This window comes from Lutjanus erythropterus, chromosome 24, assembly GCF_056507025.1.
Source record: "Lutjanus erythropterus isolate fLutEry1 chromosome 24, fLutEry1.hap2, whole genome shotgun sequence".
Classification (NCBI taxonomy): domain Eukaryota; kingdom Metazoa; phylum Chordata; class Actinopteri; order Lutjaniformes; family Lutjanidae; genus Lutjanus; species Lutjanus erythropterus.
This window is the reverse complement of record NC_139340.1, coordinates 2788840-2849787: the sequence shown is the minus strand read 5'-3', so window position 1 is coordinate 2849787 and position 60948 is coordinate 2788840. Positions and strand designations below refer to the sequence as shown.

At 39.1% G+C, this 60948-nt stretch overlaps 2 protein-coding genes across 3 annotated transcripts in view; both read left to right on the top strand.

The window, feature by feature from the left end:
• The first annotated feature begins 347 nt into the window (after positions 1 to 347).
• On the top strand, positions 348 to 41398 carry ahr1b (aryl hydrocarbon receptor 1b). 2 transcript variants are annotated; one of them, XM_084713339.1, is made up of 13 exons: positions 348 to 634; positions 2062 to 2249; positions 11103 to 11218; positions 15489 to 15578; positions 18442 to 18568; positions 20332 to 20468; positions 23577 to 23782; positions 23872 to 23981; positions 26773 to 26914; positions 28148 to 28929; positions 29785 to 30401; positions 36706 to 36897; positions 41253 to 41398. In XM_084713339.1, exons 1-12 carry the CDS (start codon positions 594 to 596, stop codon positions 36862 to 36864), a joined length of 2715 nt encoding a protein of 904 aa, XP_084569465.1. In that variant the 5' UTR covers positions 348 to 593; the 3' UTR covers positions 36865 to 36897; positions 41253 to 41398. The 2 variants fall into 2 exon arrangements, with proteins under 2 accessions (XP_084569465.1, XP_084569464.1); XM_084713338.1 differs by lacking the exon at positions 41253 to 41398 and having other exon boundaries at positions 36706 to 37091.
• Positions 41399 to 59111: 17713 nt separating this feature from the next.
• LOC146304513 (uncharacterized) overlaps positions 59112 to 60948 on the top strand; it is a 2961-nt gene continuing 1124 nt past the window's right edge. The window contains exons 1-2 of the mRNA XM_084713714.1: positions 59112 to 59127; positions 60494 to 60948. The exon at positions 60494 to 60948 is cut by the window's right edge and continues 54 nt beyond it. Coding sequence (XP_084569840.1) covers positions 60508 to 60948 — 441 coding nt within the window. The 5' untranslated portion in view covers positions 59112 to 59127; positions 60494 to 60507. The remainder of the gene's footprint in view (positions 59128 to 60493) is intronic.

The following is a 60948-nucleotide window of genomic DNA, read 5'->3' as shown; positions in this document are numbered from 1 at the left end:
AATCAGTGCCCTGGAAGCGCGCGCTGGTCAGAGAAGTAGGGACGGAGGAGAGAGAGCAGCAGCAGGGAGGACCGGACCATCCGGGAGGAGGAGAGGACGGGAGGACGGATAATTAAACTTTATAACGGTTTAATTTGAACGTTTTTGGTGTGAACTTGTTCCCCAGGATGTGAAGCCTAAACGGAGTGTTTTTTTTAATATTTGACGGAACAGCGGAGCGGAGCGTCATGGACGAAATAAACTGACACAGTCCTCCTGTGATATTCCGGTAATACTTCATCAGACAGGGAGCTAATAGTGAGTTTAAACTGACATTATCTATCTTTAGCAATGGCGTCTACTTTTATCTAATTTAATATCCACACAGCTTTGAATTATTGTTGGAACAACCAGCAGACGTTACTTAACGGCAGAGTAACGTCTGGTAACGTTGCTGTCTGTGTGTCAGTTAATGAGAGCAGATGAGTCACGTGCCTCTGATTACTGCTGGGAGAGCTGCTGGTTTCTATTGGACAGATTCTACTGGATTCTACTGTGTGGAGTTAATGGATGTCCTCCAGCTTCACTGTGAATAAATCAATAAAAACAACAACATGTATGCTGGACGAAAGAGAAGAAAACCGGCACAGAAGGGGTAAGTTATGTCATGGAAGACTGAGGTTTATTATTTAAAGAGCAATAAAGTGTTTTTTATCAAACACTGACACTGATTCAAACATATTTTACTGTGTGTATCACTTCATACAGAGTTATTAAAAAAAAAAAAAAATCAGTTAGTAATCATCCCAACATTCATATGTAAGTCTATATTTTTAGATTTTGGACCCCAAACCTGCATTTAAAAAGAAAATGGTTCATGGATTCTTGAGAATAATAATATAAATTGATAGTAGATGGTCACGGCACATTTTAAAAAAAAAGCAAACATACAGGCACACTGTATATGTATAGGGTGCCTGTATGTTTGCTATATTATGAAATAAACCCCAACAGGGTGTTGCAGGACCCCAATGCAAAGAGGAGGGGTCTTGAATCATCTTGAAAGGATTTATTGCACAATAATGACCTGCTCACTGTACACTATCCCGCTTATTACATGGTTACTTACCAAAAAAACATATGGCACACATTTATGTGCCGAAAAATATTCATTTAAAAATTATTTTCTGTCTTTATTTCACAAACGTGACCTGGCCACTGTACATTATCCTGCTTGTCATATTGTTATGTAAAATATCAATAATTTGACATACAATATGAATTTATAAATGATTTTAGTGATTTAACAATGATTTCAGAGTCTATGATCAGAACTGTGTCCATGGGAATGGTCTGTTCTTAATAACAATAGTTTGTTATACAGAAATAACAGACCTTAAAACGCTGTACAAAGCCATGTAAAAACGTCCATAATCACATGTTTATATTACATGATGCTGATGCTCTTTTTTTAATCAACCTGATCACAGTGCTGGCAGAGAAACTGAACACTAAATAAAGACTAAACTGAGGTCTAAAATGATCACTTAGATCTCTCTAATAGTTAAATGATAATGTGCTGCTTTTCTCTGCTTCATATCATTGTAAACAGCATATTTTTGGGTTTGGTTGCTGCTGGTCAGACAAAACAAACAATTTTAAACACCAATTGTCACCTTGAACTCCAGGCAAGTTTTATGTTCATTTTTGTTCATTTTTACAATTTCATAAACAAATTGTTTATCATTTATTTGAAAAAATATTAACCTGAATGGTTAAATTGGCTTGGCTGATATATTGACTAATAACAATGTATCAAAGATCTGTTGATATTGATATATATGCCAGCTGATATAATAGTTAATATCTCAGTTTTTATTGTGTAAAATTCCTGTTTCAGTACATGTTTTGATCACAATTCTTTAATAATCAAATTTAAGGGAACTTCAATAAAAAATGTTTTTGTGTGTTTGTTTATCAGCGTCAAAGATCCAGTACTGGTCAGGTTATACGCAGAGAAAATAAAATTTGGTCAGTCTAACCCAAGAGTCTTATATATCACAATACTTCCTTATCATCCAGAGTCAAACCGACCCCAGTTGAAGGTGCCAAGTCCAACCCATCCAAACGCCATCGTGACCGTCTGAACTCAGAGCTGGACCGGCTTGCCAGCCTGCTGCCCTTCCCTGAGGATGTCATCTCCAGCCTGGACAAACTGTCCATCCTGAGACTCAGCGTCAGCTTCCTCCGAACCAAGAGCTTCTTCTCTGGTAAGAAAACACATGATCACAGTGAAACATCCCACTGTGCACAGCTTGAAGCAGTAGGTAGAAATACTCTGATTGGTTAAACTGTCTTTGGCAGCATCAGCAGTGATTTAAAAGAGTTGATAATGATGAATCTTGAAATTGAGACAGATAGAGACTGAATGTGAATCTGGTAAATGTCAGTCTGCAGCCTGGAAACAGCTGCTCGCCCTTTTCCTTGCCTGCCTCCCGAAATACTGAAATAGCTTTTCACACCTCACACAGGACCTGCGGACACAGAGGCAGAAACACACAGACCGACAGAAACAGACAGGGGAAAGAAAGGTTTCAGCTAAAAAGACAGAAGGTCAGAAAGAGTTTCTGGAGCACTAATAGTTGTGTCAGTGTCTCCCTTCCAGAAACATGTACATCTTTGTTTGTGTCTCTAAACACAACCTTTCTCACCACTGAAGCAAAACAACTGAAGCACTCAGTGATATATGTTTCCTTATTGTTGTAAACCTGGTGCCAAAATGGTACTGGTTCTTATAGACCCATCTTGACTGATGTGATTACATCACAATCTTAGCTGGAGGCGAAACGAAGGAAAAACTGTGGGCAAACACAGAGTAGTTGGCTATACAATCAAACTTACCTTGCTGTGTTACTGGTGCCAGAATTGAATTAATAATGGCTCAAAATTTTATCTCGAAAGCTTGGAGATGTGTGGAGCCATGACAAAATAAACAAAATGAACTCATAAAATTTCAAGAAAATTAAAATTTCAAATGTGAATATTTTCTGTTTTATTTGGTCTCTATGACAGTAAACTGAATATCTTTGCAGTGTAGACAAAACAAGACATTTGAGGACGTTATCTTGGGCTTTGGAAAACAATGATCACCGTTTTTCTGACATTTTATTGACCAAACAACTAATCGATTCTGAAATGATTGATAATGAAAATAATTGTTAGTTGCAGCCTTACTCACACGTTTTCTTATTAAACTGAACTAGAACTATGGTCCGTCCATTGATTGGGCATGTACTAGTCGACTGTTCTGCTCCCATTGGTTAATATGAACTTTTTCAAGTAATGCTGGTGGTCATAGAGAATTACTGACCATACATAGTCAGAAGAGGTTGTATTTTCTTCAGCTATTGTTAAGAATCAAGTACTGGTGACAACAATTAATCGATGATCGAATAACCAGTCATTAAGAATTTGATCTATCAAGTAATCAGTCTACTATCAGTTATTACTATCAAATAAAGATCTGACATATAACAGATTTTTTTTTATTAGCACACTCTATATGTTATCTGATATATCTAGCTTTAATATGTAGGCCATCACATCTTTATGTTTCATTCATAGACTATGGAATACTGTCAGAGAATATACAATATGTTAAAGCTTTCATATAGGGAAAAAAATAATAAGTATACACAATATTTTGGCATCATCTGGCAACACACAGGGATACATGTACAAAAAACCCTCAAATATGAACTGTTTGGGTAAAGGTACCATTTTAAAAGAATCATTTTAGTACCAGTATCAGACGAAACCCAAATGACACCCAACCTTACATGTTGATCTTGTACATGGACATGCTGTGAAGTTCAGTTTGTGCTGCTCTGAATAATTCAGCCAACAGGAGCCTGAAGGATTTATACAATGTAGGGAAGCCAGATATGTGTTTTTGGATGGATGAGAATTTTTAGTAATGGGTGCAACATGATGGTGGTGGGTGGTGGTTTTGGGTGAGGTGTGGGCGGTTTTGAGGTCACGACCTTTTGCGTCTGGGCTTTCTGTGATTCAGGCTCTGAGGCTCTGTTAAGAAGCAGTAAAGTGCAGAGGATTGGCTTTGTCGAGGAGTTAGCAGGCTTACAGGCATAGCAGATGGATTTTGGGATGTAGGGGTGTGTGTGTGTGTGTCTGTGTCTGTGTGTGTGTGTTTGGCAGACTTGAACGTGTTCACAGATTTGCTGTTTAAGGGCAGATTGGAAATCTGTCCAAAAACAACAACCAGCCTTCAGAAATCTTCTCAGCCTGAAAAGTCCTTAAAGCTCACAGAAAGACATGTTGAATATCTGAATCCAGTGTTTCACGGTTTGATCTGTTGCAGGAGGTTCGAGTCAGCTTTTTAAAGCATCGACTAACACTACAAACTGCTTCTTCGACACAATTCAGCTCCAGTTGTAGTTTAACTCAGATTTGACTTGATGTTTGAGTAGTTTTCTTGAACCAGACTCACAGTGCTCACAATTGGGATTGTTATAAAATATTGTGCTGTAGTATTTAGCAATACAAAAATATGCCTCAAGTTACAAACTGAAATAGAAAAGAGGACACTGCAGCTGTAACATTGCTGTCAGAGAAGAGAGAATTTCAGCTTCCTTAATCTCTGATGGCATATGGTCATTTTATGATTTATTACAGTAAATATATTACAGATGTCTTCTTTAAACACCATGACAGTATGGAAGTGCGCATGTGACATATTGTAATGCATGTGTCAGTGCCAATTTAATGACAATGTAATGATATTCCATGATGCATAAACATAATAATTTGATTTGTAATCACAAGTTTCTGTCTTAGAATTGTCCCAGTCATCATATTTTTGTGTCCCAGGTGCGATTTTTTTGTCCCTGGGACAACAGGATATTCTCAATTTTGAGTGCTGGCTGCAGCACAATAAACATCCTCTAAACGTCTCTGCAAATGTCACTTGGGTCCAGTCACATTCAGGCTACAGCACAAGTTTGTTTACTTTGTCTCTCATTCTGGCAGCAGTTTTTTGCTTTTAGTAATAATAAAAAGATATTAACAATACAATTAAAAACTGATTTTTTTGTGATTACAAAAATGTGTGATTTGATGTGATTTCGAATTTAAAACATTTTTGTAAATTCTTCTGAAGATGTTAAAATTTGGTTTTGTTGCCAACTTAGGTGTTTAGAGGATGTCTGTCCAACCCAGGTCAGACGTTTCTCTTTCAGTTAATGAAAAGTGTTAGGATTTTTATTCTTTGTTTTATATTTTAATAGGATCTGCTGGTCCTCTGATATCCTTCTCTGTAGAATTTTCCACAGTGTTTGTGATGTTTTGTATTCACAAAGCTGTCTTGATGTATTCAGCCCCTGGTAACTACAAGTGCTGACTGCATTTCCCATGTGTGCTTGCATGAAAAAGCATGTGTGGTCTGTTATATTAAGCTGTGAGATTCCCCTTTGAATGTATAGTGAGAGAAACATTGGCTTTATTATTAAATACTATAAGCTTTGGCTGAATTCACATTTTTGAAACACTTAAGCTTTAGCTCAGCTTGATCTCAATGTTATTTTTTTTTAAAAACAAATATCTTGGCATGCAACTGTTCAATAGATGTCAAACCTCTGTCCTCCTTCAAACAGATGAACAGACATCTATCAGACACTAAAACTGTCCATCACAGGCTTGAACCTCTGATAAAAACACACCAGACCTCTGAGTGACCCTGCAAAAACAGGTCAGCAGACCCCCTCCTCTATCAAACTGCTTGAACCGTGGACGACCCCCTCTCACCGTAATGTCTTAATACAACCTCGATGTATTGTAGGTCAGCTCCTTTTGCCCGTGGCCATGAGACGACCCTTGTCCCAAAGTCTCAGCCACGCTGTAATGTAGGTCTGAAGAGACTGCTGCTGCTTCACAGCGAGCACAGAGGAGGTGGGAGGAGGAGATGAAAGCCTTGAAGAATAAAAACACGGCAGGATAATCCACTCACGGCCGCTTTACAGACCTTTTGAAGAAGGAAGGGGGGAGATGGGCGCCCACTGTTCAACTTTTGACTCCGGCAACCTCTGAGAAACCCTGTTTTTATGTGTATTTAACCTGGGTCTGGTCTTTTCAGGCAGCCCAGTTTGACATAATTTCAGTCACATGTTGATCTCACTCTCTGTAAACATATAGAAGAATTAGGTTAGGTTTAGGTGAGATTACACACCTAAAGAGACCTCTGCTGATACTCAGTCTGATATATTCAGACTACTAGCTAACAAGCATTAGCTACCCAGCTACATGGCAAAGAAAAAACACTGTCTTTATGTCAGATAACCAGAGGTGATACCTTAACATAAGCAGAGATACAAATTGGATATATCGGCCAGCCCTGGGATTTGTGTAGGATTATGTTGTGATAACCGGTTCCATTTTGGATTTAGTTCCAAGTTGGTAAAATACCTTGTTAAGAACTTCTTAAGCTTCTAAATAGCTGCTAGCTAACTAGAAGGTAACTATAGATCTCCCTTATTATCTCAAAAACATTTTCAAGGTTGTATTTTATGTATTCAGAGCAAATTGCAGCTAGAAAACAAGGAAGTGGTGGCAAGTTTTACATTTAAATCTCAAATTTGTTATCATTTATATACAGCCAGGGTTTCCACAAACCTGGAAAATAGCTGACTAATTTTTCAGTCATAGACAACACATGGAAAATGAGCGAAAATATCCTGGAAAATTAGTGTTTTTGGGGAAAATTATTTCAAAAGTAGTTTTTTTTACTTTGCTGGTATTTTCGCTTTAAACATTGTAAAAGTAAGATGATTAGACAGAGACTGAGCCAGCAAACAAAAAATCCTGAAAATAGTTTAGCTAAAACTAGCTATCGACTGAGCTCTCAGGACTGATCTGGATTCCACAAAAATCCCTCCAGTGTTATTCAGTCTAGACACATCAGTTATAATCCATTATCTCTGAAAAAATGTCAAATTCTGCCAAATACTACAGTCTGGTATTGATTATACATAAAAACCATCACATGAATCATTAAAAAAGAAGCTTTTAGTCAGTGGTGTTTTTAACAAATCCTTGCTCCATATGTTTTCTTATCTTTACATGTAGTCAAGTCAGAATGTTGTTATGTATCAGTTTGTTTGTTTATTTCTGTATCAGACTTTTTCTACCTCATCAAGTATCAAATGCAGGAGAAGAAAATGCCAAACTTATTTTTGGTCAAAACTGATGAACTCTATGGTTCAACTCTTATCACATTTACTCAGAGGAAACAACAATCAGTTCTCCTCTGCTGCACCACACAAACTTCCTTTTGTTTTAAGCAGTATTTTGCCTTTTAAAGTGATCTCTGAGGATCCAGTTAGTGGTCAAGCTGGTGTCATTCCTGTGTGTGTGTGTGTGTGTGTGTGTGTGTGTGTGTGTGTGTGTGTGTGTGTGTGTGTGTGTGTGTGTGTGTGTGTGTGTGTGTGTGTGCGTGTGTCTGTGTGTGTTAGTCCACATCTGTCTCCATGTGAAGCCATCTGCGAAGTGCTCAGAGCAGATTAGTGGTTACTTATGTAATACAGTAGCATTGTGTTTCTATTATTCTCTACCTCTGTCTTCCTCGCTGTTTATATCCATGCAGACAATCAGTGTGTGTCTTTGTGTGTATATGATGATTGTAATTGACTGCAATCTAAAGCTGTAAAGGAGACATTTGATCAGTCTGTTTCTTTACCTCAAAATAGTCAGAAATTCAGGTATTAAAAGGACAGTTCACCCCAAAATCAAAAACACATATTTTCATAGTACTTACCGGTAGTAAACTGCATAGTATATCAATATTTTGGCATTTTTTCAATTCTGTTTAATTAAAGTTCACCCCAAAATCAAAAATGCATATTTTTCCTCTGTCTTGTAGCACTATTTATCCATCTATACTGTTTTGATGTGAGTTGCCTAATTTTGGAGATATCGGCCATAGAGATGTCTGTCTTCTCTCAAATATAATGGAACTAAATGGAACAGCTCTAATGTGGTTCAGCTCTGTTCTGATAGAAAGAAAGTAGTTCCTACATGAAACTGCTCACAACAAGGTCTGGGGTTTATTTTCAATAACTGGGTCATAATTTCTGGAAAGAGACGTTACTGTTGAGTTTTTCAGATGTATTTTCTTTTTGTGCTATGAAAAATATTTTTTATTAATATTTTTGACTTTGCGTTGAAATTCCCCATGTAAAGAATATGTTAGACTTCCTAGACAGAGAGATATTTTGTCTGAGCATAATTGAAACAGTCAAAGAAAGTGTTCCAGGTTCTTCATGAATATTTAATTCAGACCTCTTTAAGTCCAACACCCACAAACACATTGTAGTTTGCAGATCGTCCTCTCTCTTGTTGATGTTGTCATTTGGGAGATACTCTTCCCTCGTCGACCTGCTGCTGCACTCGGCTGAAGCTCTATTTATAATTTATTTCGGTCATGGGGATGAGATGCCGGATTAGCCGGGTCATTGTTTATGTCATCGTCCTTCCAGACCGACTACGTGGTGCAGAGGAGACTTTAATCTGTGGCTGCAGTGAGGTGGCTTGCTGGTTTTTGTGTTTGGTTGATAAGTGTTTTGCTTCTGCTTCCAAACCCATTCCAATGAAGCGTTACTATGAACACATTTATGGTGCGTGACAATTTAAGGCTTGGTCCTGAATGTTCATCACTTTTATCTGCAGCATATTTTGTCCTAAAGCAATTTGTTGATTGACGGTAAATTAATCTTCATCTATCAAATAAACATTTGCTGTTTTGAGCATCTTAAAGAGAATATTTCTCAGTGGTGATACCCTCCAAATACTTGTCTTGCAGTTGTTTTTTTCATTCATCACTCCCCCCACTGCCTATGGACTCATCAGGATGTATAGAGCTTCCTTTATGTTTTCTATCCGAGTCAGAGGACTGAAGAGCATCTGTTGTGATGTTTTTATTGTCTGTTGGTGTCCTCGTCGCCCTCAGTTGTGCCAACAGATGTCTCCTCCCCTCCTCCTCTTCCTCCTCCTGGACGCCTCAGGGTGTTTTTTCTTGCCGCTGGCTTCCGTTCATGACGTCAGGGCACAAAACACCCTGTCCACCACCATCACCACCCCTTCTAGCTCTTAATTATTGATAGTCAACATGCTTTCTCTGCTCTCTCCCTTGGTCTTGGGAGCTTCCACTACACTGAGCTGTGTCACCAACAGACTCAGACAAAGGTTTGGGTGCAGCTTAGTGACGATTCATTTATATATGAGGAGTCTTTTTTAGTTTTTTTTTTAGTTAAAGTCACAAACTACAACACATTTATATTACAGGCCTTAAACAGAAAGAACTGTGAAGAACCATACTGGTGATTTTGTTTCTCTCAGGCAGCCATGAGTTGCCAAACTTCCCAATCATCAGTGAAAAAGTCAGCAGTCTGTTTCCAAACCACAAATGTATTTAATGTATTTAAATGTCTATCCTAATGTGCCTGTCAAGTCAAAATATTTTAAAAATGAACTTCAATCCCCAGGTTTGTTTGTGGCCAAATGGCTAGTTCAAATTTACCAGCCACTCATTTTTTTTGGTTGGTGACTGATGCAAATCTTCCAGCCACTTTCATATTTTACTACCATTTTGGCAGGTGACTGCTGTAAATTTTGAACCCTGACTGTACCCATATTTATTGACAGGCTGTAAGGTAGCATGTGGACATGTGGTACCAGTAATGGTTAAAGCTCAGTGGTAAGTTCAGAGGTGTGGACTCAAGTCACATGACTCATGACTACCAAAAACTACAGAATTGTTCTGTGCAAAACGTGCAGGTCAAAAATTACAGAGACACAACTTCCAACTTGGTTCGAAATTTAAAGTTGCACAAAGAAGAGTAAGTCAAAGCTCTGTTGTTAAAATGGAGTTATATTTGGTGAAAAGTGCATTAACACTTATTTATGACTCATAACTCAAAATGAAGGACTTGGAACTTTACTCAGGACTCGCCTGTCTTGACTTGGAACTTGAGTACAAAGACTTGATACTTAATGCATGAAGTATACAGTTGCATGTAACATATATGCTACAAAATAGCCAAAAGTTTTAAGGTTTTGGCTGTTTGTCAGGATTTTGTGTTTGGTTTCTGTCCCATCTAATTACCTCTGAGGCTGATGGACGCAAAGACTCCATCAGTGATGATAAAGAGACACGATGGACCTTTATTGATCGCTGTGGGAGATTTGGGTCACAATCAGCAGAAGCAGTTTAAGTGGTCGAACCTTCGGCCTCTGTATTGTCTGCGGCGCTTAGAGACTTCTTCTTACATTAACATCTCCACTGCTGCCTTTGCTCTTTGTTTTCTTCAGATTCGACCCACTCAAGCAGACTCTATCCTCAGGGGTCAACTGGCCTCCATGTTTTTGTCATAGGGGTCAGAGGTCACACAGAAATGTCACAATAACTGTTAATACACTTTGAACACATTGTAACGTCAGTGTTTTATCTTTGTATTTGCAAGTGAAACATCTTTCTCTTTCCTTCTCTGTACCATTGTTGCGTCAGTTGTCCTGATTTGATCTTTTGTTTTTCTACCCATCTTTGCCTTTCCTACAGGCATTACTCTCTCTCTCTCTTCTCTTGCCTTCTTTTTAGGTGTTACTCCCTCCATCTTGTTGCCTGAATTCCCCTCTCTGTCTCTTTCTCTGAAGGTGTTACTCCCTCAGGTTTTCTTCTTGTAATTCTGTGAATCACCCCTCTTCACATCAGCTTCTTTAGCTGCCAAAGGATACAACTGCAAAGGATAAAGTAAAATAGTATTATAAATTACTTCCAAATCCAAGTGATATCTAATGAACAGTTTCATTGCATTTTGTTACCGGGATATTAGGGTCATCATATCACAAAAAAATCTTGATCATTCAGACTTCAATCAGAAATATGCCTCCTCCTCCAGAACCTAAGCACAGATACAGCCCAACAAATCCCCTGATGTTCAGGAGCAGTAAGATCTCTAATTGTTTGGTATTGGAAGACAGCTGCTGATCTTTGGAAACAGAGGTATTTCTAATTCACAGATGATTCACAGGACTTTCTGTTTCCTCTTTTTCTGCAGTGGCTTTGAAGAAGCAGCTGTCCAATGGCGTGAACAAGAGCAGCGACCACATTGATGAGAGCAAAACATCAAGATCTGTAGATGGATGCATACCTGAGGGGGAACTGCTGCTGCAGGTGGGTTAGCAACAGGCTGCTGTGATGCTGTTTAAGTCTGTTTAGTTCTTTTGTATGTGTGTTTTAATCATGACTGGTGCTGTCAAAATATATTTTTATTTTCTTTTTGCAAACATGTGACGGATGTAGGAAGAGTTTAGAGTTAATTAATTTGGCTGAGCTAAACAGATCTATCTACACCATAAACATAAACATCTGGATACAGTTTATTCTGAGTAGTTTGAGGTCTGTCCTTGGACGTGTTTGCATCTGCATTTATATGTGATGAAGGCACAGTCCAGTAGCTATCATCTAACCACTGACAACCCCCCGCAGCTCTGAAGCTCTGAGTTAGTTTGTGTCTTTTTTCCATGGATCACGCAGAGAGTCTGCACACAACAACAACAACAGCTGGCTGTTTTAGGTCAGTTGAAACCCTATGATGGAGGAGAGGCCGCTCTGCACAGCAGGACAGGAGGACAAATGGCTTGTTTTCTTGGACTTACAGCAGAGACATTTCTGCTTTTAAGAAAGAGAGCAACGAGTTTGAGTTGAACACAGTGGTCAGTTGTTTTTCACTGGAACTCAAGTTCCATCTCACATCATTATTATTTTCAGAGGTCAAAATAATGACAAGGATTGAATATATGTGTGTTTATTCTCTTCAAGAGCTTCCTTGAAGAGCTGAGCCTTTTCCTCCAAATAAAAGCAAAGAACCAATCACTACAGAACTGGAGAAGAATGGGGTGGAGGAGGGTTGTTATGATTTCGGTGGTGAACTGACAGCTGAAAAAGTCAGAGAGGAGAACAGATTTATAGTTTTTACACAATGACATGATTGGCTGATGGAGATTGTGGCTAAATATGGTGGTTAACCTAAAGCATGAATAAAGTGTAAAGTGTGATAGCTGATTGAGAATAGGTGGGTAAAGAGAGAGGGGGAGAGAGAGACAGTTGTGGATGATTGAGACATAAAGATCATCTTCCTGATTGAATTTGAATGCCGCGGGTGGAGACCATCAGTTCTTAACCACAGAGACACAGACAGAAGTAAACACTGGTTTCTCTGCCCTGAATCAACGTATTGATGAATGTATTGATCCCAGAGGAATAAGTGGGTCACTGCAGCGGTGAAGAATCAAGGATGTGTCTGTGTGGAGGGCAGCAGCTTCCTGCCTTCAGCTGCTCTGTTCCATTACAGACAGTGGCCCATGAATTATACAGAGCCGGTGAACACATCTATTATTGAAGGGAGGGGGGTTTGGATGAAGGGTGTGTGTATGTGTGTGTCTTGGAAATCAACTAAAAGTATATCACCAAATCATACACACAATGACCTTCATATCATCCACTTACAGAATAAAACGGTGGATTTTTTTCTTTGTCTGTGAGTGTAGGAGCTCAGAAAAAGGGAAGAGTCAAAATAAATTTATTTTTAAGCCTTTGATTACCACATCTGCTGCGTCAAACTGTGACAAAATGACCTTTGCTGCTCTAAAAAAGGAAACAAGAGCAGCTGATTTGAGTCAAAATATTTTGAGGAAATGTTTCTTCTGTGGTAAATACTGAGACGGAAACAGAGAGAGTTTTCCTGTGTTTCCTGTGTGTGTTTGCTGTCATTGTGTTGTCATTTGACAGAGACAACAAACATACTGCTCTCTCTCATGCATGCACACACACACACTCCCTGTGTGTGTCTCTGGAGAGTGAGAGGTTGAACAAACATGAGAGCGAGAGAGGGAGATGTGTTTTCTGCAGACAGATGAAGCTACAGTAAATATTTATACACAGTGCATGTATGCCACTCTGCGTACTGTATGTATGTTCATGTGTGTGCAGAGTGCCATTGTGTGTGTTGCAAAGTGCTGGGTGTGGTCACACACTGTAAGCTGCAGCTTTTTGTCAGTGTTTAAAGGTTCAAAGTCCAAGATTTATTGAGGTTTATGGTCAGAATATGACAGAAATAGAATATAATATTCATGAGTATGATTTCATTAATCTATATAACTGCCTGAAAATATGAATTATTGTGTTTCATAACCATAGCATAAGAATATTACATCTACAGACAGAGCAGGTGCTCTTCAGTGCTAACCAGCTGTTTCAGGCCTGTTAAGGTAATTTGGGATTTACGGAGAGTTACTGCCATTTTCTTTTTGTAAATATACCCATAAATACATCAGATACTTAAAGAAAAATCCTTAAAATGAATTCTGCTATTGACAAGTAATTGCTAACATGGAAGGTGATATCCTGTTGTATTATTACCAGTTGATGATTAAGGTGTTTTTCATTCATATTTTTGGACAGCACATCCTTTAAATACAAATAGAAACTTTGTGTTGGCTGAATCTCAACTAAACAAACAGGAGAAATCACATCTTAGTGCAGCATAAGCCAAGATGTGTATGTTTATTTAGCACACTGTACTGTACGTCAGAGTCATGCAGTGTGGCATCAATCAGTCATAGTAAAAGTGTTAATTGCACACCAGAGAACACCAGAGAAATTAAGATTTTATTAAAAGAAATTAGTGTTTTGCCTCTTTCTAATCCCTCGTTGCTGCTATCAGGAAAGACCTTCCTACCTCCAAGAGCTCAATTATTCAGCAGCAAAGAGAAGCTGTCTTGTTTTAAGCCTGATGATGATGAATTTTGACATCATGTAATGGATTTTGAAGGAGGTTTCAAAAAGAAAATGTTAAGTTTTGACCAACAGCAGTGATATGAATCTCAGTAAAAACCACCCAAATGTGAAAATGAGGAGTGCATTAGCACACGTGTCTGTTCAGATAAAGACTGCGTTCCTACGGAGGTCATCATCATCATCATCCTGATCAGTGAGGTGTAGGCGGATGCTGGCAGGATGCCGTTGTGACTCTTTGCAGTGTCGGGACACAGTGTCATCACCTCCTCACTGAGCCCCGAGGCTCGAGGAAGACGAGGAGGGAGAGGAGGAGCAATGATGGAGGTGTTAGTCATCCAGTAGTGACCTCCTTCTCCTCCACTCCATGACTTCACTTTGAGTCCACTCGGCTCTAGCCTTGCCTACTTGTCTTCCTCTCGTTCTGCCTGGGGGAGAAGTCTCATCCCTGTTTTTTAGTTTCTTTCTTTTATCCTCTCTCATCCTCCATATCTTAAGAAATTTTTTGCAAGCTGATTTCATGCTGAGATTATTAAATGTAATGATGTAACAGTGTGGTGTTTTCACATTACTCTGTGAAATGTATTGTTGTTTGCTGACGTTTGTGTTTTAACCTAAAAGTACCTTCAGTGCCTCTGTGGGGAAAAATGTTGATATCTTAATTTTGCTAACATGCTAACACTTTAGCATTGAGTATCCTCATCATCGGCCTGGTTGTTTGCTCTTTTTTGTTTTTAGCTCTGCCATCAGATTAAACCCCTCAATTATAGCAAATAGAAACTTAAAGAGTAACATTGCTATTTTTCAGCCTTGACTCTATTTTCTCATGTTTTTGTGTCTAAGTGACTAATAGGGGCAACAATTTCTGAAACCGGTTCAGTATCAAGCGAGACTGCTGCAGCTGTCAGCCACTAAACAGCGTCAATGTAATTCTTCAGTACAATTGTGCATCATCAAAATATGTCCACTACAAGTGCTATTTTGCCACTGACAGACTAAGATTGTTTCTTTACATGTCCAACAACATTATGGAAGGGTTCCCTACAAAGATAGAGCTTTTTATTAGAGTAAGATTCTTTTGTTTAACTAGAAAGACTTCATTCAGACTCAACAGAAACTCACCAAAACCATCTTGGTTCATCTTTCCACTAATCCAACCATCAAAAAATCTGGGTTGGTCAAAACAAACCCTTAATTTACCAGGTTAGATTTGAAAATATCAGGAGAGGAGTGTGAGAGAGGTCGGTCATGAGAGAGGCTTCAAGGTGAAACAGTGTGTGGAGTTGGAATATTCTCACATCTAAAGGGTTATTTAAACCAAACCAGAGTCGATGACACAAACACAAACACAAAAACATTGGAAAATAGAGTTGAGTAGCTTGAAAAATGTCAAAGTTACCCCTGACTGCTGTGAACTTTACTGGGCACTGAGGATGAACCACTTAAGACTCTCCATTAGCATTTTCCAAAAAGTTTCACCCTCTATTTCAGCTGTTACAGTCACTGGTTTGACTCAAAGAATATGAAAAACTTTTGTCAAAAATTGGTGCCATCTGGAGTATGAGGTTGTCTTTGACAAAAGTGTTAATTTAGTGACAGGATTATAATTATTATAAACATTAAATAAATGAACATTTTCTCTCTGCAGGCCCTCAATGGTTTCGTCCTGGTGGTGACAGCTGAGGGAATCATCTTCTTCTGCTCTCACACCATCCAGGATTACCTCGGCTTCCATCAGGTAAAACCTCCTGTAAATTTCAAGAACAGTTTTTAAATCAGTAACCTGTCATGTCAGCCCACAGGCCTGTTCTTATTCTTGTTGTTTCTCTAAATCATGCATTTAGTTTGGCTTGTTTCATCCAGTTGAGAATGATAACACTTACCCAAAATGGCACTGCAAATCTCAAAAAGGTTTCTGTTGGTCCAGCAGAGAACAAGTGTCCATATATGTTTGAACCACAGGATATTACTCCAAAACACAAGGAATTATGGGTAGAGGGAGATTAAAATAATTCCTACTCCTTGTTAAGATGAGCTAAACCATAAATAAAGTCTTGTATCATGCTCATATTCAGATATTTCTTCATGCATTTTCAATCAAAACACATCTGAAAATTCCAAAAATACTTCCCTATGAAATGGTAGCTTCTGGGTCACATCACTTTTATTTATGGTTCTTATTTATCCTATTTGTTAGTATTTGTATCTTTGTTTGCAATGATGATATCTATTATCAGCATTGCATTATAATGTGGTGTATACTATAATCTCATCACCAAATTAGTGAGGTTGAATAAGTTATAAATGCATAGAGGGGACTACTGAGAGATAGAGAGGCGGAGCAAATGAGCACAGTGAGGTTCATTGCAATCGGACCCAGAGAGCAGCAAGTGAACACATCATCCTGAGTGCCCTGGGGATTGAAACAAACGCACATATGGGGCGAGAGCTTTAATCCAATTGGTTTCACAACAAAGCGCCGCTGCCTCCAGTCTAATCTCATTCTGGAGAATGTGATTATCAAATTATCCAAGGTCTGTCTGTCTGTCTGTCTGACACACACTTACATACACACAGACACACTATAAACACACACACTTTAACACAAGTGCGCAAACACACACTTTCCTCGCCTGGTCAGGGTGTAAACACCACCTCTCACCCCTCATTTCCCCGTCCACCTGAGGCATGTCACCATTCATTTACCAAACAAACCCAAATCCGTGTTGAAGCGTCTGACTCTGCTCGCGTAGAGTGTTTGGAAACAATACCACGCAGAGTGACACCCAAACATAGGGTGTCAACAGCTGTCCCTAACACCCTCAAAATAAGACACAACTGTGGGACTAGTAGGGACAGAAAACCCAGCTAAACAGAGGAGTGAAAAAAGGAAAATTTGTGGAGACACAGATGATGTTTTTATAGTTTTTCTCCATCAATGAGAGTTAGAACTATTCATTGTCAGACAAAATCACAACCAGAATATAATATATAATATAGTAATTAATTTTTCCTACAGCAGCCATTTTGACATGAAATAGTAGAGTAAATACAGCTGTTACAAATGATACTAATTAAGGTCCCATTCCATTCCAGTCAAACAGTCAGGGAGATGCTATTGTGCATGTTGGCTCACTGAAAAGGCTCTGCTACACTAAATAGAGTGGGACCTTAATTTTCATTGTTAAAACCTGTGTTTACCAGTACTTCATGTCAATGTGGCTTCTGTAAAAACAGTCTATCAAGTAAAAAATTAATAAGAGTCTTTAAAAACATTAGATAGTAACGTTTTTAAAGGGTTAGATTGGATTATTCGAAAAGTGTGGTTGTATGTGGTATTCATTCAACAGTCAGTGTAACTACAGTAGATGAAGGTCAGTAGGGCAATATATTGATATTATATTGATAACGTTAGATGAGACTAGATTTCGTCCTAGATTTTGGATATGGTTATATTTTATATGGTAAATGTGTTTTCTCTTCTAGGTTTTAAAGGGAGCGTTACAGTGAGAACTGGAAGCAAACATCAGATTGTTTTAGTTTTTTATAATTAGGATGTCCTAACCTGCTCCTTTTACTCTAGTGAAGTTTCATGCCCTTGCTTCACCTCCAACCTGTTTTATCTGGTGAAAATCACAGTTGACATTCTTGGCATTTCGGTTTCCCCTCATCAAAGCAGTCAACAGGGACGAGCGATTAATTAAAGAGGTTGAGAAGTTGTGCATCCACAGCAGCCTTTTTGTTGAAATATTCTCAAGTTTTGCAAGGAAAATGGGGAGGTTTTGGGAGTTATAACTGAGTGAACTGTCCCCCAGTTATATAGAAACAAGGCTGACTTTAGGAAATTATGTTACTTTTGAATACATAGACACTTAATCATCTGCAGAGGGAGAAATCTACAAGGACCTTGTATCTGGCTTAATGATCCACTGTTAATTAAGACAGATATCCTTCTGTCTACACCAACCAGACTCCATTGGTGAAACAATATTTTTTTCAAGAATGGGAGAGTTATTAGTAATCAATCAATCAATAAGTCAGTGTGTTAAACAATAACTGAAATAATGTAATAATATAATTTGCTAAAGTAAAGTTAATTACACTGCTTTCTCTACTGAGGCACAAACATTACTTCAACAGTTAACAGCCGAGCTCATGTAGCTGTTTGAAAAGTATTTCACGAAACACTTCTGCTTGTCAGAATTCCTTGTTGGTGACCTGAGTTTGACCCCGCCCACACTGCAAGGATGGTTCCCCTCTGGTCCTCGGCCAGGTCCCGCTGGGTCTGGACAACAGATATTGGGGTCACAGCAGGTCTTTGGCTTCGTTTCAGCTATTTAAATTAAATGTTGAGCGACACTTGATTTCTTTTGGCCCGACTTCAAGGCAAACGGAATCAAACGCACCCTCTGAGGGTACCTGCTGACAGAAAGTATTTCAGTTTCAGTGCTTCATATGCAAGCTTAAATTAATTTATTGCATTTTTTCTAAAACCGATCCAATGATTGTTGTTCATTTTCTGTCTAACATCACTCAGAAATCTTGTTTCACCATACTGTAAATTCATGAAGACTGATTCAGACTGTGTGTTTTCCTGTCAGACTGATGTAATGCACCAGAGTGTGTTTGAGCTCATCCACACTGAAGACCAGCAGGAGTTCAAAAGAAACCTACACTGGGCCCTCAACCCCCCTGCTGGCCTCGGACCACCCACGGATCCCTCAACAGGTCTGTCAAATGAAGACACACCCAGTTCAGTTCAGCAGGACATCCACTCTGTGTGTGTGTGATGCTCTGCTGCAAGAGAAACAGGACTCTCATTAGATGCTAGACTAGGAGGCTCCTTTATTACCATGCTAAATTATAAGATAGTTTGCTAACTTGCTGGTACTCAACCACCTGTCCTTCTAAACGAAAACATCACCAGGGACCAGAAGATTGAGCAGAAGCAGCGGTAGACAGCCAATAGTAGACCTCTTTTGTCTTGAGTAACCAGGTCATGATTTTTGGGAAGAGACATTGCTGTTGAGTTTTTCAAATGTATTTTTGGTACTTTGTGCACCACAAGCCGAGTGTCATCTAGTCCATTATACTTGGGAAAAAGCCAGACATTTCAACGGCTTATATCTCCAAAACTCTGCAACTCACCCCAAAACTATCTAGATGGATAAACAGCACTAGAAATAGTAAACCACACCAAGGAGGACAGCTTAGAGTAACCTGTTTTTAGCCATTGATTTAATCCAAGAATGTTTCTCATCAGAGTTTAGCAGAACCTGTTTTAAAATGAGTAATTCCAGATTTTAAATTAAGCAGTGCTCTGTTGCACAATTAAAAAGTAAACTCAGTTTAGTAAAGCCAAGTTTACGAGAATAGAGGTTTTTTTAAATATGGAGTTGGTAGCTTACCCACCAAAAATATTAAGATAAATAAATAAATAAATAAATAAATAAAACAAAGTGAAGTTGAGTGCTGTCTGGAACCAGTAAATATAAAAGATGTTAACTTTCGGCTGCTCTGTATTGCTTAAACAAACATTACATTGTTTGCTAGCCAGGTAAAAACTAAATAGAGTTTTGCATTTTTTGCTAGCTACCTAAAAGGTTAACAAAATGTTATATTGTTTTCATAGCCGATATTTCCAAAACATGACAGCTCACATCAGAACAATCCAGATATATAAAGAGTAGTACAAAGAGCAGATCACACCAAAATTGGCACACAACCACGCAGCCTCAGGCTTCACTTTGCTGAACACAGTAACTTATAGGTGTAGGATTTAGTGGCATCTAGCGGTGAGCTTGTATATTGTAAAAACCTCAGGACAGTGTCCACCAAACTCATGTTTGGTTTGTCCTCTCTGGGTTACTGTTGAAACATGGCGGTGCAAATGGCGGAGGACCCGCCCCTCCTCCATATAAATTGCTCATTCTAAGATAACAAAAACACAATTAATGATAACAAGTGTACCAATTCAACAGATAGAAAGATACTGTACTGATAAATGTTTCAGATTAAAAGCCTTGTGCACAGTTTCTTTTTGCCCTTCTGAAGCTGAAGGTCAGACAAGAGGCGAGAAGAGGTGACCTTTAACTGAAGCCTCCTGAGAGGTGGTCTAAATGTTACAGCACACACACACACACACATGCACATGCACACACCAGCACAGTGTACACACATACACACAACACATCAGCAACTAAAACAAGCTCACACAGTTGCTTTCACCTTTGCGCGCGCACACACACACACACACACACACACACACACACACACACAAACACACACACTCCTACTGTACATACAAACACACTCTTGTCATTTTGCATTAGGTTAGGGTCATCAGTTAACAAGACACACTCAACCTGTACAAACACACACACAAACACATCAAGGTCAAGCTGTCATCTGATGTTTAATTTGCTTTATGCACACTTTGATCCCATCAATTTCATACCAACCATAATAATATATGAATTTAATTTCCTCAGATGGAGAGTTGGTGTCAACTTCGTCCTGCCCGGTGAGCTACAAACCTGACCAGCTCCCACCTGAAAACTCCTCCTTCCTAGAGAGAGGCTTTGTCTGCCGCTTCCGCTGTTTGTTGGACAACTCCTCCGGCTTCCTGGTAAGACAGACATTTCAGTTTTAAGCAGCGGCTTGCCACCTCAACCGGCAGATACACACACAATAGATAAGAAGAAAGAAAAATACTGATAAAATTTGCTCCGTAAATAATGTTTGTTTGTTTGCTGGCTAAAAAGCTTATGCAATGTTGCTTTGTTTGCTAGCTAGCCAAAAAGCTAACAAAATATTATGTAAGTTGCTACCTGGCTAAAAAGTAAGCAGATTGTTTCCGAGTTAAGTCTGTTTTCTCCCTTTTTCTCCTTCTACAAACACTTTTTGGCTGAATTGTCAACTGGAGTGAAATAAAGGAATGATGCATCATAAAACTGCAGCAGCAGCAGGGTGCAGTTTGTCCTTTCTTGTCCTAACTTTCTTCAAGGACCTTGATTGTTTTGCTCAATCCATCTCAACAAGGCAGCCAGTTTAAAGTCAAACCTCCTCAAGTGTAAGTCTAAACTGACATTTAAAGACGTTTAATTTGACTCTTTCATAACTATTACCTAGTTTAAAAGTTTGGTGGAACGTAATTTAAAGTTAAAGCATGATTTACTCAGGTTTATAAAATAATGTTGGTGCTGCTGGCAGTATGGCGTGCCACCTCAGAGTCCCTCAGGGATCAGAAGCCACCATTTACTCCTGTAATCCGCCTTAAGAGCGCCTCAGGGTCGTGGGGAAAATGGCTTTAATCCTCCCACCACCCAGAGGAGAGACGAGAGCACAGGGGGAACTTGCTTAGTCAGGGTTGGTAGCTCCACACTAGCCACTACTGCTCCCACTAAGACAATTAGCTGCAGATGGAGAAAAACACGCTGCGGTTCAGTGGCGGTGCAAATTCCTCCAACTGGACAGGGTCCCCCATGAGCAAGGCACCTCAGGGGCCATTCCCACTGTAATGCAACTTTTTAATGCTGTAACAGTTAAATGATTGACAGAAAATTACCCAATTATGAGGTGAAAATGACATTTTGCTGGTTTTAGCTTCTCATTTATGAGGATTTATACTTAATCTCCTTGTTTTCCTGAGTGTTGATCAGACAAAACAAGACAATTGAAGATATTTTACTGGACGATGGAAAATGTTGCTATTTTTCAGTACTTTCTGACATTTTACAGACTAAACACTTAATCACAAAATTAATAGACAGACAAATTGATAGTAAACTAAGTTTTTAGATTGATTTCCTTACGTCCAGCAGCTATTGTGTTATCTGTTCATCCCAGTCTGATGTGAAAATCAACTAACAGATAACACTGTTGCTAAATGCTAATTGGTCCACAGCAGTTTGTGACATCATGTTTACATTTGGGCCCTGCCCACTTCAAAGAAGAACAACACAGAGAAAATATGAGAAATCTCTTAAAACCACTGGAAGCCCACACCCACAGCAACCTCCTAAATATGTAATTGAAATAGCAAACATCTAAAAAATATTTTTACCCTTATATCAGCTTTCCTGATATTTGGTTTTGAATTGGGCATGAATATGCTTTGACATGTATTTTAAAAATTACACAATAAACTCTGCTAACCAATCATTACAAAAATACACGTCAGTTGCCCCACCAAATAGTTGGAACAACTCCTGAAAGAGATGTCAATCAAATCATGATCTGCCATGCCTACACAATCTTAAGAAATTATCTAAACAGCAAAATGAGCTGATTTCTGAACTATTGTAGGTTTTTTAACAGTTAAAGATGTTTATTTTTACTCAGATTTCCATGGATAAACTAAAGTTTGATATCTTATATGCATTGTTCCTATTTCAAGCCAAATCTCAAGAGGATTTAAGAGAAAAGAAACAAAACTTTTCCAACTTTGGCAGGAAACAGAACATTCATTAAGGACACTGTTGCTCAGAGTATGAAGCTACATGAGTAAATAGGTTTTCAGAGCCTTAAGAGTTAAAAAATTAACTCACAGAAATCATTTTCTGGCTTTTATTCTTGTCAAACTTGTATTATAATTGTGTAATGATGTGGTTGAGGGCAGGGACTGACCACTTTGTCAATCAAAGAAGTTCAATTCAGCATCTTGCTCAAGGACACTACAGCTTGGCTCACGTAGGGCTTCGAACCCTGGTCTCTCTGTTCTCCCTCCCAGTGCGTTTGCGTGAGCAGTAAGCCAGGTCTCTGCTTCTGTCTACCACTTGCTATGGCTTTGTTTTATCGTAATCCCTCCTGCTATTCAGGGCTAGATTCCTGACATCACGGCTGCAGGCCCTTAAACCCACCAAGGTCAATTAACCAGAACTAACAGAGGAGGTTGGGGTCCTCACACGACATGCCACAGGGTGAGAGGAGGACAGCACACGGGAGAAAATGTTTTCAAATTGTGAAAACTCCCTGTTGGCTGCTGTTGGTTGTTGGTCCAAAAATGTAAGGAAACCTTTCCTGTTTAGGGTGTTTTCACTGTTGGACACATTTAGATGACAAGGATGACATCAAGTAAAAACAAAACAGCTAATTTTTGATGTGTAACTGGCTACTGAGTCCAAACAAAACCAGAAAACTTTTAGGTCCTCTCAATGCAGAGTCAGTATGATCTCCAGACGTTTGGTTCCAGCAGATAGTTTTGCCTCCTCCGAGGTCTACTTTAATGGTGAAAATGAATGTTTCACAGATGATATTACAGCTTAAAGCTGTAAAGTTTGTAAAAGCAAACAAACTGCCAACCAAAGATAATGAGCATGTACCAACTTACAGCCAATCAAACTGCTGCACTGCTTCCTGATTTCTAAGGTCTCACATTCTTTCAGAATCCACACAACAGTTACATGAAGTCACTTAAATACCATTTTTAACAGTTAACAGTGAGTCGTGTGACCTGAGGGAGCATAGCTGGAGGGTTTCTAGTAAGACACCAGTGAAACCAGTATGTTTACAGTGTAGTGAAGTGGTATTGCTCTCTACATTACCCAACAGGATAAATAAGACTAATGTTGCTCGACAGGGAGAGAAGCAGCAGCACTCACTCGTCTGCTCAGGAAGCTTGATGCTAAAGGTCTCAGAGGGAAATGAATCGGAAGAAGGAAAAGGATTCACAGCCCTCTCTTTTCATCGTATTTGTGATTTATTGATATGATTTCTGTTTGTGCTCTCCTCTCAGGCGCTGAACATCCAGGGTCGACTCAAGTTCCTCCACGGTCAAAGCCGTCAGCAGTGTGACAGTGAGGGTAGTTCCCCGCCTCAGCTTGCCCTGTTCGCCATCGCCACGCCCCTCCAGCCTCCAGCCATCCTAGAAATCAGGACGAGGAACATGATCTTCAGGACCAAACACAAGCTCGACTTCACACCCATGGCCTGTGACGCAAAGTATATGCTGATAAAATCTTGTTTGTTTATTTATCTCAGTGTGTGTGTGGATATGTTTGTAATTCTTGTGTTATCTGCTGGACTTTCAGGGGTAAAATTGTTCTGGGATACACCGAGGCGGAGCTGAGAGTTCGAGGATCGGGTTACCAGTTCATTCATGCTGCCGACATGCTGTATTGTGCCGAAAATCACGTCCGAAGTAAGTCTCAGCTGTTCGCAGTCTGTACGGTTTGTTGGGCAATGCAGCTAAGCTTCAACTGCTTTAATGGAGCTTTTCAAAGACCAAAATGGGTCTGCTGGGTGTTCCTTCATTTAAAATAAATAATGATGAAAAACACTTTCTGCTATGGTAATCAAATACATTTCATTTAAGTGGCAAAAAAGGTGTTTAGAACAAAAAAAATGTGTCCTCAGTTGCTATCTTTCTTTTTTTGATTTATATGTGTACTTGCACCTGTTTTTGCTGTTAAAGGGACAGCTTACCCCAAAATCAAAAAGTCATTTATTCTCTTACAGTCCATCTTGACGTAGAGTCTCTGGGTCTTCCCTCAGACAAAGCTTGGAAAAAAAATTATTTATGCTACGTACTTGTCTCTATGAAAACAGACATTAAATGAATAAAGAGATCTACAAAACTAGGCAACTCACAACAATGCTGTCTACATGGATAATTAGCACTACAGCTATGAGGAAAAATATGCAATTTTGATTTTAGGGTGAACTGTCCCTTTTTGAGTTTGTAAGTTTATCAAGTATACATATTGTTGTGGTTTACCACAAAGAGAATGGGTTTCTACCTGGGGATCATTGTCCCTTCACTCTTTGAATGACTGTTGCCCACGGCTAAATTGCACACTCAGATGAAGCGTGTTGACACATCAAACATCCAATCATCACTGGGTCTATTTTAGGCAATCTCAGGTCTGCTCACTCACAGACTGATGATAATTTGATCCAGCTGATTTATTGGCTTTTTGTAACATCACAAAAATGTGACTGTGCAGCTGCCCCCCATCTCTGATCAGTTTATATACTCAGAGTTAAAGTGTATTGACCCTGTCTCATGTTTGGCTCAACGTTACATTTGTAACACATGCAACAAACAAACAAACGTTGTGTGTGTACGCTGTTGATAGAGGAGATCTCCGAGCGAGAGTCAAGTGTCCTACTTAGCTCGTGTACCGAATGACCCGGTTAGTCGTAACCATGGCGCCCTCAACGCGCTGCTACCAGACACGCTCTCACACACAAAGACACATACTGTATGCATGTAGTCATGCATACAGAAACGGAAATACATGCATATGCATTTGGAAACATACGACACAGAGATACATACATGCTGAGCATACTCTGATGTGCTCTGATGCACGCAGCAGATGGGAGGACACGTTCTCCTAAACAACAGCAGAACCCACATCATAATAATAATACCACATACTGCTGTAAAACACTGAGAGCATGGATGCAATGTTTATAATAACGTTAATAAAACTACAATAGCAGCCATGTTTTTACTCCAGTATTTATGTACGTACATTACTTTTTCTTTTCTCCAGTCTTTTCACTTCATATGCATATTTACACATATTCATTAATAATAACATGGTATTCAATCCACCAGCCAGGGTTTCTGCAGTGTCAGTAGAGATGATTGGCCCCGTTGTACAGTACAGACATTTAGTCCTGTAATCCCTCAGATTATGAGGAAAGTAAAATGAAGCCATCGTGTCACTTTCGGTTCTGCTGACAGTAATACAGCTCGATGATTTTCAGGGAGAATGAACAAGCCAGGCTGTAAAGTAATGTTACAAGTCACAAACTCAATTGTTTTTGCTCCTTCATAACAAGAATCAGAGTTTGTCCACAAACATAAATATTACATTTCCTTCTAAAGGTCAGCAGCTCATGGCTCACTGCTAGAAATAAAATGCAGTATTGACTGTGAAACTACATATTCTAGAATGATTCTGTAGATGATGTAGATTGTAGATCAGACTAACAAGGATTTCTCAAATCTGTGCAGTAATTGTTTGTGTTTTATAGGTAATATTCCTACTTAAAGAGCTGTATTTAGATTTTTACTCTGTTTTTTTTCTGGACAGGGTGGCAAAACTTCTAAAATAGATCATTTTTTCAATTTAAACCCAGAATACTAATACCACTACACTAATAATATACATTTTGCTTGATTTTTTTCTGACTGCTCCATTCTGATCTAGACTAGATCCAGACTAGTCTAGTTCTAATGGTTTGGTTCTCTTCATTTCACCTAAACTTAAGTTAAAGGTAAAGTTAGTAGGAATTGTCTGAGCTGTTCAAAAATGCATCAGGACATTAAATACCAACATTTTGGGTTGGTGAAATGTCCCAAACAGCAAAACAATAAGAAAAAATAAAAATTGCAGATACAGCCAGCATCACACCCTTCTAGTGGGTCATAAGTGATAATTGAAAGGGGTTATTTCAAATGAGTCTATACATTTTTGTCTGTAGGAAAATGTTGCATATTATACCTTTAACTTGTTGTGGTTATGCGCTGACAATATGTTAGAAGTAGACAGTATTGATCGGCTGCTCCTCAACTGTTAAACTGGTCTACTGCTCTCAGCCAGTCTTTCTATTAGGAAACAACATTCCACTGGTTTGCACCTGAGACTGAGTTTCTCTATGAAGCTTGTTTAGAAATTAGAGAGCACAGAAACATGAGCTGCACCACAACTACACACACCCAACAGACACAACACTGAGCCATGGAGATGAGGGATTGGGTGTAGAGGTTGTATGTGTGTGCAGTGGGCTGCTTAAGTGTGTGCAAACAGGACTTGTAACATGTGCATGTAGCCAAAGTGAACATCAGCATGTAGTCTCCATCACGGCAGCACGCCCGGCTGAGCAAATGCAGTGTGAGTGTGTGCTCACTGCAGGGCGTGCAGAGCGTAAACAGCAGCGACACAGAGCCTCCAATGCCTTGTCTGATGTGATTGCAGTGATAAAGACGGGCGAGAGTGGCCTCACCGTCTTCAGGCTGCTCACCAAGGACAACCGGTGGAAGTGGGTCCAGGCCAACGCCAGGCTCGTCTACAAGAATGGCAAGCCGGACTACATCATCGCCACCCAGAGGCCGCTAGTGTAAGCAGATAATGACTCCAGCTTGATTTTTGAGTTTTAACTAATTTATCTGTTAAAGGAATAGTTCAGGATGTTTTTTGTAGGTTGGGTTGTATGAAGTACTTGTATGAGGTCAGAGGAGCTACAATACATGTCGGTGGACACGTCCCCAGTTTGGAGAAGCAGCGAGGGGCACCAGCACAGAAGCTAAGCTACTGCTGTGGAGCAGCAACAATACAAATAATTTTAATTATTTAAATAAGGTGCACCTAAAAAAATCTGTATCAGTTTAAGTGAACGCTAGATTTAGAATATTTTCACCAGTTTACCTGACCATCAGACAGCCTTTTCCAACAAGAAACTGCTATTACATACGGGGTTTGCATGGGTCTTTATAAAGCCTTAAGTCTACAGTCCAATAATCTGAATTTTAGGCCTTAAAATGTCCTAAGCACGATTTTGACAGGTCAAGTTTTGGGAATAATTTGTATTCATCAAGCTGAAACAATTACAAAGTGAACATGGAACCAATAACCACAAATGACCTTTAGGAGTGGAGAGGACCAGATGTCTTACATTTCACAATTTGGATTGGCCAATTTCATTTTCATTCAAGAGATGCATTAATATTAATCAATGTATTAATCATTGTTAAAACCTTCAGAAACCCTGTATGTAAGCCAAATATAGCTCTCTCCAAACTAACCAAACTCCATAGGCAAAACCAGTCATTTTACCTTCCAGAACAGGGGAGTCACTGGTCTATTACTGCTTCAATATGGCCTAGTTTGTTTGTGTTAGTGTGTGACTTTGCTTCTTTAAAAAAGTATTTTTGATCCACTGAAATCACACAGTAATGTAATTAAGCTAACAGACAGAGGCAGTGCTAGACTGACAACTCCAGTGCTCTGTGAGGTAAAATGACTGATTTCACCAATAGAGTTTTGGTTTGTTTGGAAAGAGCGATATTTTGCTTGTATCGCAGTGGTTTCCCATCAGAAAAGTCTGTTGCATGGCAAGGAAAATCAATGAAAATATTCTAAATACTATACTAATATTCTAAAGACATGTTTTGTTGCTGACCCTGTCGACAACAGTACATTGCATAGCTTCTGTATTGGTATTCCTTTCTGCTTCTGCAAATTGGGGGCTTACAGACTGTTGTCTACTATAGCTAATACACTGACTATCTCATACAACCCCACTTCACATAATCCAAAGTATCCCTTTAATTTCTTCGCTGTATTCCCACAGGGATGAGGAAGGAGGGGAACACCTGAGGAAGCGATCGATGCACCTTCCCTTCACCTTCGCCACTGGAGAGGCGATGCTCTACCAGACCGGTTATCCTCTGCACGGCTTCTCTGACTCCTTCCAGGGAAAATCCAAAGGCAGCAAGTCTAAGAAGGGCAAACTGGACAAGGACTCTTCAGACGACCTGGACCCAAAGTCCCTGCTGGGGGCGCTGATGAGCCAGGATGAGTCTGTGTACGTCTGTCAGCCAGACACGGAGCCCAGGATGTCCTACCACAGCAGCCTTTTCAGCGAGCAGCAAGCCAACAGCGGTTATGGCAGCTTATTAAGTGGAGACAGCTTGCATGTTGTGTCTAATGGGGAGACCGAGGGATGCAACAGCAAAGCATCAAGTTTTGACCCGCTGTTGTCCACTTTGGACTCTCTGTCCCTGGATGGAGAGGAGACATGCTCCAATAGTGAGCTCTTCAGTGCCCTGGAGAATCTGGGACTAAACGCTGAAGACCTGGAGCTCTTGCTGCTGGATGAGAGGATGATGCAGGTGGAGCTGGACCCCAACCACATCCCAACACTGAGCGACCTCCTCACCAACAACGAAATCCTCTCTTATATCCACGACTCGCTGGAAAATGGGACGGAGAGGGAGGAGCAAGGAGCTTTGACTCGCCCGCCAAACCAAGACTCAGCCCAAAGCCTCACACCTGCCATCCCTCCAGCTCCACCCAGCAGCAGGCAACCCATCATCCAGCTGTCGCAGCAGATGCAGCAACACATCAGTGCAGGTGAGCTCAGGGTTAAACAATTATCAATGCATCTTCATGCATCAAAATTCAAACATGTATCAAAGAAACAACTTTGTCATGTTACTGTCATCTGTATGTGTTAAGTTACTGATGATGACAGCCAACATTTCCTGATTGAGCTGTTTCATAATAAAAGTAACAACGTAACACATGACTTTTATTGTGAAGAATTTATAGGATGCTGCCATGCTGGTCTGATGAGCCAACCCGAGTCAAGCCAGGCCAGAAGAATTCTCATAGACAAATTGTGTCCCTCTGCAAATCATTATTATGTGACACTCACCTTAAAGCAGCTATATTTAGCATTTTAAGAATAACAATTTATCTATTTCTGAAAACAGTGTGAAAGGGGTCGTCCTACTGATGAACTTGGAGAACTCAGAGAATTATCACATGAATCTCCAGCTGTCCTCTGCTTTACAGAGCTTTATAGAAAGTTTCAGCTCATTGTTTAGCTTTCTGTTGCACAACTTTACTGCTTTGATTCACTCTCACCATTCCCATAGTGTTAAGTTTAGAGAAAAAGCTGTAAAAAGTCACTGTGCATGACCTAATCAGCAGCAAACAGCAGACAGACACAGTTAGAGACTAGCTGCTAAACACAATGGGGCATTTAGCAGCTACAGAGCCCAATATTTACCTTAGGAGTTGGTAGAGACTAAAAAATAAGCTTAAAAAATGAATATTGGGCTTGAATTCATCAGGTGACATAAACTCATATGCAAATGAATGATCATGTTGCTTTGTAATGGGTAGATGTGTAAATAAAAAGTTGTTTGCTAACAAACTTCACCATATCAGGAATCTAAGAGTCACTTGTTCCTCCACCCCTAGGTCAGCCAGTGAAAACTCAACAGATTCAGCCTGTCTGCCAGCCTGAAGCACTGGACACTAAGATTTTAACTGGGATTCCTAACGGTCAGTGGGTGGTGACGACAGAGAACCACCATCACCCCAACAACCACACCCATCACCACCCTCACCCCGTACTCAAAGCCCCACAGCTGAACGGTGAACACAAACACCTGAACTCGCTTCTGGACTCGAGTCAACAGTGGCATCTGCAGCAGGACCAGCACTTGCTCCACCTCCAGCCTCACCAGCAGCCTGACTTCCAGAATCAGCTCATACTCACAACAAATGGATCTTGCATCCCAAACGGACACGCAGCCTTCCCGCCGAATGTGGAGGTCGGACACATTGGTTACAGCATGAATGGTGTCACCACACCAGACGTTTGTCACTATCAGAGCGTGGTGTCCTACCAGCTGCAGGGTCACCAGAAACAGCAGCAGCAGCAGCAGCAGACTCAGTCATCGTGTTTGCCCCAGTGTCCCACTCAGAGCTCTGCACTGGAGTTACTGGGTCTGTCGCATCCACAGCATGGCCTGCCATCATTAGAGGCCTACAGCATGTTCAACACCACCACACAAGACTCCACCCACAGCAAGGTAAGAGACCAGGGAACTGGGGCAACTTGATGCACATGAGCAGCACAAGAGCTGCTCATCTGGGTACTTTGCCATTGCCTTTAGTGATTTTGATTCCAGGCGTTGGTCAATTTGACGCAATTTGAGCTCAAAAAAGGCAGAAGTACAGAAATCTTCCCTGTGAAATGATAACTCTTGTAACCCTGGAAGAGTCAGAGTAAGAAGCTGTCTGAGTTCAGGATCTTTAAGTGACATGTATGAAAATGCTTGCAGCATATTGTAGTTTATTTTCCTTCTAAACAAACATTTTGTCCTTCTGTTGTTAGAACATGTGGTTATTAAATATTGACATCTTAGAGTTAAATGCAGGATGACAATGATTCATAGATTTCATCAATCTGCAGTAACTCTGATTAAACACAGAGGTTAGAGGGTGTTGTTGTATTTATATGACATCCCCACAAAATATAGTCTCATGAAAATGGTAATGCTTCCCCACTCTTAACAGTCATCCTGAAAATGAATCTGCTAAGACCTTCTGTCTCGTGTCAGGCCTCTTCTGTCTTCCTCATTTCCTTCTTACCATCTGAAAATGACTAAAGCTGCCAGCTCTCCTCCAGACTGTTTGGTCTGGGAGCCAGACTCTTGATTCTCGCCCGCTGACAAGGCCTCAAGTCTGTGTTGGCCTCAAATATCAGTGAACGTCAACAAACCGAGGGCTGCAGAATCAACGAGCCCAGCCCTTCAACCCAGCGCTCTTCTTTCACTGTCATGGAAATGGATTTTTTTCTGAGTCAGCACACAGAGGCCGCGGGCTGGCATGGAGCTCAGTGTAAACTGTGATGATGCGACCAGACATGCCATGTAAATAAGACAAGGGGGAGATGGGTCAGAGCAGAGCAGTCTGAGAATAGAGTCGACTAGAATCTATCGCAGGAGAGTCTGTATGAGGGGAAGTTCTGCAGGGGGTTTGTTTTATTTGTGCTGGATGTTTAGATAGATTACAGTGTGTGCTTGTGCACTGAGCAGAGATAACCTTTACTTAAATATTGCTTACTTTTCCCTAATATGAAAGGGTAACTTCTGTTTTTTTTTCTTCCCATCCCATCCCATCTTAAAGGGACAGTTCTCCCCAAAATCAATAATGTGTGTGTGTGTGTGTGTGTGTGTGTGTGTGTGTGTGTGTGTGTGTGTGTGTGTGTGTGTGTGTGTTGTGAGCAGTTTCATGTAGGATTTTCTAGTAGAATTACTATATTATACTATATATAGAACTATATATATATACTTCTTGCTTTGAGCACCACAAGCCAAGTCCCATTTAGTCCCATTATGTTGGAGAGAAGACAGACATCTCTACCACTGATATCTCCAAAACTCTGCAGCTCATACCCAAAAAATCTAGATGGATAAATAGTGGGGTGAATTGTCCCTTTAAGTGACAACAACTGGTCCAGATTGTTACTCCAAGTGTCTGACAGCATTATGGAAAGGATTGCTATAGAGATAGAGCTTTTTGTTATAGAATAAGATATGTTTTGATTTAACCAGAAACAGTCAAACCAACCAGACCACCTTTACAAAATCAGTAATTTTATCATCTTAGAACACACTTTTAATTCATAGAGTTTGATGACTGTCGAGTCTGAATGAAGTGTGTTTTACAATGATAAAATAAAATTTCTGTAAATGGAGTCTGAAGTGCAAAGATTAAATTGCAGTTTTTCAGCTGACAGCTGCAGCAGTCTCGCTCAATACTGGACCAATTAAAAAAAAATGTCACTTCAACAAAAAAACATGGAAAAAAGGAGTCCAGGTTGAAAAATACATATTTAAATAGAGCAGACCTGGTAATGGTTTTAGTAATGACTTGACAGAAGATTAATCTGGAACTATTTTGATATCTGATTAATCATGTAGAAAAAAAACAGGAAAAAAATGACAAAAGTCCTCCAGATTCAGCTTCTCAAATATGAATATGCTGGTGGGTTTTTTAAAGCTACTGCGAGGAACTTTCACACTTTGTTGATTCTGGAGGCTCCTTTGGACAAAAGTGTGAGTGCTTCCCCCATAATAAGCACAAAATATAATGTCAGAAAATTAAATTATCCAAATAAAAATCTCCTCCTGCTTCATTTTGATCTCAGTGGTGACCATTAAGAATAAGTAAGAAAATGTAGAGGCATCAGTAATAAATTGGGACTGTTTCCTAACCAGTTAAAAACTACATGTAGTAGTTTTAAGTTAAAGTGAACAGATTTTTTTTTTACATTTTGGACTCTTTGTCCAATCAATTTTAAAGTGCCAGATTTGCGTTTGGCATATTTTGGTGTGCCTTTGTCTACCATATTTAGATTTTTCTGTTAACCAAATCATTGAGAACATAATCTATAGGAAAATCAATAAAGAAACAAATACCACATAAAATGTAGATTAAAAGAAACATTTTAAGAATGTCTGCTGTATAAGCCATTGTGCCAAAGTAATTGCAGGAATCTTGATGTTGGAACTCAGCGTAAACTCAGATCCCAATAACATTATTTTGGTTTGTTAATGAGACTGTATAATGTTCAGGGGAAGCAGGAATTCATCTTTAAAGTCCAACAAAGACTTTCCAGTAATGACAGAGCAACAAGGGCTGGGGAATGTCATCCTAAAAACGTTAATCAGTTAGAGTACAAAGAGGCATGTAGCTGGAGGTCTAGAGAAATTGCAATCGTAAAACATAACAAAGTAATGAGACGTCGCCAGTCAGCACCACCGGAGTTTGAAGCATGGTTTGAATCAGGTCTCAGGAGGCACCTTTTGGTTTTCTTTTCTGCTCCAGTAGAACAAATCTGCATTCTTAGCTTAGCTGTGAATATACTAAATCTAACATCTATATCTAAATCTAATGTCCCAGTCATTTAGGTTGAAATCGTTCTTGATGTTGGGAAGGTGGTGCGCAATGACACAAAACAGAAAAAGTAATCAATTTATCAATGAACCCCCTCAAATTCATTGTAACTTAAGTCACAAGATTTAAGGAGTAGAAAGTACAGATGTTTGATATTTCAGATGTCGGGAGTAAAAGTAAAAAGTTGTCAGAAAATTAAATACGCAAATTAAGTACAGATATCTGAAAAATCTACTTGAGTACAGTAACAAATATTTGTACTTAGTTACTTCCCGTCTCTGGATACAAACAAAAAGACCTGCTGTATCTTTTACACTTAAGTAACTAATATCTGTAGTAAGCCCTTATCGATCTTACAGGTTAAATTGGATGAATAATGACCTAAAAACTACAGAAAATCATCCATATAACATATTTATAATGTATTATGATACTTGCATGAAGTCGATGGTATAATGTGTCCAACAGTAATCAAATGGGCCATCTATTTTCTGAATCCCACATCATCAGCAGACTCTCCTCCATCTATTTTTCAGCATTATTGTTCCACAGCGTTCTGTTTTTTCAAGCATGAAGAGCATCGCTGGTGTTTAGAGCGAAAAACAAACTCATAGAATAACAAAGGAGATATAATGAAATATGAGAGAAAGGGCCGGCGAGAGGGGAAGAAAAGCAAAGAGGCAGTAGTGAGAAAGAGTACACTAATGAATAGAATAAGGTCGGGATGGGACATGGTCGGCCCCAGAGATGGCCCGACCCCGGCAGGCATCCATTCATCCCCGCCCCGTTCAGCCTCCACTGTTATTCTTCAGGGTCAGTGGCTGTCGCTGAAAGAAAAATACTGGCAGGCTGGCCAGTCAAGCATGAGCACTGCTGACCTACAATTTGACTGTCATCATTACCTAATGCTGTGAACGCAGGATGGAGGGGGAGGCAGGCAATGCAGTGAGGCTATTCTGAGCTCACATAGAAGCAGGACTCCACTCTACTGTAGTTTGATTTAGACTGCATCCTTATGCGAACAAAGTATACTGTCATCTGTATGAAGGTGCAGTGAAGCTGGAAGAAAATTTGTCTCCTGAAAAGCCTGAAAAAGGCTGATCATACTCCCAAAGAAAGGATAAGATGATGATTAAAAAAATGTTTACGATGAATACACGCCAGTGCAGCCTGACTCTCTGGATGCACACTGCTGGTGTAAGTCTGCCATTGGTTGCTTTTGTCAAGCAGCATCACACTGTCTGTTATCAACATTTTCAAAGTCCCTGGGAAATGAACAATCTCTGACCTACAACCCGCATGCTGAAAATGGAAAATTAACGCCTGGAACACTAATAACAGCTGTTAGCTTTTCTTTTGTAGTTATGCAGTCATTTTAATGCCAGAGCTTGCCTCCCAACGTGCAAAACAAGTCACTCCTTGACACTATTTGCTGCATCCTTGACAGAGAAATTAGTAACCAGGAACTCCCAAGAAAAGGGGGAACTTTAATGATAATAATAATAATAATCATAATCATAATCATAATCATAATAATTTTATTTTTAGAGCAAGGTGCTTCACAAAGGCAGCAAAATAAAACAGACAGTTTGGAAAGTCATCAGGTTTTAAAAGAAAACAAACTAATTCAGTGTAAAGTGGCAAGAGTAGAAAAATAAAAAAAACATTTTAAGAAATAAAAACGGCTCAAAACAGTTACAACTCAGTTGAATCAGGAAAGGCTCTTGGCTGACCTGATTTCCTCAGGCTGATTGTTCAAGCAGATTGTTCAAATCATGCAACTGGCAAGTAAATGTTTTTCTTTTACATTGCTTGTAGCAAAATTAGCATTCACTAGCCATTTATTTGGGGGTCAAGAGTTAATTTTGGACCCTGCTAACCAGATAGCAGACAAAGGCAGAAACCAAGAAAAAAGTGATGAAGTCAGGGAGCAGAAAGACACTTGAGTTAGTGTGACTGAGCAAGAAAAGAAAGACACTGACACCATAAACATGACTAATTACTCAGAAACACTTTGTATGACTAATGCTAACCAGTGAAGGGTAATAACAAGCAACGCTAATTCTAAATACACATCAAACACAGACCTTTTGACACAACTGACGTGTGAAAACAGACACTAGATACTAAACTCCCATCAGATTAACAGAGGCATACTGGATTAATGGTGTCTTACATAAACTAAACACAGGCAGTGTTACATCAGCTGTTAGACTGTGCAACTTCATAAAGGAAAAGGCTCAGGCATGGAAGTGTATTAAAGACTAATTTCTATATATTTTAAGAAGGTTAAGAAGTAGACCAAAGGAACTCATTCCTCTCTCTCAGTGATGACAGTTAAATATCAGTAATGTTGGTTAATGAGGATAAAATTTCAGTTTGAGTTGTGGCTCATTAGCATCAGCAAAATACCTAAATTGGATAGGAAAGAATTTGAGGACCTCTGTCAGTGCTAACTAGCTGACCAACAACCTAATCTGTTTAGACTCACTGTTGGGGATTACAGTCACGTTGATGTAAGTGATCACAACAGCTACAGACTGGAGGATACTCCTTCCTTCTCTTCCTCTCAGGTGTCTCTTTATGCTTCCTCTTATGTCAGTCCTTCCCTTCATCATTCTTCCTCTTCCTCCTGGTGTCTCTCAGGACTCCAGGACTGCTCACTGACCACCTGCTGCTTGCTGCTTACTGCCTGACCTGACCTGCTTCTAGTGATTAAGGCCAACAGTGACTCCACAACTACTGTACATAGAAAATATATTGAGGAGGTTTTGCTTTATGTTGCACCTGTGAATCCACCTGCAGGCTAAAGCTGGGACCTGTCAGCAAGCATAAACTAGACTCCCAAGAGATATCCAAGTGAAAAAATCCCACCAAAAGACACTAAAGAGTCACTAAACATGTCCAACATATATTGAACATTATCATAATAAACAACCAAACCAACCGAAAACGTGAAAAGAACTATATAGTACTGAATTGTGGAGTTAGACCACTTTGTTGTCGACGACTTCTGTGCTCAGGATTTTTTGGGCAGACCTGAAACATGTCTCAGTGACGTGCCGGAGCCATGGTCATAGGCCCTACGAACGACACCACCTCCCCCTCCCCTCACCTTCCATAACTGTCAGTTATGAATGTACCTGCAGTGACTCTCAGTCCAAGTCAGCCCATGTGAAAAAAACATCCTGTCACTGTCCTCTGGCAGCTCAGACATATCTGGACGTGTCCAATACAGCTACGAGTATCTGTGTTTCAGGTCATAGCTGTGTTCGACACTGAGAAAGCTGAGTGGACATGCCCCCAGTAGTATTGGATGGTTAATAACATGTTTTCATATGCAGAAACTGTGTGAGAAATAAGCTAAAATAACTTGATAAAATCACACCAGTGTTGTCCTTCAAATGTGACCACTTTCTTTGTGTTTTTCAGTTGGAGAACGGTTGCCTCCTCAGTGCCACGAACGCAGCATACATCCGGACATGTCTGATGCCAAATGGGAATGGAGTGGCGACAGGCGACATCCCCGTCTCCTGCCCAGACGGACTCTCCGCCCTGCAGGACCCCCAGAAATCTGGATTCTTCCTCTGAGAGAGTGAGGATATCAGAGGAGGCTGGAAAAGAGTAGGTACAGAAGTAAAAAAGAAAAAGGACAAACTCTGTTAGATATGAACACATCATTTTTTTAATAATTAGAGGGAAGAAGAAAGAAAGTACTGTATATCAGGTTCTCTTTGTTTCATACTTCTCAGAGAATTGACAAAGAAAAACAATATGAGGGGAAGGAATTATGTTTTATCTGTCCCACTGCGTATTATAATGTTCTATTCTAGTCTAGTCGTGCACTCAGAAAGATTCATTTTCATGTTTGGATAAATTTGTTGTCAGTTGGGTGTTTCCTGTTTGCTGACTCACAGAAAACTGATTGGATTTTTGCTCCCGAGCCAAAACTCATCACTTACTGATGTGTATATACACTATTAAAGTCCCGAAGAGAAGAGAAGAAGAAAAAGAAGAAGAAGACACTTGAGGCTGGTTACTTTAGGAAACTGGCTTCTTTGGTCTCTTAGTATCTCTGCACTACAAAATGTTAAACTCTAACACTGACTTAAGATAAATTCCAGTTCAGACAATCAATATGTTTCAGTATAATATGATAGAAAGCAGAGTTTCATCATTGGATTGTTCAGTTTGCTTCACATTACTGCTGGCTGTTTCCCAAAGCAGACTGTAGATTTTAAGGTTGTTTCCTACTTTGCAAGTAGCTGTTAAAATTATATTCAATATATTATCATCACAAGGTGCAAACACAGACATTCTAATCAGTTTTAATAACAAAAAACATAAGGAGAAAATGACTGAAAATATATCTTCTTTTTCTCAACACAGCTATAGCCATAGCTCCTTTCCAACGTACATTCAATCCTAATGTGTACATTATCTATAAATACAGGACCCCAATCAGATCTGACAGGCCAGGCACATCTGCTTTAAAGGGGATATGATGCCATTTACAAGCAAAACAATAAAACAGACTTTGAATAAAATTACAGATTTTTCTGGGTTGAGCATTGTAAGAAACATTTGGGATAATGCAAGTACACAAATCAGAAAAATATATGACATAGTTCTAGTCATTTTTTTGCCATTTTAATGCAGAAATGTTACATATGACATGTTTAAGTAAACTGTAACCAGTGGCTGCTTGGAACGTATGGAATATTCTAACTAAAATAATTATGGTCTGCTTTGGAAAAACGGTCTGCAGTTTTAATGACACAAGCCGAAACATGCAAAACCACAGACATGTTAAAATAACACATTTTTTAAAACTTTCCAACCAAGACAATTGTTACATGGGTATAAAAACAAGCTGCTTTCATCGGTGTACTGACCACCCGACATGTCTGCTTGTTTTTCCTGATTGTGAATCCTGCTTGGTCTGTGAAGTGTAGAGAGAACTTTTATACAAACAGCCTCGAGATTTGGACTGAACACACCAAGTTATTTAAACATCCGTATTTGTTTGTCACCTAGATGTAGAAACCAGTAGGGTTAGTCGATGTCGTCCGTTCTGGTGCTTTACATGTCAACAAAACAGCATTTCATTCTTATTGTTATTCTTCTTGTTGAGATGAGATTTAAACAGATGGTAAAAATCACAAAGGAAGAGTTTTTATTTATTCACGTCGTCATCGTCGTCGATCCTAATGCTGCATTTTAGCCTATTTGAGGTTTACAATGATGTTGTGCACTTACATGTACATTACAGACATAATCAGAGATGATCTGATTTGTCTGTCAGTGGCACTGAAATCAAACATGAAAAAGCATTTTCGTTTCCTGACCGGAGACAGTGTGAAAATCTCCCGTTAATGCCTTGTCTCGGCGGCCTCGGCCCGCCAGACTCCCGCTTTCTTTATCCTGCAGTCGTGTCGTGTGGGAAACACTGAGTGCTCTTACATGCACACAGTAATCCATTAAGGACCTAAATGTAAATAATAGATTACAACCGAAGGCCGAGGAGGAAGTGCATGTACGTATTTCTCAAGTTTTGTTTCCCTGTGATCACAAAGTGGTGATCTTTCTTTGTTTTCATATCTGGCCGTTGTGTTTGTGTGTTAAAATAAATCTAAAGTGAAAATCAGAAGCTTCCAAAATACTTCTTGATCAGTAGTTTATTAGCTGGAGACTCAAACCAAACCATGCTAGCCTGGCCAGATTTAACAGAGCTAACAGACACAAGCCTTCTAATGTACAGTCGTCCCAGTGGTTTTCATCCTTTGATGTGTTTTCCTTTACAGGACTGTGAAATGCTCAAATGCAGAAATGAGGCACTTTGAACATTTAGGGTGTGAACATGTCCTACTTCAGTCGTAGTATCAGAACAAACACTGTGACAGACGATACCATACACGCTGCTCCTTCACTGAGACTTTACTGCAGCTGTCTTCAAGACAGTTTTGAGTCTTTTTTGTTGTTGTTTTGTTTGAATGTTTTACAGTCAAACAAACTGCTCACCAGACTTCCTCTTGTAGCCTCTGAAGGTTAAACAACAACAGAATCGTAACCTGGACGCCTGAGAGCTGATGCTGCATTCATGTCATATCAGATTTACCCTAAACAACAGATTTACGTTTTTACTTCAACTGATGTAAAGGAAATTGTAATTGTAATCAATTCAGTTTCCTGAGACAGTGAGCCAGAGAGAGATGCACCATCATCAACCCACTTTGATTCTGCATCAGTCCACATCCTCCTCCTCAAACCCCCACAGAACAAATGCAGATGCAGTGGGATCTAACAAGTTTGTCTGGAGGTAAAGTTACTGCAGCTAGTAAGCTAGTGTCAGTTAGCCAGACATGCAAATGTTCATAGTTTGTGTCAGAGCAGATGAATGATTGATGATGATTGTGATTGTGTTTCACATTTTTGAGAGAATACAAAAAGATGCCACCATCCAGATTTATTAAACGTCAAGTGTCACTCTTCTCAGAGCCTCCTGCACACCTTCAACATGAAGAGAAATGGAAAGCTTGTCAGCTCTAGTTATGGTTGCTAAGCTATGATTGATTGACAGTTGCTGTTTGAAGGCAGGGCACAGCAAAGGGTCAGTTTTTTGAGAATGAGTACTTTTGATACTAAAGTAAATTCAGTTATTGCTTTGACTGAAGCTGAGGATCTGAATACTTCCTCTACCACTCCCAACTCACTGCTAAGAAGCACTACTGTAGCTCTACTGATAAACTTTTCGCAGGTGACACTAGGCAAACATGACAGGGAATGAAAGCTTTTCACCTATAACCCTACATATTTTAATATGTAAACTAGCTCAGCACTGAAATGACATGAACACAGTATCACTCACACTTAAAAGACCTAAAAGGTCAAAGAAAGCACGGAAGCTGGAGGGTGGATGACAGACTGGACAGCATTTAGCATTTAGCACCGACTCAGAAACCAAATGAGAAACATGTGAACACACGTGTGTCTGCAGTTGCTCCATTGTTGAATGTCTTGTGTAAAACTGTAAAGGCGTTTGAAAACATGAAGCTTTTATTTCACAACATAAAGGTGCTTAAAGGTGATTTGTCGATATTGGTAGCATTAGCTAATGATGACAAACGTCACAAAATGCATTTACAGATTTGTTTGTTTTCATTTTGTTTTTGCTAATTTTTTTGTAAACTGACATTTTCTTATAAAACAGATTATTTAAACCAGTTAGAGATCAAATGCTGTATGAAAGAAAAAAAGATTTATAAAGTGACAATCATTTTCCAAGGCGCTTTAAAAACACAAAAAATGGTTGTGTGTGTGTAAATAACTGTGTTTTTTAATGGTGTTGTTGCAAGCACTACTTTAAAATCACTTCTCTAACAAACTCTTTCTCCAGCACTGAAAGTAGTCTTGTAGAAAAAGGCATTTTATGACTCCATGTTGTATGAATATTGTTCCCAAGAGTCGTGTTTTATCTTTATGTTTGAAGACACTTTAGCTCAAAATAAAATGGTGCCATAACAGTAAGTCAGTCCATCGTTCAGTGTATGAAGAGATATTTCAGAACACTTTTACATAAAAATGTAAAACCTTTTTCCTGATTTTAACATTTTAAAATCCACTTTGTCCACCAGACAACATTTAAAATGACTGTTATTTAATTTTTTTTTCTTTGTATTTTCATTGTGTTATCAGCCATTTTGTCAGAGTTGGAGTCAAACTCCACTTTGGAACCAAACTCTCCATAAGCTGTTTCATTGTGGTTCATTTTTTTTAAAGGCACACAGACTTTATTTTGCTACTTTTATCACTGAAGGTCTTAGCTGTATGTAAACAAAATTTTTTTAAAAATGCAGTTTGTCTTCGAGCCGTGTGTTGAAATGTGCTCTTGGATCCTCGAAATAAAGGATTTTGTGCAATCACACTGAATTGCCTCCTCTTTTCGTTTCTCACTGTGCTAACGTCTTCTGTCTTTTCAGAGCCTGACATCCCTCATCTGTAGTTCCCCTCCTCACCTGTTCTCCCAGCAGTTTCCCATTCCCCAATCGACCCCTCAGGCAGCGTGCAGAGTAGCCAGCCAGACAAACTTACCTCCTGCTGAGTCTGCAGACAGCCATGACAGGAAGGTTGGGTAAGACATTCACAAGAAGTCAAATGAAAAATCTTTAGAAATGGGTAAAGGTTAATTAAAACAAGCAGGTTTTAACAGTTTTAACAATTCCTTCCCTTACTTCCTTTTTTCCTTGTCTACTCTTTGTGTACTTCCTCTTTTCCTTGTTTAATTCCTCAATTCTTTGTTTACTTTCCTTGTTTACTTCTTCTTTTCCTCATTTACTTCCTTGTTTCATTGTTTATGTCCTCATCTACTCAATTACTTCCTTGTGTACTTGCTTGTTTCCTTGTTTATTTCCTCTTCTCCTCATTTATGTCCTCTTTTCCGCTTTTACTTCCTCAATTCCTGGTGTATGTCCTCATTTACTTTCATCTTTCCTTGTTTAATTCCTTTGTCTTTGTTTCTGTCCTTGTTTCCTTGTTTACTTCCTCAATTCCTTGTTTACTTCTTTGTTTACTTCATTCTTTCCTTGTTTATTTCCTTAATTCCTTGCTTACTTCTTTGTTTACTTTGTTCTTTCCTTGTTTACTTCCTTTTTTACCTGTTGACTTTCTTTTTTCCTTCTTCACTTCCTTGTTTACCAGATCATAGCATGATTTTGTCTGTGGTGTTCCACTGGGTCTTGGTGCATTAATATGATATTTTATATATTTTAATAAAAGTGGTCAAAAATGCTTAAGTCTTGCAACAAATCTCTGCAATAAATTGTATCAACCCAAAAAGACTTCTGAAACATGATGGAGCATCATGAGATTGGCCATCATATGCATCCATCATAATGTTCTCAGCGCTCACACACATACATACATAAACCTTCACATTTTGAATAAACATCTAAAGAAAATACAGTGTTTATTTCATATTTAGGATTTTTTTTGTTTGTTTGTTTTTAGAAAAAACTTGACACATTGCTGAGCTGCATCTCTGATCTTCAGGTCCACATCTTTCAGATTGTTCGTTCTTCTTATTTGCTCTTGCTGTGTTATAAATGTTTATTTTTTATTGATTTAGTTGAGTTTAGTGAAAATTGGGGCAAAAGGTTGGAATATTCAAGAATTGCAGATATTTTATCAATGAAATATTAAAAAAGGGGATAGGAACGTTTTCTGTTAAATTTATTTGATACTTTTGTTTTTTTTTGTACTTGTATATTTTATTTTATATTATTTTAGCATGCTGTATCTAAAATCTGACAAAAAAAAGAAAAAGAACAAGGTGTGGCATGTATTACTGACCTGTTATCTCCCCCTAAAGATCTCCTGTTCCCCCCTAAAAATAACAAAAATTGTGTCTGTGGTATGGAGGGAAGGAGTGTAAGAGGTTAAAAAAACACACATACATGAAGAAGTATTAGCTGATGTGTCCATTGAGGTAAAATCCACCCTGAGATGCATCATGGGACCTCAGAGGTTTTAAAAACTGAAGTGACGCACGCCACCAACAACCCGAGGAAGCTTTTAGCTGCTGCCACTGAACCGTCCACAAACACACACACACACCAGAATTGTCCATTTCCACACCTCCGTTCTTACGCTTTTTGCACCAGCAGATGTGTGAAGTCGCGCCCGGCCAAAAGCAAACAAACACACACTGATACCAGAGGTGATCCGCCGGAGACTAAAACGACTATTACTGACCGACAGCTGACATGAAGCAGAAAATGTCTCCAGAAAGTGGCTCTTAAATCCCATTTTGATCTCCAACTTTTAGTTACTTTACAAAATGAGAACACAGATATTTCATAATGCATCACCTCCTGTCAGGAGGGAGTCAACATGATAATAATCCCTCATCCTCAGAGAGAAAGACAGAGGTGGGAATCACAAATCACAAATGCTTTGTTGCTGCACTTAAGTAGATTTTTCAGGTAGTGCACTTGAGCACTACAGATACCTGATACAGAATTTTTTTCTGACAGATCAATCAATACTCTCAAGTCTTTTTGTACACAAGTATCTGTACTCACATTGGAGTAAAGAGTGTTCTTTGTGCACTGAACCTTCTTAGCTCTTCTGAAGAGCTTTCTACCTCACATTTATCACCTCAGGCTCAGACGTCTGCCTTCTCATTAAGAACTTTAGTTTAAAAATAAAAGCCTTACTGTGAAGGTGTTTAAAACCAACACATTCCAGAAAGCTGCACACAAAGTGAGGACTTCCTCTCCCGAGTGCAGAATGCTGTCTGCTGCTGACTTTACATCTTTAATGAGCCGCCCCGAATCATTTATGAGAGTTTTTCTTCTCCCGCAGTCTTCAGCCGGTTAACTTTGCCCGCTTGTGACGTGATCAATCATCCAAGCAAGATGTTGTGTGTCCCACTTTAGCTTCCCTGGGCCGCTGCGTCACACAGCCCGCCGTCGCGAGGCCGCCGGCGAGGCCCGCTGGGAGAGCTCAGACCTCATGGAGGCCGACGAGGCAGCAGCCGAGGGCAAAGATGTTGTTGTTGTGTTGGTCATTGAGATCATTCATTACAAGCTGCTCCTAGAAACCACAAGGAAGACGACTGGTGTTAATAGCAGTGCTGAGGCCTGATCATCCTGACTGTAACAAAAGACAAAACAAGCTGGACGTTTAGATCTGAAAACATGTTTGACTGCAGAAAATGATGAAATCTTCAACAGATTTTGGACTAAAACTTTGCTGTTTTTAGAAGAGCATCAAGTAATTTTTATCCTCTACCTCAGGAGCTCAGACAACACACTTTTTGGACTGTACTGACACCTATTGGTGTGTTTTCTGTCATGATCAATACTGATTTGGTTTTGTCTGCAAGCTTTTATGCTGCTGTCTTCATCAGGTCTTCATTGGGCCTTACATATTTAGACAAATGTTTGTGAACTATTAAATTAATAGACAACTATTTTGAATTTCATTAGGAAAAAAAAGTCAAAATTCTCTGATTTCAGTTTTTTAAAGTTCAGCGTCTTCTCCACTTCTGATTTCTCTCTGACAGCAACTGAATACCTTTTTGTTGCAGACAAAACAAGGCATTTGATGACATCATTTTGGGCTTTTCATTAGAGCAATCAGTTTATTAATTATTCGAGAAAACAATCAACAGATTAATCAGCAAATGATCAATAGTTGCAGTCCTAATTCAGTTTTTTTAATACTCTGGTATTTATTTTAAAAACAACTCAAAAGAAACAATAAGTGGCATTAGGTTTAGGAGTCTGCTGGTCCTTCACACCTGATCCAAACCAAAATTACTGGTGTGACACCTCCCCGTGGACCCAACAGCCAGACCTCGGATCGTCTCGATCCAGATCAAATTGAACCATGGTTTCATTTGCTTCCAGTGTGAAAACATTTTTGGATGGTTCTGGCGGTCTATTGTCAGAACTGGAAAAAGTAAAACAACGCTACAAAACAAAAAAAGAACAGACCACATGTGACCAAATGCTTCATTAAAAATTTTATTAATGCACTGCAGTTAATTTCTTTACAAGGAAACTCAGTGTGTTTTATTGTGAATTCATTAAATACAGACAGTAGTACATGCTCTCTAAAAAATATGTTAAATATATTTATAAAGATGCTGTGGTTCTGGTTTGGTCAAGTTTAGATCACTAGAACTACTTGATTAAGGTTGGAGAAAATTGGTGGTCATGATCTAAAGAAACAGCTAAACATGTTGTTTCATGTATTTTTCCTCCCCTCTCTTTCACTGTGGTGGCCACACGTTTGTCAGCTCCACCTGCATGTTTTAATCAACTTTATACTAATTGTTTTATCATATTTAAAACCATATTTCTGTGCACAGTAATGCACTGTATATTGACTGTAAACGTCTGATATTTAAACACCTCAATCAGGACTCTCTGCGGCGGTGCGGCGCTCCTGCTGCGTTAAAAAGATATGAAATATTTAATGACCATCTTCAAACCACTCAGGTCTGTTCCCTGATGGAAAATATGGACACTGTGAGCGAGTGCAGAGCTCCTGACCTGCTTTCAGACCACTCAGGACTGAGCATGTTCAAACAGCTCAAATACGATTTTGTAAATTACTTTTTTATCGATATAACTGAAGTCAGACTTTTTCTTTTGGTTTGAGAGTTGAAAATGAACTCCAGCAGGTATTTTCATATTTTTGATGAACCTGTCTTGTCTTGTTTTTATTTTAGGCCAGGTAAGGGTCATATAAAAGTATTTATCTTTATTATTTAAGCGGAAAGCTTTGCCTACAAGAAGAAAATTCAGATATTTTTAATCACAATTATCTCTCTAATAACTTTTCCCATCAGCTTGGAACGACTGACACTCTGATTGATTTCTCCCAGATTGATTTTTCTGTCCAAGTCTGTTTCTCTTCATTTATTTTTCCTCTTATTGGTCCATATGCAGAGCTGCAGCAGGAAACACTGGTCTCTCCTTCTGTGTCTGTGCACACACCCCGTCTCCACCCGTCGGGCTGTCAGGGTGAATTAGCTCCAGCCCAACAAACAGATACTCCTGCACTTCCTCTGCTCGCCTTCCTGCAGAAAGGTAAAACACATTCCTTCACTCATAGAAAAGACAGGAAATGGCAACAATAAATAATGAACATGAACTTTAACACTGTTTTATAGACAATAAAACATGAACAAAAGAGTCGAAACAAAGAAATTGGACATTTATTTGGAATTTGGAGTTAAAATTTGAGGTTTATAAAAGAGTTAAATTGAAAATCTGCTCACCTTCTGTTAATTTATGACCACAGAGTGACACAGAAACGTCCCGACGGCCGAGCAGAGCACAGTGTAAGCTGTCATAAAGGTTTAAACAGAGAGCTAATGGCCGGTGTTAACAGGCAGGGAGGCTTTTAGGGAGGAAACACCTACCACACCACCTCCACCTCCACCTCCTATCACTGTAACCCAGATCTGAGCTTAGACTCCCTGCAGGCTGCTCACACACACACACACACACACACACACACACACACACACACACACCTACAGTTTAATTTAAAGATGCAGCAAGTGATGCAGGAGAAAGATAGCTGATAGTCTGATTCCCTGATTGTCAAATACCGAGGCTTTGTGAAGAGACTCAAAAATCAATAGTTTTGTTGTCCTGAGACTGGATAAAGTCTCCCAGAGGCTGACAACAGAGCAAAGAGGAGAAACAGAAGTTGAGTTTTCTTTCTGATAATTTGAATTACATAATGAGTAAAGGTTTTTATGGAATTTAGGTCGAATTATGCCAAAAATAAACTGCCTACCTCAGCTTTAAATGTCCTTATTTAGCATGAAAAGTAATATGTAATCTAGGGGTGAGTAATATGACCAAAATCTCCATTTGTGTTTTTCATCCATATATCCTGGTTTTCATTGGCCTGTTTGTGATCAGATCATCTGATTGGCTACTAAAATGCAGATTAAAGGTTTGGATGTTAATTCAAATGTACTCAATGTACTCAGTACTCAACTATGATTTTAAAAGTAACTAAGAGGATTACATAAACCATCATTAAACATAATCAAATTTAATTATTTTTTTTCCTATTTATTTTTAAGGATTTTGAAGGCAGCACAGTGGAAAAATAACTGATGATTCAGGTGCAAACAAAATCAAAGCAAAATCATAATACTAACTTTTATATTCAATTTACACTCAAAATAAAATAAAAATTACAAATCAATCTTGAATCTTTTTTTAATATCCATGACATACACAGTGAACCAGAGCAGCCTGTAGGGGGCCTTGCTCTGCTGGTGTCTTTAAAGACAACACGTCCTCAAGCAGGATTATATAGACATCCAATAGATTTTTATAACTTTTATTAGATGTTTGATCTGTGAATAAATATCTGAAGTGCTTGCAACACTCAGTAATCGACGGCCATGAGCTGAAGCAGCATAACCATACATGAAGAAGAAGAAGAAATACATGAGCTGATTCCTCCCAGAAAGTCACGATGAGGCGAATAAGACAGTTCTGACAAAAAGAGGAAATAAGTGTACGACATATGTATAGTTGTAAAGGCTGAATAGCACTTGTCCTGGTGATTTTAATTATTTCTAAAGGCAAACCAGGAGAATACAGTTCAGTTATTCAATAGATAATCAATCAAACTGCAGTCTGCGTTCAGTTTGACAATACAGGACAATACTGTCCCAAATACAGACTGAACATTTCCTAAAACCTGGTTCAGTAATTGCAGGTGGTCAGAGTCAATGTGTAGGAGTTAAAAGGTCACAAATACTCCAGAGGTTGTGTGTGTGTGTGTGTGTGTGTGTGTGTGTGTGTGTGTGTGTGTGTGTGTGTGTGTGTGTGTGTGTGTGTGTGTGTGTGTGTGTGTGTGTGTGCCTGCAGGAAGCTGCCATGGGTTGAATGTCCTGACCTTTACTGAGTGTCAGCGTTCTTCAGCCTGCAGACTTCGACCTCAGTGTGACGTTCAGGTCAAACCACCACAGAGTTCCTGTGAGGATCAGAGGTTTGACTGACAGCTCTCTGCAGCAAACACCAAACTTGAACACAAATTATCACTTAAATATCACTTAAAATACATATTCACACTAGTAAAATCAACAGTAGGACTCACAGCTATGTTTAATGGTGAAAGTAAGAGCTTGATGCTAAACATGTCGAATAAATACATACAATTAATAGTAAAAAGTATTGTCATAGTTTTGGATTTTTCTGTATTATAGTTTTGCCTTTTCCTCGTTTGTGCTGTTGTACTTCCTGTCTTTGTCCCTAACCTGCTCTTTTGAGTCCTGATTAGTTTCACCTGCCCTTAATTAGTCCTTTATGACCCAAATGGTCACAATATTTCTCATATTACAGCTAAACAGTCAGTAAAATATGTTTCTGAAAACATTTTTGGCAAGAAAGAAGCAATGTAGTAACAAAATATTTTAATATTTATTGTAATAGTACTAGTAGTACTAGTAGTATAGTTTCTTTCTTTCTTTTTTGTAAATTAAGTGTGTATTTGTTTTGGTGTGCAATGATGTTGCTCCACTGTGACCTCTAGTGGCAGTGAGTATTGCTTACAGCACCTTTAACTTAACCAGCAAAGTCAACAGTTAAATTACAGTAAAAGTATATATTGTCATGAACTTTTCAGTAAAAGAGAAATGATATATAATATGAATTATTAATTGATCCAACTATGACAAGATTGATTTAATTATCCAGGATGTTGGGTCAATTATCATCCCAAACTTTCATCATGATGTTATTACAGTAAAAAAAAAGACCTTTCTCCCATAGTTATCTCTATATGAAATATGAAGCAAAAGTTGTTTGTTTGTTTACATGCTGACATTTTTACATCCAATGAAAACAGACGTTCGGTGCAGCTGCAGACTTTAGTCACTCTGTTTACTTTCTGTTGTGATTTTGTTTGACAAGAAAACGGTTTTGTCTGTTTTCTCTCCATGTGAAGCTTCACTGGACTCCTTCACCCGCACGCTTTGACCTTTAACCCCCGCCCTCAGACACACCCCACCCACCTGTGTGTGTGTGTGTGTGTGTGTGTGTGTGTGTGTGTGTTGTCGGTGACCTGGCTGCCGTTGCTGTGTCCTCCATGTCAATATGCCAAAACAGGTTGCATCAGCGCGCTTGTTTTGTTGACCCCAGCAGATGAGGCGGGTGGAGAGGTCATCAAATATTGATGCCAGAAGCTGAAACACACAACTGCTCCCCTCTGAAGGAGCAAGAAACTTTACTTTGTTTGTATATTTACAAAAAAAGCGAACCATAAGAACAAAATCCTGGTTAAAATCAGTTCAAACCGATCTCCTTTGTAGAGGTTAAACTTGTAACTTTATATATTTTTAGGTTTTTAAATCATTTTGTAGCTTCACAGTTGTCTTCCTTATGTATTCAAATCCAAACAATCAAATTTTGGTCAAAGTGTTTTTTTTAGTATCAAAATGCTATTTTTTCCAGCCCTTCTGAAATCTTTTTTCCCACATGACCTGATGAAGGTTTCAGACTGATGACGTTGCTGCGTATAAACCCTCCTGTCTGGGGGAGGTGATGCAACAGCACTAACCTACATGAGGGATTCCCAAACGTGGTTTGAGAGGATTTAAGGAATTCCCTCTGAGTAATTTCTTTTATTTTGAGGTTTTAAGAGGACTAAATTATGATCACACAATCAGTCAGAACTAGTCATTTCATTGTGATAGAAGTTAAAATGTTCTATCCATCCTGCTACTCAGGACCTGCTCCAACCTTCTGAAGGACCCCTGCTGGTCCCCCAAACTCAAACATATGTGAGAAAAAACTGATTTATTGTCATTTATATTGATTCTAGTCTGATCATTGATTGACTATGACTTTAATATCTTCAAACCTCAAAATGAAAATCCTCTCAAATTTTGGGGCCTGCAGTCTGATGGCTTCTATTTTGGCATGAAAAGGTTTGAGTGAACATTTGGAGATTTTAAAAGAAAAATCACATAAAACAATCATTGCCTTTTGAGTTTCCCTGACAGAAAATGTGAACAGACGTGTGCCAGCCAATCAGAAATAAGTATTTTCTATCATAATGGAGTAAGAAAAACCTGTCAGAGGACCAACAGGTGAGGAGGCTGATGAGACATAATCCTTTAATGCAGTTTATGTTGGGGGAACAGCGTTCTTCAGCCTCTCGTTGTTTGTTGTGTCGACTTTGACATGATGATGCTGAATAATTCAGAGTATTTTCGGCGTCCTGCTGCTGCTTTTTTCAGTTTTTCCAGGAAGCTGCTGAAGCTCACAGATCTGCCTGACCTAAAAGCTCTGACATCTCAAGGGGCGATCACACACTGAGCTGCCAAAAATACTCTGAGTGTGTGTGTGTGTGTGTGTGTACTCACCAGTCATCCAGACTAGAGAGCAGAAACACAACCTCGACCTAGATACTGAAAAAACAACCAGAGGAGGGTTCAAGGAGACTAAAAGAGGACGAGAAGAGGACAAAAACAAAAAAAAATGAGGAAAAACATCAAAGACAAGACAAAAGAGGAGGAGAAAAGATAGAGAAAAATATTGGAAGAAAAGAGGATGAAAAACATTTTAAGTTAAAAAAGAAATGTGAGGAAGACAAATGTATGACAGCATGGGGGGGGGGGGATTATTCTGAGAAAAATAATAATTGCCACCTCAAATTGTAAAATCATGAGAAAAAATTCCATGAAATCAAAGTGGTGCATTTTTTGAGAAAAATATTCTTGGAGATTGTGAAACTGTAAATTTAAAAGCCAAAAACAATATTTGTGGAGAGTAAAGAAGTAATTTTACAAAAGAAAAAGAAAAATTATCTATTCTCTGAGATGATTAAGTCATAAATTTGTGAGGAAAAAAAAAACTAAACATTCTCTGAAATTAAAGTGGTAGATCTCTGAGGAAAAAACTCACATTTTCAAGGGAAAAAAAAGTCTTGGAGATTATAAAGTCAAAATTTTACTGACAAAAAAACTCAAATATTCTCTAAAATTAAAGTCCTAAATTAAAGGGGGAAATTATATTAAAATAATATTCTTGGAGATTGAAGGAGTAAATTTACAAGAAGAAATTCAAGCTTACACGAAAAAAATCACATATCCTCTGAGATGATGAAGTCATAAATTTGCAAAGAAATGGAAGAGGGGAGGAGGAAGAGAGGAGCCGGTGAGGAAGAGGAGGAGAGGACAGTAAATAAGAAAAGATGAAGAGAGCAGAGTGTGTTGGTTTGGAGGTCAGGGTCTCCCTCCTGTTGGTCTGATGGATCCACACTGACAACCAGAGACCACTGGAGACTCTGTGTGTGTGTGTGTGTGTGTGTGTGTGTGTGTGTGTGTGTGTGTGTGTGTGTGTGTGTGTGTGTGTGTGTTCCCAGTGTCCCTGGAGGTGTTTTCTTTATCGACTGTGGCTTCGTCTGGACACACACACACTCTTAGATGTAAAGCTTTCCAATAGGTTCCTCAAGATAGGTCTGATCTTCTACCCAGAACCATTTACTTCTGAAGAACCCTTTTTAGAACAAAGAGTTTGTCAAAGGTTCTTTGTAAGACTAAGGGTTCTATTAAGAACCCTTTATGGACAAAAGAGTTCTTCAGAAATTTTTATAATCCTTGAGAACTCTTTCATCAAGGGTTCTTTATAACATAATATATAAGAGTTTTCAGTAGAACCACCTGGGTGGGTTGGTCAGGGTTCTGGGTTGTAGTATAAAACACGCTACAAAACAAGTGATGTTGATGGCGATGACAGCACTGATCCTTACAGTGATGATGAGGATGATGATGGTATCGACAGCAGTGATGATGTTTATTCAGATGAATTGGTTCACACCCAGTCAGGAGTCTTTATCACAGTGTTTAATGTTAAACAAACTCAAACCAATTTGTACTGGAGGCTTTGGTCAATGTTTACTGTATTTGTAAAATTTGACATGATAACTCTTAATAAAATATTTTATTCTGTCATAAGTTTAGTTTAAATGGTTAAATCAGCTGAAAAAATGTGTTCAAACTGACAGACTGTTCAAAAATTTGTTGTGGAGTTTCACAAAGTTTAGAAGTTTCTCCTCACTCAACAACCCATAAAACTGCACAGTTTATGAAGGTAGAAAAGAAAAGAAGCGGCTTTTATTGTTTATTTTCTGCCTTATTCGTTTGCTTGCTTGAGAAGCTGCCTATATTTGTATTTGTAAAATTTGACATATTTACCATCATAAAATGTTGTTTTCTTTTATAAATGTGGTGAAAATAGTGAAATCAGTTAATGTGTATTCAACTGGATCAACAAATAATCATAAGTTTAAAAATAAAAACTAAATCTTATAATTTAGGTTAAATCAAATCTATGAACCTTAACATGTAAAGTTGAAGCTGAGTTCACACAGTCTGGCTGTTAATAGCAGCAGTAATTAAACATCACACGTGAGACTCGTTAACACGTCCTGGCTGTGACTGGCTGTCAGATCTGAGGACCTGATTGAGGACTTGACAGCGGCAGGGACAATCTGTTCCAGCCGACCTGCTCTGTGTGTCTCAGACCTCAGTGAGGCTCCTCCTGTCAGAGAGCCAGAGCTGCCATGTTGGATCTGAGGAGCGGTGTGAACGAGCCGCCATGCTGCACCGCCACTGTTGTCTTCATTAACACCTCCAACCGTCACACACACACACACACACACAGTGTATAAGTTTGTACACACACCTACAGAGTCACTGTTCACAGTGCTGCTCTGTAAAGCAGCTTTTTGTCAACTCTGATCCTGTCAAAAATGGTTATGTAAAAACGTTTGAATGGACTTTATTAGTCAGAGGTGTGAGTGACAGATTGGGATGATTGACAGTTGATGGGCGGGGCCTGTCATCAGCTTCTGTAGTAGAGTAAGAGTGTCAACAGGACCATAATCAAGATATTTGAGGCAGAAGAACTCAAATTATACACAGTTGACGTATAGTGAAAAATTCTCAGAGTTACTGAGTACTGGGGCTGAATGACAGAAAATTCTTATCTTGACTCCTGACTTAAAGGGATAGTTCACACAAAAATCAACATTAAGTTATTATGTACTCACTCTAATGCTAATTGGAGGTCGGATTTAGTTTTTTTAGTCCACAAAACACTGCTGGAGTTTCACAGGAAAACGGTGTTGCAGAATCTCCCAAACAAGTGAATGGTGACCAGTTTTCAAATGTAAAAAAAACAACTGAAAAAGACATCAAATGTCTCCATTCTGCTCGTCTGGTGTAATCCAAGTCTCCTAAAGCCCCAATATGCCATTTGCACACCGTCACAACACACACACACAGTTCAGACAGTGTGCATGTGGCTCCAAGCTAAAGATCTACAGTAAAGATTCAGGATAAAAACATGCTGTAAATGTCTTACAAGTCAGCTTGGAGGCACTTTATATTTTGGTTTTTTTTGTTCTGTTGTTTTTACTGTTTGCAAACTAGCCACCATTCACTTCAATTCTTTTCCTATGAAACTCCAGCAGTTTAAAAAAGTTTAAATACCCGACCTTCAATCAGCATGAGGGTGAGTAGATAATGACTGAATTTTTATTTTTGGGTGAACTATCCCTTTAAGACAGGAAGAGTGTAAGATAGGATCCTATTTGTCCTATCCTGTTTTAACTTACTTCTTCCTATCTCAGCTTAGGAAATAAACATAAACAAATTAACATATCGATGCAGTGATAGTTGAGCAACTCCTGTGTTCTGTGAGGTAAAATGACTGATTTCACTGATGGAGTTTGGATTATGTGAAGTATGATTGTATGAGGTTCTCATTCATAGTCATGTTATATAAGCCAAATATCACGCTCTCCAAACCAACCAAACTTCCCTTTAACTATCCCTTTAAGTGTTACAGCACATTAATACTGAGTTGCTCAGTGACAGTTTACATTGTAATCCACAGCAGCATACTGCTAAATTACAGTAATGTAACATAAATTTCACAATTTACTGTTAAAACAATACAAAGACTGTGAAAGTAATGCAACGAGTTACCAGTAATGTACTGTATTTTAAGTGCATGATAATAACTTTAATGTGTGAAGCACTTTTCAAAACAAGACTTTTCACAGCTTCTCAGAGCAAAATTAAGACAAGATTATCAATACACTCAGAAAATAATACCTGAAATAGTACTAGAACATACAGTCCTTAATAGCAAGGTGGAATTTATGCCTTATTCCCTGTTAAACAAACCACAAAATATATAAATATTTGCTGTTATACTCCTTGTACTAGTATTTTCTTTACCTAATCTGGTCTTCCTACTGCTGCTACCACTATTATTGTCTGTGCTAATATAAGTTGTGTTATTTCTGTTAATACTTCTACTCTTCCTGTCACTGTCAAACCTACTGCTGCTGTGGAGACACAGATCACTAACATCTTCTCTCCTGTTGTAAATATCTGTTTTTAAATTTCAGACAGATCTGTTTCGCCCCCTGCTGGATGCTTTCAATACTGCACACAGGTCAGACTGACAGCATCACTACTGCAACCTGACCTGCTGTCACACGGCCTGGTGTCAGGTGAGACACACATTTATTGATCTTTGAACACAAAAAAATCAAAACAACACTAAGGTCAGATTTAATACAGATTAGTATTAGATAGTAGTAGAAAAATATCATGGTGTAGATTAAATTGTTCATAAATGTGCTGATTATCTTCAGCCTACACCTAAATATGTACATTTATTGAAGTACTGTACTGTTTTGAGCTACAAGTTTACTTAAATATTTAAATTTTATTCTACTTTATACTTGCACTCCACTACGGTACACTTATCTGACAGCTTTAGTTACTTTACATTTTAAGATTAACTGCAAAAAGTCCAGCAGTTTAAGAACAACGTTTCTCAACACAAAACTGCAGGAATTTATAGATTTCACCATCTACAATCTATAATATCATTAAAAGATTCAGAGAACCAGGATGTCGAGTCCTCTGGGCTAAAGAGAAAAAGGGCCATCCAGATTGATACCAGCGCTAACATCAAAAGACAGTCTGTGATGGTATGGGGGTGTGTTAGTGCCCATGGCATCATGGGTAAATGTCACATCTGTGAAGGCTGTGAAAGGTACACACAGGTTTTGGAGCGACACATGCTGCCATCCAGATGACGTCTTTTTCAGAGACGTTCCTGCTTATTTCAGCGAGACGATGCCAAGACACACTGCAGACGTGTTCCAACAGTGTGTCTTCATAGTAAAAGAGTTCAGGTACTAAACTGACCTGCCTGCAGTCCAGACCTGTCTCATATTGAAAATGTGTGGTGCATTATGAAGCACAAAATACAACAAATGAGACCCCGAACTGTTGAGCAGCTGAAGTCGAATATCAAGCAAGAATAAGAAAGAATTTCACTTTAAAACTTCAACAATTAGTGTCCTCAGTTCACAAACACTGACTGAGAGTTGTTAAAAGAAAACATGATGTATGACAGTAATAAACATGATCCTCTACCAACTTATTAGAAACATGTTACAGGAATCAAATTCAGAATGAGTGCATATTTACAAAAAATAATAGACATTAAGTATCTTGTTTTTGACCTGTATTCAGTTGAATGTAGGTTGAAAAGCTTTTGCAAATCATTGCAAGTCACTACTGAGTAACCTACAACTTGAATTACAAACCCCAACTCCAAAAAAAGCTTGAATAAGCACAGTTAATTTTAATAACTATTTTGTTTTTTATGCAAAAACAATTTTTCCCACTAAATGTGAATCATATCATATTATGCAGCACTTTAAATCTTTAAGTCTAAATGAAAGCGCAATGACAGAAATAGGAAAACAAAAACAGCAAAAACAAGTACTAAGTAAAGCAGATGAAGCAGTGAAAGTGAGAGTGTGACTTTAATGTTCCAGCAGCAGCATAACATGGAGGTAATCCTCCTCGTCCACAGAGATTAACGATTAGCGTCTTCATCGAGACTGAAGCAGCTTTCATGTGCTTCACTGTCAGTGTCTCTGTCTCACTGTAATCCTGCTGCTCTCTGATAGTCTGATAAAACACTGTCCCTGTACTCGACGTGCTGAGTACTGCACATACATATAGTCTTTCTGCTCCACAGACAGACACCGAAATACCACGCAATAATCAACTGAAGTGTACAGTGGAGAGGTAACTGAAGTCGTTTCTAGTTGCTGTCATTGTGCAACATAATTATCCAGGTCGAGTCAAAGGCCGCGGTGAAACTGGAGCTGTGCAGACACCCAATATCTGTGAGAGGAGCAACACTACTGTACCATCACTGACACTGTCTGAGAGAACAACTGAAGAGTCTGCACCTCCAGGGTCACGAAACACTGGCTCAAGTGTTAACAACTGCACACCAAATGTCAACAAATGGTGCTTCTGTGTGGAGGAAGGTGACTATTCATTTTTCATTTGCTCTACGTAAATGTTTAACTGAGAATGAGCAGCGACGGCTCAGCAGATGAAGAAGTCACAGTCCTGCTCACAGTGACTGGTGATTTCTGAGAAGTGCATTTGCAAAAAACACCACAGTAATGAGCAATAAGTACCAAAGACAGACACTAATACACTATTCATTGTTTATGCAGCATCTTGCACTTTGCTCAGGCAATGAAAAAGTCTGGGACATAACCAAAAAGATACAGGCTGTCAAATATAAAAGTAAGAAGAATCCCTCTGAAGGACATTTCTGTTGGCTGTTTCTGTGCAAAGATAAGTGTTTTTTAGTCTTGTTACATGTCTGTCATCATGTTACGTTGATTTTTGTCTTTTTTGTCATATGTCCTTTACATCCTTTTTCATCTTGTTGCATGTTTTTCATCACGTTATGTTGTTTTTCTTCTTGGTACGTGTTTTTTGTCTTATGTCTTTTACGTTGTTTTTTTGATACCTGAAATCTCTACTTAAGAACAGTAACAAAGTATTTTTACTGTACTTAGTTACTTCCCACCTCTGGTATCTATGTAGGTTCCATATCATTTGTAATTTTTCCAAATGAAACAGGATAAGCCGGAGGGGTAGAACTTTGTGAGGTATTTCATTTGAACATTGAAAAGCTGGCGTCTCATAACTTAACATACCACGCTGTTGTTGGCTAGCTAGTTGATGAATCTTAACTCTGTGCCGTAAGTTAAGCATTGAAAATATTCTAAATATAATGTACACTTCAACTGATGTTTTGTGTTTAAAATACATCCTGCTGCTGACCCTGTCTGCCGCCATCTACTGTGGGTAAAACACTGATTATGGACAGTACAACCCCACTTCAAATAATCTGAACTGTCCCTTTAAGTAAAGGGCCTAAATACATATAAAAACAACAACTGATATCTTGAACACAGTCCAAGTTTTTTTGGGAAAAATGTGAACCAGACGTGGGCAGACAGATCTTGACATTAATCTCTGTGTCCTCCTCTGAGCATCGTTGAGTTTGACTCAGCTAAAAGCCAAAAAGGCCAAACAGAATTTAGGTTAAAGAGCGGCAATAAAATCTGGGCTACAAGCTCTGATTCCTCAATTAATGGAGGTGGACGGATGACGGCGCCGGCTGCAGCAGCAGCAGCGGCGGCAGAGAGTGGTTTATCTGGGCCGGGGATTTGGACGGTATTAGTGTAATCTTTCTCTCAGTGACCAACAGGTCCGCTCATCATCTATCCAATACATCTCCACGTCATCCTACAGATGAGAATACACAGTGTCACATCTGGGCTGCAGCTCACCGCTGTTGAGACAGTTGACAGACAGAAAAAAACAAGTTTTACCTACTTACATTTTCATTTCAAGTTATTTCTGCAAAAGAAAGGGTGTGCAAAACTTTGATTTTTGTTTTAATAAATCCCTGTCTTCTTTTTAGATGTATGACTATAAATTTGCTGTCAATTTCTTGTCCTTAATCCAACATAATCACTTGAAAATCACCCAAAAGAGCAGCTCCTGACACTGACCTCTGTAACTGTGGTCACCTGTTGTGTTGTCAGATCGAGGAACTGGAGCTTTAATCATCCCACTGTGCTTCAGGTGTCAACCTGAGGAACAACATTCAACATGTAGCTCACATTTTTAAAGTGCCAGCACATTTTCTCAAGTTTTTAGCAGAAAATCTTCCTTTGTGACATTTTGGAGCAGAGATTTCTCTTGAAAAAGCAAAACAAAAACCTAAAAATAAGTCACACTGGTGTATAGACAATGGAAATAATAATGATTCCATCAGACAATAAACAGTCCCTCCAGGATTCTGTGGACATTTTCTGGGATTGTTGAAGCCTAAATTGCCTGATTTCACAGCAGCTTTTCAATAAAATTGTAATGCATGTTGCAATGCTTTTTGGTACTGTTTGCAATGACAAAATTGCAAAAGAAAGTTGGATTCTTTTTTATTATTAATTCATTAAAGGCAACATGTTCTTGGGAGAAGACCATATCTTTTCGAATCAATTAGTGGAAAAGTCTTTTTTTCAACAACAATTAAATTATAAGAATATAACTGAGATGCTACTAAATTTCCTCCATAGTCTTTTATGTATTTGGCGACCCAAATAAAATCCCCTGTGACCCACCTGTGGGTCCCGAACCAGTGTTTGGAAATGACTGGAAATACATTTATGTGTATCTAAATCTAATATTAAACCAAAACATCTTGACAAACCAATTTTAATTTATTGATATGAAAAGAAAAAAGCTGATTAACTTAAACAAGTTCATCACAGTTGCTGCTCACACAGTAGACATAACATCATGCATGACAAGCACATTAATATTTCATGTTATTATTAGCTGCAGCAAATACAGTGAACAAAGTGTGTTTATTATCTCACTTTCGAAGAATTTCCCAGCACACAAACTCAATATGACACTATAAAAAAAACACATATTCACCCTGAGTTTCTTTTTCTTTTGATTAAAGATCTATAAATAAATCCATAAATAAACCCAGGATCAACCTGGAGATAAACAGCCTCTCCTCCACTCTGCCTGCAATCAATCAAATCTGTCCAGACCTTCTAATTCTCAGCTCTGTGGCCCCGTTTGGCTTCAATCTCTTAAAGCTCCTGATCCCCCTCCCACTCCCACTCCCACAACCAACAACCACAACCACAACCACCACACTGCTGCTGCTGCTGCTGCTGGTGAATAATTGACGAGTCCTCCCGCCCCTCTCCTCTCTTCTCCTCTCTGTGTCTCTTTCCATCTCTCTGTCTTTGTGGTGTCTCTCGTCAGCTTCTCCGCCCTCCCTCGCCTCCATCATGTCCAGTTTCCACCTGCTGCCAGCTGCTTGTTGACGACTGCCAGCAAGTAAAAACAGACGGGAAACAACGGAGCAGCTGCTGGTAAGACAAAAACTTCAACTTTATAACAACAGAGGAGGATTGAAAGAGTTTTGTGAGAGAAAATTTACAGGAAATCAAGCAGTAGTTTTTCATCCTCATCTTTGATGTGTTATCAAAGATTTTATGAAAGAAAAAGGATCAGAAATATTAGAAGGAGTTGATGAAAAGTCTTTATTTTGTTGGTTTCAGACTAGTTTTGACCTCACTAGCAATAAGAACAAGAAGTTTTTATGACCTCCACCCTGATGGAGATCATATGATGCTGCAGCCTTTTTGTTTTTTAAAACCATTAGGATGTTCTTGCAACAACAAATGGTTCATGTACCTCATCAAAACCAAACTTTTGGTGGGTAGTGTCTGTTTTTCACAGCAAACTGGACAATAAGTTGGTGTTTAATGGTTTTAAAAGCATGATATTTTGCATGTATGTTGAAAAAAAAAGCTCAAAAGTACAGAAATGTATCTGTTAATGTCAGAAAAATAAATTCTAAACTGTTTTGTTTTACTTTTTATGTTGGTCTAAGTTACAGTCAAGTTAGTCTTGGAATTAACTTCATTAAATCAGTCAATAAATAAATAATTTCCATGTGATTAAATTGCTTCTTTCAGCATCAAGCAATTATGCTGGGCCAATTGAATTTCCTCTCCTCTCCTCTCCTTAATTTATTAGGGTTAATTCAACTTATTTATGAGGGTTGGTCTGACTTAATTAACCTATTTTAGCATTGTAAAATTGCACCAGCAAATGAGGTTGATCCAACCCAAGTAAAGTAAGGTGGCCCAACAGAAAGCCATTTAATGTTCCATGATTTAATTAACTTTATTCATTAATTTACTACTGAATTTTACCACTGACAAATTAGTTGGACCAACTCAGTTAAATTAAGTCTTATGTTTATTCTCCCATAGGGGCATCCAAGAAGACACTTTTGTGTCACTTTTCCAAATGTTAAATTACAGATTTTTCCAGTGGAGTTTGGTTGGTTTGGAGAGAGTGATATTTTGCTTATATAACAGCGGTGACTAAAATAATTTTCGCTGCTGACCCTGTCCACAGCAGTACATTTATTAGCTTCCTCCAGTGACACTCCTGCTGCTTCTCCAAACTGAGCGTGTCAACTATGAATAAGTACCTCAGACAACCCCAGTTCAATTAATCTGAACTATCCCTTTAATTCTGCAAAGCTGATGAGTGTTGTGAAGTGGAAACTTTTAACTTAATTGGAGGTGTTGTTCATCAACACAATGCAGCCAGTCAGTCCACTGTGAGGTGACTGGTTTGGATCGGACTGGACTGGACTGGGTTGGCCTTGAAGACATTTAGTTGACATGTTTTGTTGGACATCCTGTCTGTGTTGGTTTCCAGAGAGCTGTGGAGCCATGAAGGAGCTGCTGTTCCTCCTCGTGGTGCTGATGGTGGAGGCCTCGCGGTCTAACAGCAGCAGTCGCTGCGAGCCAGGCTGCGACTGTCGAGGGGACCTGAAGTTCACCATCTGCTCCCGGGCGCTCTTCACCCACCTCCCCGCCAGAGTCCCCTCCACCACCGAGCTCCTCGACCTGACCGACAACAACATCTCCGTCATCCCCGAACGCTCCTTCACCAAGAACCGCAAGCTGCGCATCCTGCTGCTGCAGAACAACCACATCAGCCTGGTGGAGGACGGCGGCTTCGCTCAGCTGGAGTTCCTGCAGAAACTGGACTTGAGCTGGAACCGGATCACCGCCCTGACCGAAGGCTTCTCCGTCGGCCTCACCTTCCTGCGGGAGCTGCAGCTCGCTCACAACCGCCTGACGAGCCTGGACAGCCGCATCTTCCTGCAC

What these genes read in the sequence shown, in the direction of transcription:
- ahr1b (XM_084713339.1), top strand. Translation starts at nt 594, where the DNA reads ATGTATGCTGGACGAAAGAGAAGAAAACCGGCACAGAAGGG. An exon ending in AGAAAACCGGCACAGAAGGG is followed by an intron (nt 635 to 2,061) that starts GTAAGTTATGTC and finishes CTTATCATCCAG; the next exon opens with AGTCAAACCGACCCCAGTTG. An exon ending in ACAACTCCTCCGGCTTCCTG is followed by an intron (nt 20,469 to 23,576) that starts GTAAGACAGACA and finishes CTCTCCTCTCAG; the next exon opens with GCGCTGAACATCCAGGGTCG.